The sequence below is a fragment of the Dipodomys merriami genome, unplaced genomic scaffold (genome assembly GCF_024711535.1).
Source record: "Dipodomys merriami isolate MVZ:Mamm:240054 unplaced genomic scaffold, mDipMer1.0.p SCAF_8, whole genome shotgun sequence".
NCBI classification, from domain to species: Eukaryota; Metazoa; Chordata; class Mammalia; order Rodentia; family Heteromyidae; genus Dipodomys; species Dipodomys merriami.
The window spans coordinates 23,588,660-23,649,607 of NW_027206401.1; the positions used below are offsets into that span (position 1 = coordinate 23,588,660).

The window sequence follows — 60,948 nt, forward strand, 5'->3', positions numbered from 1 at the left end:
TGCTAGCGCTTTACCACTTGAGCCACAGCTCCACTTTCAGTTTTCTGGCGATTTATTGGAGATAAGAATCTTACAGACTTTCCTGCTCAGGCTGGCTTTGATCCTCAGATCTCCACTTTCTGAGTATCTAGGATTACAGGCTTGAGCCATTGTCGCCCGCCTTCTAATTCAGTCTTTTATAGGCAGTGAGGTTATAATGTGGTCACAACTATACCATTATACCTGTGTATTCAGAGAGCCATAAGCTGCATATCTAGGTTAGTCATGCTTTAAGAAAGACTACCATGAAAGCTATGAAAAACTTGAATTGCTTACCTTCTCTCACTTTTGTGAGGTTCTGTGTATCCACTATTTATTTTAAAATAACATCACTTCTAGAATTACATTTAGGTTTAGCATAAGTCATGACAAAATGTTTTGCTGTATACATCACAGGATGTATTTCAATTCCTTAAAAAAATGTTAAATTCCTGTCACATTCATTTCCTACAACTTAGCCACTATGTGTTCTATTGGACTTTTTTTTGAAACAGATCATTCAACTCTTCTACTTACTATTACTATTATTTTGTTGATTGTGGGGCTTGATCTCAGGACCTGGGTGCTGTCTCTAAGCTTTTGTGTTCAAGGATAGCACTTCACCACTTTGAGACACAGAGCAATTTCTGGTTTCCTGATAGTTAATTGGAAATAAAAGTCTCAAAGATTCTCCTTCCCTGGCTAGTTTCAAACCTCGATCTTCTGATCTCAGCCTCCTAAGTAGCTAGGATTACAGGTATGAGCCACTGGCACCCAGCTTTCTTTCACTTATTTTTTTTTTCTACATGTTTCCTCTACTCTAAAACTAGAAAGTAATATTAAAAATAAAAATAAAAATAAGATGCATAATATCTTTCTAATTCTGCCACAAATAGGCTAACCTATGGACTATTGCTGACATTATGGAACTTATTTGTTAATAAAACACAGTTTTATTAACAGTATACTCAGTTTTTACTTTGCTAGCTCATCTATTTTTGAGAATTCATTCCTACTATCAAAAAAGAAAAAAAGAAACATTGTACATCATTACTTGAGAGCTCTTGCATGCACAAATTTTCATAAGTCAGGTAAGAAACCCTGTGTCCCAGCATACAAATCCCACCCACTGCCAAGTTCTCCCTCTACCACTGAATTAATATACCAGATTGAAATGTGGAAGCTGACTGGAAGGGCCCAGCCTTCTTATGGGCCTGCCACCTCAACTAAAGAGAGATAGGAGCCCCAAAGAGGGGCTTGTATGGTGTGGTGAGAGACTTGGGCCCACCAAGTAGCTAATTAAAAGGCCAGCCTAAGATAGGGACACCAGCCTAGACTTGGACCTGAGATTGCAGAAAACATACCTAACCACTTTTCTCCTCATCCATGTTGCATTCCTGCTAGATCAAGGACACGATGATGATAGAAGATCAGGGTGGTAGAAAGGATTTGAATGGGGTTCAAGGTGCCAAAGAATGGAAACTTGGGTGGCTAAGAAGCCATTCTTGGGAAAAGAGAATATGGCCTACTGTAAACCCACCAGTGATTGAAGTTTTCAAGGATCAAGTATATATCCATTCTATTTGTCAGTTTGCATGTTATTTAAGCTCACAAACGCTACAATACCTTAATAATAACAGTAAAATTATATTTTAAAAATACTTTTTTAGAAAGAAGAAGGCTTTGGGGTGCCACCGAGTCCAGGTAGTGACCCCAAGTGATCACATGTCTGAAACCATCCATTATGACATAGGTTGCTGGATTCTTCAATGGAATTGATACACCTGAGACCAAACACAAATGAGGCTAGAGAGCACACAGGGCCTACAGGAGCCCAGAACTTATGTTACCTTCCACCACTGCACTAGCACCTAGTTCACCTAGGTTAAGAGGAGGAAAATCCCTTGCATGGTTTGCTGGTGGGCTATTTCAGACTGTGAGTGCCTATCCAAAAACGAAAGCAGCAACATTTAAATCTTGTTCAGCCTGCCGTAAGTATGGAGAAGGAAAAAAAATTGTCCTAATACAGGAAGCTTTGGTTTTGCCTATTCCTCATTAACTGAGTGACACTAGGAACTTGTCCCACCTGAATACATTTTTCCCTTACTAAAAAAATCTATTCCTATCAATTTATTCTTTATGTGAAAACTGCCACTCCTGAATAGCTCCTAAAGTTTCTTTTCTACTTTTGTCTACTACCGACTCAGAAGGGAATCCATCTGGCATCACTTGTATTATTGTTAATGCTTTCAAATGCACAGTTGAATTCTTTCACTAAAAAGAAATCATTAACAGCTCATATTACTGGGAGGGAAGGGACACAACATAAACATTTTGATCACTACCTGGAATTCAGAGAAGCTGCTAGGAAGGAGCAGAGAGTAGAGACTGGCAGGTGGAGAACTCCCAAGTAGGCGTTACTTGCTTACTCAGGGTGACTCATCACAGGGATCTAAGTAATCTTATCTTTGATATAATCTACAATTCTTAAATTCCTTAGTATTGTCCTTATGAGTTATGAACTATTCTTTAAAAACTTTTTTTTTTTTTTTTGCTGGTCATGTGGCCTGAACTCTGGGCCTGCGCACTGTCCCTCAGCTCTTCAGCTCCAAGCTAGCACTTGAGCCACAGCACCACTTCCAGCTTTTTCTGCTTATGTGGTGCTGAGGAATTGAACCCAGGGCCTCATGCATGCAAGGCAAGCACTCTACCACTGAGCTACTTTCCCAGCCTCTGAAGTGATGAACTATTGTCCTGTGTGTGTGTGTGTGTGTGTGTGTGTGTGTGTGTGTGTGTGTGTGTGTGTGTGTGTATGTGTATGTGTGTGTGTGTGTGTGTGTGTGTGTGTGAGAGAGAGAGAGAGAGAGAGAGAGAGCACATAGTTGAATAGAAATAAGCATAGCATGTTAACAGATTGTAAGCACACAGAGAATTCACAAAATACAGTTAAGCCTCTATTATGACATGACTAATAAGTGAAGAAACTCATATAGGAATACCCAGTCACATTGGCAGTTCTCTGTGAAGATGTTGGTGTTAACAATGATGAGCTCTTCTTTTCTTCCTCCTCTTCCTCCTCCTCCTCCTTCTCTACTACTATTATTTAGTCAGTGCTAAAGATGCATCCTGGGACCTCATGCATGCTAAGCAAGTTCTCTATCATTGATTTGCTTCCTTAGCTTACTATTATTCTGACTTTATTATTTGTTATTGATGGACTAATACTGTCTTACCAATAAATACTTGATAAAATAGCTCTATTCCAACCATCAATGATCAAAAGTATGATAATTTTTCTGCAACTTTTTATGCAATTCATTTTAATATTTTTTAAACTACACAGAGTTCCACATTATATACTGGTTATGCTTTATTATCAGCTAATCGAGAAAACACGTGACAAAGCTACTTTGACTTAAGCAATGCCTTTAAATAGATTTTTGTTTGTTAATAAAATAAATGTATTTTAATAATAGTACATATATGTGAAAGACATAGTATTTCTGTAGTTTCACCTAGGACATAGCAGATTTATTTCTTCTTTGCAACAGTTCTGCAGCCTCCCCCTGTCTGAACCAAAAAAAAAAATCAAGATCCAAAGCTCATTGGATTGAAAGACCAGGCTCAGCATTATATTCCAAAGTCCACATTCCTTGACAGTCTCACAGAGTGAAGCTGACTTCCATCCTCAGTGAGAATTGTTCCAAATAAATCCATAGGTTCACCATGACTTTGTATGCTGCTAGCAACATCTACAACTTTGTGTGTGTGAGTGTGTATGAGTGTGTGTGTATATGTTTGTATGTTGGTACTAGGGCTTGAACTCAGGGTCTGGGATCTGTCTCTGTGCTTTTTTTGCCCAAGGCAGTGCTCTACCACTAGAACTGTACCTTCACTTCTTACTTTTTGGTGTTTAATTGGAGATAAGATTCTCATGGACTTTCCTGCTCCGGGCTGGTTTTGAACTGCAGGCCTCAGATCTCCAGGATTACAGGCATGGGCCCCTGGTGCCCAGCCACAACTTTCTTTCATTCATCACTGAGTCCTAGAAGAGAGTAGTAGTGTAGTCCAGTCAGAATTAAACAAAGATTTTTGTTTAAGACACTTTGTTTTATAGAGGGCAGCAAAATGAGTAGAAAAACAAACAATATACAGTAGATTGGAAGTACATTCTCTACTTACTGATATGAGAGCTTACAAACTTTCTGATCAGGATTTATTTTCTCCATTTATTTTATACAAAGGTTATACTATAGCAAAAGTGCAATCAGGGGGTATATACTTTTTATTTCTTCAGATTGTTTTCCTTGTTATTTAGATAATTGTTAATGTCAGTTTATTTTTGCAATAATGGGAAAAAGCACATATTTGTATAAACACAATACTGACTGACAATTCAGAACATCAGACTTTAAGGATGCTTATGTGAAATCATTTGGAAGATGGCTGATAGACCTGCTTCTTAATATTATGGTATGAACAACACACATGTATTGTTACAAAGACATCCATATTTCCTTTGTCCATCTTTACATTTAACTTTCTTCTCCTAAGTATGGTCAATTTTAATTAAACTATTTTACTATACGAACATGAAACAGATACATCTTGCATAAAGTATTTACAAATGGATTCATTAATAAAATATATAGCATGTAATGTTATCTTTTCATATAGCAGGCTTGTTACAGCATAGTCTGTGAAAATCAGATACTTGAACAAAGATTTAAGGCAGTCATTCAAAGACTTGAGAAGACAAATAACTTTATCATTTGTTTTTGTCAGGATTTCACTGGATTTTGATATACACAGCTTATGTTTTTTAGTAAAACAATTAAATTTTATGTTGGGGTGCGTATGGGGGTACACACCTATAATCTCTTTGCACAAAAGACTGAGGAGCGAGGACTATGAATTACACTGAAACTCTGTCTCAAGAAAAAGTTCTTATTCCAATGAGAAAACTGATTTTTTATTGGAGTGCACAATATTTGTTGCAGGATTTGCTGTCTTCAAGAAATCTTTGCTTATATTTGACTTGCTCAGTTTTATGTTTCTAATGTCATATACAGTGCCTACTTCATAGTAAAAGAACAAAACAAAAAAAAACACCCTTAAAGGTGAAAATCAATTCATTTGAATTGACCTCTTAAAATTCTCTATTTCATATTACTGAGAAAAAACTATAGAGACCATCTTGTTATACATACCTCCTATCATCATAAATTATGTTCTCCAAAGGTAACATGTATAACAATATCATCCCTAAGGGTGTGTGTGTGTGTGTGTGTGTGTGTGTGTGTGTGTGTGTGAATGGAAGGAAAGGGTTGCTGGGTTCAGGAAATGCAAGAGTTCAAATGTTTTTCAAATGATCTATAACTACTAGAAAGTGTCACATTTTAGCTCTTTGGAAAGTCCTTTAGATTACAAATTTATTTGAAGAATTTACAATTTTATATTTTTATCACTCAAGTGATACTTTAAATTGTTTTGTCATCAGAGAATAAAACTTCCAAGTCAGACAGAAACCTCTCTCCCACTACATGTATTTGAGACAACTAAGCAAACTCATAAATGTGAAAGAAATTATAGCGTACCCAAAGCATTTGAAGATAGTAGTAGAAATTTCAGAGTAAATGCAGAAAATCAGAAGGCCATTAAGTACCACTGAACGGGAAGGAATCAACAAATCTTATTCATCTGTCACTAAATTCTAAACAGTGCTGAGACACATGAAGATGGCAGGAGCTGTGAACCAACTACTGAGTGTTCTCTTACTTGCTACAAACATATGCTTGCCTCTCTACTGTCTTACTTCATCTAATTCCATGCTAGAATTGAAACCCCTGCAGTAATCTTTTTAATCTATATTTGCTTCATCAGAAAATAAATTAGTGGTTGATGAATCACTCCATAAGACTTTGCCACTTACAATAAGTTTTATTGCCTTCCGAAACCAGGGGTAAAAAAAAGCATATATCAAGGGATTCATAGCTGAGTTATAATAAACACACCACACCAATATCTCATAAACATACGGAAGGGTTATGAAATTCATATAAGCATCAATGACAGCATCAATAATGTATGGTAGCCAAGAGACCAGAAATGCTGCCACAGCAATCCCCAACGTTTTGGCAGCCTTTCTTTCTCTTTTAGGTACTCTTTCTTTATAGCTCTCTGAGGCCAAAACAACTTGGCTGGCTGTACTTTCTATCTTTCTTGCCTGATGCTTAGCCACCAAAAATATCTTATTGTATATAAACACCATGGCGACAGTGGGTAGAAAGAATAACAAGAAACAAAGCAGAACCCAATTTTGATTTAGTGGAGCTTGACAGCCTCCCACACAGGTCAGAGCAACAACGAAGTCCTCAATTCCTTCTTCGTTGGCCCCAGTGTAGAAGATGGAAAAACTGTAAGTGATGGAAAAGAACCAGGAGAGAACAAAGCGTATTCCTGAAACTGAAACGGTAAACTTTGTTGGATAGCTCAATGGATCCGTAACAGCGATATACCTATCAACAGAAATACAGCATGAATGAAATAAGGAGGCGAAACAGAAGGACGTATGAAATTTACAGTAACTCTCCCCAAAGTACCAGCAGCTCTCCACAGACCTCACTGTGCTAAAAGGCATCACAGTCACTCCCACCAAGAAGTCAGCGCAGGCCAGGGATGCGATCAGAAAGTTCGTAGGTGTGTGCAGCTGTTTGAAGTGAAGGATAGCAGTAATGACCAGTAAGTTCCCAAACACAGCCAACACGGCCCCCAGTCCCAGGACTGTGTACAGGATTGCTCGAGGACCTGGCGAGTAAGAGGTTTTAAGACAGGATCCATTCATGTTCTCATAGCAGAGCTGCATAGTTTCCGCTTGGGCCAAATTGTTTTCCATGGCCTTCTTGTTCAAATTATTGTCAAGTTCCTAAATTCTTGATGTAGTTAATCCAAAAGCTTCTGAATGGGGGGGGGGAGAACCCTCTAGTTACATGAAAGTAATGTTTATAATAATTTTTACATGCGATCTGTAACACCTTGGTCTCCGCAGGAGATACTCTGTAGCTTCATTAACACTTAAACTGGACACTCTTTGGAGAAAGTCATTAAAGTAAGTCAAATATAATGCTAAGTGAATGAAGCTGAGTTTTATTTTCTAGGTTACTCCCCTGAGTAGCTACTTGCATTTTGCAAGACAGGAGAAATAAATTGCATCTCCTTCAAATTATAATCTCAAAATCCTTGTAGTATAGAGTGCAAAGACTGATATAAAGTTTACTTCTAATAGCTTAAACGTACTTAGGGAATACATTTTTTGTTGTTTATAATTTCAGAGCTTACAAGAGTTTCCTTTTAAGAGTTATTTGTGGTCTTCACAGATTGCAATAATTTGGAGATGCATCCTTGTCAAATTGATATTAATATAATCAATATAATCAGTGTATTCATTTTTTAATTGGACAATTTTCAATTTGATAATTCGAAGACATCTTAATTTCAACAGGGTCGAACTAGAATCCTTTCCCTCTCTCAATATGTACTCAAACTTTCTTGTTTACCAGACTATCTATGAAAGAATGAAAAAATTTAGCGAAGACTGAAAATTGATAGGATAGGCTCATGGAAGAACCAAATTTAGATAGTACCACGGAGTGATCTTAGAAACCACATACAAATTTTCCATCTTAGCCCTACTCTGTCACAATGTACACAGGACAGCTTTACTGTAGCTACTATGAAAGATGTATTTCAAGACTATCACTTATATGTTATAATTAATAACACAGGGAGCTAGTAGTGTTAAGAAAAGAATCTGTATGCATAGAATGTTTTTGAAGCATCTACTAAATGACTACAAAACAATGTAATTGCTATTCTTAGGTCATATGTGTGTCAATTAATGACATTGTAATACTGTGGCCTGCAAAACATTGCCCAAGATTCTGTTTTTATTTTATGAACTATGGCACAATTTAGGTATAATAATGGTTCTGAAATTCACAGTATTAGATTCTTTCTTGACCAAAATCTTATAGATACAATATCCTTCCTACATTACATAGATCAACTAATATAATAATTCTTCAATAATTAAAAAATTCCCCCTTCTGATTTATCAATCGTCAGAAGATTCCTTCAGTTAAGGTCAATTTCTGTAATTTCAAAAGGCAGGGGATGAGGAATAAAAACAAAATTATATTTCTAGACACTATTTTCCTGGTTTTGAGGAAAGGTCACTCATAACTTAGAAATAATTCACTTAACAATAGTAAAAATGATGGTGCTTTGAGGACAAGTCCCTAAGATAGTAGGAAAAAGTAGGTAAGCGATCAAGTCATACTCTCATGACTTCTTGGCTTTATTACTGGGCTATTTCAAAGGCAGTATCTCCAGTCAATTTTGGGGCCCATTTTCCCCATACGCTGCTGCCCCTTAGTGGTCAACCTGAAAAACTCTGGCCTTGTTGAAGAACTCTTAACAGCTAAACAGGGAAGTGACCCTAAAACTGAGCCCCGAATACCAACCATCTTGAAAGCGCTGAGGTTTTACATTTCTCCCTTCCAAGTGACCTCTTGTACAAATCACACGAAGGAGGATGGTTCATCTATTGTTTTCACTCGTTAAATGAAGCGCTTGTTTATGGTTTACAGGTCTTCTGCCCAGAAATTTGCCTCCCTAGGTCTGAAGTCAACCTAAATGTGTTTTTCATATTAGGTTCCCCTCTTGATTCTAAAATTCTACAGACCACATCTGGAGAAACACAGTCCATGAGAAATATTGTATACAGGAAAGCTCTCAAAACTTGGAGTTAGAACAGTTGGGAAGCACCTTCTAGTCCAAACATCTGCTTCAGGTATTGAGAATGCTGGTGCCAGGAATAGGTTCAGAGTCTAGTTTGGGAGAGGCCATGTAAACAATCACAATGACTTGAGATAAGTGTTACAGAATAAGAGAGGCAGAGCACTTCTGGGAGGGAGGGAAGAAGGGCAGGACTTGGACACAGCCAGGTTGAAGATACTCATTGTCAAATGTGAGTTGGGCAAGTGGCATTCAGGATTTTAATTGACGTGCCCTTCACTTATTTTCAGAGTCTCTGAGCTTCATGTTGTCATTTTTATAAGGCTATGTGCATGTGGATTTATCATTGTGTAGCTGTTTCTGGTGCTTTTTACTTTTATTTGATAGTATGTTCATAGTTTATAAACATTGCAGCACTTAAAATGGGTAAAATAGCAGACTGTAAGACATCCTTCACCAGCTCGTAAGCGTGACAATAATGTTTTATTATCTTATTAATATATATGATTCATGTATCTCATGAAGATTAGTTTGTGATTCTTCCAATTAAATTAGGTTAAGATCCTAAGTACTCATCTAACTTCATCATTTAATTTCATAATTATCTATTGAATAGAAATCAATAGTACATTTGCCATCAATTATGGAATCTCATTTAAATCTGCATAATGTCCAGATGAAAAAACAAAATGAAATAACATGCTATGGACAGTTTCACATACAGAAATGTATTAGATTTTTTTTCTAAAGAATAAAAAGACAAGAAAGGGAGTGAGGCAGCCATTGAAACCTTCTTGTTCTAGAAGGTGGTTCTTTCTGGCCAAGCAACCTCAACACCCCTTTTCTGTGTCCTTCCTAAAGCAACACCACCACTTGCACATTGTCTTCACAGATGCCCATGAGTTTTGCTTAATTTTTTTAATTAATTTTTTTTTTGTCGGTGGTGGAGCTTGAGTTCGGATTCTGGGCATTGTCCCTGAGCTCTTTTGCTCAGGACTAGCACTTTACCTCTTTTGAGTCATAGTGCCTCTTCCAATTTTCTAGTGGCTAATTGGAGACACAAGTATTATAGACTTTCCTGCCAGGCTGACTGAGCTGTGATCTTCAGATCTCAATGTCCTAAGTAGCTAGGATTACAGCACCCCTACCATGATTCTTAAAGGGATGAAAGTCAGCACATATTAAAAATGCTTACCTGCCTGGTAGGTGCTTTTGCAAATAATCCATATAGTTAATTTCCTGGATCATCATATTGATTTGAGGTACCGTTAGAATCTCTATTTAACATGCAAACACTGACATACGTAGATTTCTAAACTACCTTTAAGCAGTTGTACAAAGGGGTTTCAAGTCTACAAATCAATTTATGAATAGAACACATGTAGAGCACTGTCATCCCAGCCTCATTCTCCCCCATCTCTCCTAACCTCACTCATCCACTCAGACTGCCTGGTTCCATTGTCACATATGTACATTGAATATCATCACTGTTTTCACCCAGCCTTCTTCTTTCCATTTGTATGACCACTCTCCCCTTGAGTTCCCCGCTTCTGGCAATATACATTCCAGCTTCCTGGTATGCATTTTGTTAAACTGCAAGTTCATTGCTCATAGGTCTTATGCCATTGGACCCCTCCCTTGCATGTACCATTTTTAGTGGTTTACTCAAATTCAGAAAACAAGTGATAGAACCAGGCTGATCTTTTACCTGTCCTGGTCTTTACCCTTTATTGTAGGAAGGAACATTTTAGTCCCCTCTTTTCTTTACCCTTCTCCATTCATGGGCTTGCCAAGAGTTTGACACCAAGAAGACCTCAATGACTTAAAGAGGAACAATGATTTGGAGTAAGAGTCATTTAGCAAGTTTTGTGGAGATTTTCTCTTGGTGTTAATGAGTCATAGCAAGAATATTTATGGCTAAACCTTAACTGGTAATCTCCTAACTTTTCAGCTGTGGACTAGCTTGCTAGCTCTTGCAGGAACACCTTTCATTTGAAAAGCTATTTATGTTTTTAGTGACTAAACTCTAGAGTAATCTTGCCGTAAACTAGATCTATGGAAATGAATTTACCTTCAATTGCAATGACTAGAGAATTATTATCCCCAGGCCAACTATTGCCCTGAACTCTGGTATTCGTATTAACACCCTTCCCTGATATTCTGCATAATTCTTAGTGATCTTTAAGAAATGGCCTTATTTATTTCCCCCATGTATTTTATTAAGAGAAAAAATGGAAAGTTCAGAAGTATATTATGTAAAAATCACAAAGCTAAATTCATATTCACCCAGATGTTTGTACTGTTGTAGCTCTATCTCTTGCTCTGGCTGGCTCTGGCTCTGCTATCATAATAAATATTTAATTTTCTAACTAGATTTGTCTATTTCATACATGGCAATACTTTTGGATGTCAATAACACAAACCTAATAATACTTCCTCTTCTACTACAATTATATTCCATGTGACGGGTACTATACAGTTGAGCCTGTGGGGGTAGACATATCCCTATTTCTTGATTAAGGACACTGGGGCACAGAGAGCTTAGGTGGATGAACCAAGATCTACATATATGAATGTAGCTGCTAAGATCTCAACCCAAACAATATGACTCGAAGAACATCACTACGCTATATGGTGTATTATCTTTGTTCATACTCACATAGCATTCCACTGTTATTTGTGTGCAAATGCCCCTATTAAATCTCACCAGTCAAAATGTTGGACATTTAAAACAAGAATATGTCATTTCAGCATACTTGGCCAAGCCTGTCTTTAGAATGAATTTCTAAAGGTGCACTGGTTGAGCTGCAGAGTTGGTCTATTGTGTTTACTACGTTACAGAAAGGCTTCTCCATCTTACAGAGCTCCTACATTGTGGGATGGCCCACTTTCCCCACAGAACTAGCACTTGGCACTACTTAGCATTATCATTACTTCTTATTTGACAATATTCTAGATCTGACAATTCAGATCTACAATTCACCTAGCCCTGTGATCTTGGAAAACAGTGATGGATAAAGACTTCCCCTGATGGAGAACCACCCTTCCTCATCTGACTCCGGTAAGATTCAGTGTGACCCCTGTTTTCCTATGACAAGGGCAGCTAGAGACGGTTCAAATTTTCTTTCTGCCCTCATAAATATTAGCTAAGCTTCCTTTTCCCCCCATTGATCCATAAGAATAAAATACTTATTAACAAAACCTCAGTTAAGAGATCTCTCCTTCTCCCAGGTCCTTGAACTTTGGGCAACCTCAGTTTGAGCCAGCGAATAGCCCCAGCTTTGCCCTTTTTGAGAATAGGCTGGCCTAGGGTAATACATTCTCAGATCTAATATCTGATCCTGTCACTATCATTCATCATATTCCTTTGCACCCAGTCTTCTTCAGTTTTGTTTACCTCTTTCTATACAAAAGACAAATACAGTTGCCTAACTTACAGGCAAAAGGTTCTCCTCATTTTAGCTGTCCTTTCCAGCATGGAAATAACTTTTCAACTAGGTGTTCCCTTACTAAATCTAAATGATAATTTAAAAAAATTGACAAGTCAGAACAAAAACAACAAAACTTGGTCTTTGGGGAAGGTAGCTCAGTGGTAGAATGCTTGCCTTGCATGCATGAGGCCTGGGTTTGATTCTTCAGCACCACATAAGCAGAAAAAGCCAGAAGTAGCGCTGTGGCTCAAGCGGTAGAGCACTAGCCTTGAGCCTTGAGCTGAGGGATAGCGCCCAGGCCCAGAGTTCAGGCCTCACAACCAATATATATATAAAACAAAAAACAAAAAACAAAAACCTGGTCTTTTATTTTTATTTCACCCTTATTCCACACTTTTGTTGACCATTCAAATATAATTACTGGCTATTTTAGTTCCTTCCTATAAAGGTTATAAAACTCTGCACATGTGCTCATGTCCCAGGTGACTTTTGGACTTTAGACATTTGTTTCTCCAGATCCCAGTCAGCAGGAAAAATACCTTATTAGCATTCCTGGGCCTCTTGGTCTCCCCTATACTGAGGCTGGATTTCCATGGAGCTTCTGTCACATGCTCTTGGTGTGAGGCTCTGGGCAACAACGCTGAGTAACAAAGATGCTATGGCTTCTTTCCCACTTTCCACCTCAGTACACAGCTCTCTCCTTTGAGAAAGCCTGGATAACACAACCCATCTAAATCTGAATGTGAACAGGCATTTCTCCTCTGGTACTAAACTCAGTGCTTGAAATAGTGATTAATAAGAAAAAAAATGAGAGAATATTTAATTTTTAAAAATTCTTTATTTTTCAACATTTTCCTACAGGACATGTCTTAATGCTCCAAGGGTATAATTTGATTCATAACATTCCAGCCATTGAAAGGTAGGAAAAGGAAACACCTCTCTTTGTCTCCATCCCTCACCCTTTTTCTAATTTTATGCCTCCTCTTTTCTTTCTCTTCACTTTTCTCACACCCCTTCACATTTTGCCCCATGACACAAATGCTTTAACAAAGCTTTTCTTTACACTGGGAGTTCTAAAAAGATGGACAAGAAAAAGACAGAAAAAAAAAACAGATTTAAAAAGAAATGAAAAAAAAAAAAACACTGGTTATATAGCTCAATGGTAGAGCGCTTTCCCAGTGTGTAAAAGGCACTGGGTTCAATTGTGGCACCACAAATAATTAGGTGTAATCACAGATTATATTATTTTACACGCACAGAATCTCAAAGGGTATACAAAATACTGTGTAGAACTGGTAGACTACTAGTTTCTGTTTATAGGATACAAGGTCAATATTTAATCATGAATCACATTCCTACATATCAAAGTGAAAGTTGAAGTAAAAATACATCAACAATAACATCAAAATTACTGAATAACATATATGATTCACAAAATAGATACACAATAAATACTATTGGAAACTATACAGCACTGAAGAAAAACTGTAAGAGAAAATCTAAATTAATGTACAGACATATTTGGCTCATGAATTTCGGTAGTAATCAGGATCAGATGTGGTCAGAATTCTGTTAGAGGCTTTTCTGAGGGACGAACACAGCACAGCACATTTGTTCTGTCTTACATGAGGTATTCTGCTATGATAATAATGTAGCATAAGGCCTCATCAGACATCTAGCAAATGCTAGTGTGATAATCCTAGGATCATAAGCCAAAAGAAGTTTAATCTTCATAAGTTACTCAGTCTCGAATTTTGCTACAACAACTCAGAAAATGACCAAGACACAAGTATACCCATAAACCTGATATAGTTGATCATTTAGGATTTCTATAGAATGCATTTTCTTATTCCCTTGTTTAAAAGTTACAGCAAAATCTGCCCCATGCTCAGCATTTGTCCAGGTACTTGTGTGGTCTTTAGAAAACAAGCAGACTAGAGAAAGACATATAAAGTGCTTCAAGGGAAGCTACAGTAAAATAAATTCTTGTCTATTAAATATTAATTTAAGATGGCTTTTAATCTCACACAGATTTTCATGAAGCAGTTGTAGTTTTCCCATTACATTACTAACCAACCAAACTTTTTCTCATGATCCTACATATCTCATTTATTAATAATTTCCCTGTTTTGCTGTCTTCACTTGTTTGTTTCTTACTTCATTGTCTTTGACAGCTTTTTAGTTTAGTGATTATTACTCATTTCCATCCATCAAAGTTGCTATTTCCAGACGCTGTTGGCACTGCAGGCAACAGTCTCCCATCCTACAGAGCTGTGGTTTATGTAGGATGGGTACAGACCTAAGGAGACAAGTATGATAATGATTGTTACTCAATGACTTACTTCTCATGGACTCCCTAAATCTTTCTAAAAAGGCCTAATCTCCCAAATAACTGATAAATCCAACTCTGATATATTCAATTTGTATTCCTTTAGCCATAGATAAATCACTGCAGCAAGTGAGAGGTAAAATTGTCACTTGTTGACATAAACAAGGTGTTGATTTAATCACTTGCTGATAATTATTTAAGGTACTGCCTCCAATTCACTCACTAGAAGGAAAATGAACTGGAAAGCTCAAATATTCACATCTCTTTTGGAACCATGTATCTTTGCACCTCTATGTTTTGCAGTGTTGCCTAAACTATCCATATTTATTTTTCCTACTTGAGTACAAAGGAGTAAAATTACATTCAGGTTTTCAAAAGACCAAGAATAAATCTTATAACACTTTATAACAAATAGGGACAAACCCACAATTAGGCCTAACACAGCTAGCTTTGGTCATAGTGTAGGCAGTAGCAGGATAACATGAAGAGGCCAGCAAGTGTTAGGGTATTGTACCTTCCCTTCCCACATCTCAGGGCTCTAGCAAAGGAAACATACAGGTAAATTTATAAAATACATTAGACTTCACACATATACATTATTTATAGCTCCTTGATCTGTTGAAACATATCTCCCTGAGTTCATCAATCACTTCCTAATCCTCACATCCAACTTAACAACTTTCAGTTCTTAAATTACTTGAACTTTCAGTGACAAGTGACATCATGGATCGTTCACTTTTTTAGAGATTTTTTTTTTGGTCATTCTCTAGTTTTCCTTTTCCATTTGTTTCTTCTTTATCACTTTTCAGAATCTTTCATTTTTCATTTCTTCATATTATTTCTTTCATTTCTTCAACATTATTATACACTTAAGAATTATTCTCATCTCTTCCCATAGTTCACATTTTCAAGGACCAGTATAACACTGGGCATCTCAAACATGGATATTTAATATTCTCCACTATCTTAAAACAGTATGTTCAAACCTTATCTCTTTGCTCCCTCATTTTATTGCTTCCATTTTCAGACTGCAATTGCTTTATTAGTAATCTTAGATCTCAGAGGGGTACACCATGTTCAACTGGGTTTCTTGAGTCATAAAATTAGAAATTATCTTTCATTCTCCATATTTAGTTGATTCCTAAACATTCTAAAATATTTCTCGTCAATCTTCATGTCTTCTTCTCCAGCATATTTGTTTTGGGATATCCCTTCTATATTTCTGATATTGAGAAGATAAGGGATACCATTATTACCAGGTCTCCTAAGTGGTCTCTCTGCTTTCATTCTCACTGTTTGATGTTTCCCTATTTTTTTTTCTGTTTTCTCCATGGCATGGGATTAAATCACTTCATAGCTTTGCCTAAAAATCCTTTTGTAGTCCAAGTCCTATATAGACAGTCAACATGCTAGACAAGGTCTTGCATTATCAAGACCCCACTTGCCTTTCCAGTGTCATGTCTCTCCAATCGATACACTCTACCTAAATACACTTATGAAGCAACTTCTAAATGTCCCTGCCTAAAAAATTATATAATTTTGCATACTCACACCTTTTACTGGAATCTCGTTCCCCATCTTGTCCTCTAGTGAACCCTTATACCTCTTTAAAGATTTTTTTTCTTGGTCTTGGGTTTTGAATTCAGAGTCTAGGTGCTGTCCCTGAGCTTTTTTGCTCAAGGGTAGCATTCTACCACTTTAAACCACAGCTCCACTTCTAGTTTTCTGGTGCTTAATTGGAGATGAGTCTTATGGACTTTCCTGCCTGAGCTGGCTTCAAACCACAATCTCAGCCAGATCTCAGCCTCCTGAGTAGCTAGGATCACAGGTATGACCCACCAATACCCAACCAATCTTTAAGAATTCTGTTCGTATTTCCTCCATGGAATCATCCCTAACCCCACATAATAAGAGACTTCTATGTCTGGGCTTCCACTGGTGTGTTTTTAACCAATCTATCAGGGCACTGTAAGGTATATTAAGTAGGTAGGTTTCATTAGGTAGGCAATGAAGAGAACACCACAGGTAATCAGGCAGGAAAAGAAGTTTAATTACCGAACTGACGCTTGTGTCACATGGCCAAGAAAGGGAAGACCTACCCCTGGGCCAGGACTTATCTAGGCCAGGGACAGGAAGAGGTGTGGTCAGGTGGGGGAAAGGTGTGGCCACAGTGGTTCTGGATGTGACCCCAGGGTCTGGGACTCACCTAGGGTCAGATGGGAGGCCAGGGGCGGCCCAGGATGTTACTTAGGTGACTGCTTCCAGGTCACCTAGGTAACATACTGGGTAGAAATTTAGCCAAGAGCTAGGGAGATGTCTGAATAAGGCCTGCATGGCCCTGGGGCAGACCTTACAGGCACAGTATACTGGGAAGGATATCACCCCTTCATGGAACGCGTTGTACCCTACGCACCATGGTATCTACAGTGCCAGGTAACGTACTTGGCAAGTTTCCAAGGAGTATTTGCAGAGTGAATGATGTGGGAGGAAGTACTCTAGATACTACTTGAGGATATTTAAATGGCTGTTGTTTATACTTATCTGTGAGTCTGGAGTATTTGGGGGTTTCAGTTTCTCTAGTCTGTGAAATGAGGAAGTAGAACTGGATTTTCCATAAGGGACTCTCCAGCTTTAACGGCTAATGCTACTGTCTGTTAATAGAGGTTAAAGCATATATCTGACCACAGAAATTCTTGTATTTCTTAAAATATAAGAATATTTTATAAACACTCTCTAACTCTGTCTGGGGACATAGGTTTGATCCCCGCTGTCTTGAAAGAAAAACCAAGACCACAATGGCTAAAGGGGTATGCTATGTATCAACCAGCACCTAAGTATGTCTGAACTTCTGATACATATATCTGGATAATTCTTTTGAAAAAGTGGCTTAGTGTAGGCAATTGTCAGCCAAATTACGGTGAGGTATTGCTTTCACCGAAAGCAATTTATTCTTTCTCATTGAAATTAGATTATATTTGGAGTGTTACTATCTGCTGCCTTTGCAAATGCTATGAAAGCTACACCCTGCCTCTCAAGAATTTGCATGTATAGCACTTTACCAAGTGGGTACGCTTATTCTTTCATGGTTCTTGTTAGGATTGTGTATTTGCATTATCCCATTTTTAAGTGGAAATATGAATTAGGGTGTACTGTAGAGTTAAAAAAAAAGGTTAGGGAAAACAGGGTGGGGATGAACTAAGCAGCAGATGATGACTTCGGTCCAGCGAGGCTGGTTTAATCGAATAAAGAAAGATACCCGCATTTCCTTCTCTTTTGCAAGCAGGCGTTCACCATCGTTTGTCAGGTGTCCAAGCCCAACCCCCGGCAATTTTGCTGGTACCTTCATTCCTTAGCTTGGAACTAGAGGGGGGCGGAGTAGGGCCGCTGTCACTCAGGCTAATAGGCCAATAGGAGAGAAGCGAGCCCCGCCTCCTTTCCTGGGTGGCCCAGCGGGCATGCGCAGTGGGCGTCCTCGCACCGCCGCCCATCAGCTGAGAATTGCTGTCGTGGGTTCGGGGGGCCCCTTGGGTGGCCGTGGCCGGAGGAGGAGGACGAAGCCGACAAGGAGGAGGAGGAGGAGGAAAAGGAGAAAGCAGAGGAAGTCTGGGTAAGAGGAGGCTGGATAGCTGGGAGCCTCGGAGACTCAGTTCCCCCCGCAGCTACCGTCCCGTGGGTGTGCGCGCTGCCGCAGGCTCCGGGCGGGCGAAGGGCCGGGGCCGCCCGAGCGTCCGCCGCTGCGCGAGCGTCCGCCGCAGCCCACGCCCCCGGGCCAGCGCGTTCCGTGTCCCCGGCGCGGAACTTTGGTTCCGCGGGTCGGCGGCCAGGGCCCCTGCGGGCTGGACCCCGCGAGGCGTCCCACCCACCTGCCGCGCCCGGCCCGGCCCGGCCCCGCCCCGCCCCTCCGGCCGCCCGCCCGCCCCAGCCCCGGCGGCGCGGCCCGCTGACCTGTTCTTCACGTGAACTCAGGGTGGAAAAAATGCTTTTAACTTCTCTTGCAGAGTAACTGAAAAACACGGCCTTAGTGAAGGAGCCCTCTGCTCCTGCCCAGAGGCGCATTGTGTCTCCATTTTTTCTTCCAGTCAGTCTGGCGTGATGACTTTGACAACATTGCTACTGTAACTGACAATCCCCCCTCCTCTCTCTCCCTTCCTCCCTCCCCCACTCTCTTCCTCCTTCTCCCTCTTCCCCTCTCCCCCTTTCTCCCTTCCTCCCCCCTCTCTCTTCCTCTCTTCCCCTCTCCCTCTCCCCCTCCCCCTCACTCAATTAACCTTGATATCTGCCTTTAGTTTGCACAAACACCTTTATAATACAAAAACATTGCAAGAATTTTCATTTGCCTTTTGTTTTCTCGGATCAAGTGTAGACAAAAAAAAAAAAAAGGATAAATGCCCTTCTGGTCAAATGTTACTATATATTTTTTTTCACATTTTCTTGTACCTTTTGTACATGAAAATTTCATCACTTCCGAGCATCATGACTATGGTTATATATATATATTTTTTTGAGGTTGCCCACAGTCTGGAAAAAGGAAGTGATTATGAAATGCTGTGTTGCCCATAATGTTGGAGGTGGATGCCCGCCCCTCCTCCTCCCCTCTGTCTTTTTCCTGCTCTGGGATGTTCTGTGAGCTACATTCTAGGCAGAAACTGATAAAAATGTTAATTTGTGTCTTAGATGAACCTTTGTAAACTGCTTTGAGAAGTTGGCCCCAGACTTGTGACTAGTTAAGGATTAGGTAGGTTGTGATTCTAAAGGATCTGTAGAAGTTAATGTGATATCATATTAACTTCTTCAGATAGTTTACTTACACCACTCCTAATTTTAAAAAGTCAATCTTGACTTTAGTCAAACTGCTGGTGGTTGAAAAGTAAATCATCTGAAACACGTGTAGTCTCAGTAAAGTTTGCTATGGTTCAATGTACTTTGAGAGTTTAATGCATAAAAGGGTAGGAGAAAAGCCTTGGTGCTTTATAGCTAACTGGTGTGGAGTAGTAGAGGAACCAAGCTGCGAAATGCAGTGGATGTAGTTTGTCTAGAGAGAACACCCTTGAATTAGCTGAGCATCTCCTATGTACTGTGCACTTGGCCATTTCCTGTTTGTATTCTAGAAGTCAAGATAGGGAGTAAGAAGTATAGGAACCGGATCATTTTAAATGCTGACAAGTATTATGGAGTAGTTGTGAATCTAGGAGAACAGTGGTGTGGCAGCAGTGGTGACTTCTTATTTCTGATCACGTGTCTCTAGCAGGTGGATGTAGGAGCCAGTCACATGAACAACATGGGAAGAGCCTTTTACAGATAAGAAGCGATACCCAGAAAGGCCCAAGTGCCACGTCTTGCATTATTTAGATCCAAAGAAGTCACTGGAATTCACTGTTTTAGAATGATAATCTTTACCTTCAGCTGGGTGGGAGTTCTTGCTGCATAGGTAGTTATTCTTTGTACAGACATTTGTTTAGCACCTGTCATGTAGCCAAGTATGAAGACTAGAACAGGTCCACAATACTGACAATCACATCTCTCCCCTTTTTAAAGGACATGGTAAAGAGAAATTCATTATTTTATCTAATGTTTATGATTAAGAAAATGAAACTGACCTCTTCCTTTTCTTAGGCTAGATGTATGAAGTTTATGCTTACTGAAATCTTAAGGATGCCATACTAGTGACTAGGAGAAGTTTGAAACTCCAAATTCTATATTCCCTTTGTTCCTTCTTGAGAAAGAAGCAGCCTTGAGAATACTCTTATTATAAGTATTTCACTTTGATCTTCCTTCCCCTTCTTCCTCTTTATAATGCTCATATATCTTAATAGAAATAATTACTGGGATGGTGTGTTGAACACTGCCTAATAGAACTTTCTGCCGAGAAATAGAGTATAAATGAACTGGCCATGCTGTTGGCCACCAGCCACATACAATTTCTGAACACTTGAAAGCTAGCTTATGTAACTTTGATTTAACTTAGTTTTCATTTTTTTAGCTTGTATAGGTAGTAACAGACTGTAAAGTATAGATAATAAGTTATGATAATTATCCTGATCAGCGACACTAGGAATTCTACATGAGCTTTCAAGAAGAGTACTTCTGTGCATAGCAATCCAGGCTAGGGACTAGGGAGGAGTATAAGAAAGCAAACATCTGAAAAACTTAGCATTAGTTTAGCTTTCTTGCATTACCTTAAACTTTATAGTTAGCTGTTTATATATTCATTTATCTATATATTTTTGTGGTAAAGTTGGCCATTTGGCTTGCTTACTTCTCATACTGCATAAGGAGAGCCAACCATTGTTGCCTTTTAGGTATCATTTATTGCAACCATTGTTGCCTTTTAGGTATCATTTATTAGTAAAACAATTCAGAAAAGATGTGTACTATTCAACAGTGTTGCCTTGATCAACTCACATAGTTATCCTAATTTAGGGATTATAGATAGCCAAACCTCATATAGGTCTGCAGAAGGGTAGAACACTTGGCTTTTTCAGTTGAGTTGATTCATCTGTACTTTTGTGACGCAGGAAGCAGTATAGTCTAATGTTTAAGAACATAAGGCCTAAGTTTAGTTTCAAATTTTGCCTCTTTGGCTTATGTTTAGTAACTTCCTTCTTCTAATTATGCCTCGGTTTCCTCATCTGAAAATCACTATGGTAATTATACTGACCTCCTAGGCATTTTGTAAAAACCAAGAAAATGAATGTTAAAAGCACAGTATGTAGAAATAAGTCCTTTTGCAAATTGCTTTTCACTCTTCACTCATAACTAGGCTGAAGTATAAATTGACAGGACTGTGATGACACTCTCTGGTTGGGTTGGGGGGGCGGGAGGGAGGTGTTGGCGGGGGGGGGGGGGGTGAGGGGGAGGGGAGAACAGGCTGCTGGTGGCTATGTGGTTGTATACCTCTGATGCAGGCCTTGCAGTCACAAGCGCATTATCAGAACTTTCCTGTGTTGTGTAGGGAAGTGGTTCCTGGTTGTGTTATCTCATTTTAATCCTGGCAAAAGGCCCAGATGCTAAGTGTCTTGCCCAAGGTAGAGATTTCCAGTTGCCCATTGCATTGGCAGCTCATCAGGCAGATGATAAATTACAGTGTGTCTCAACCACATGTTAGACACTAGAAAGAAAAGAGGATAACTTTGAGACATGGATGGGAGATTCACTTGTTTCCATGGTTGAAATGGAGCCATGCAGGTGGCAAAGCCCCTAAGGGAGTTCATTAATAAGAAACATTTTCTCATTGACAGTGTGTTTGTGTTGGTTCATAAGCAGTTTTTCTAGAGATATAATTGGAAAAAGAAAGAAGGTGAGATAATCATTGAGTGAAAAAAATATTGTCTTCATCAACATGGTGGAATACTACCTGGCAGTGAAAAGGAATGTGGTACTGATACTACAACACAGTTGAGCCTTGAAAACATGAAGAGATAAAAGCCACCCACAAAGAACATATTTAAAGAACATATGTGTACAATCCCAATTTGTACAGATATACAGAATGGCAAACTTATAAAGCCATAAAGTAGACTGGCAGTGTCCTTGGCTGAGGTTGGGAAGAAATCCAGGATGGGTTTGGGTTTGGTTTTTGCAGTAGTAAAAATGTTCTCAAAAGTGTTATGGTGCTAGCTACACAACTGTGTTACTATTTTAAAAGTTAATTGGATTGTGCACTTTAAGTGGAGGAATTGTGTGATATTTGAATGATAGATTAATAAAGATTTTTATTTTTAAAAAGTTTATTAGCAGAAATGAATGAAGGAGCTTTATTGTTAGATTTATAGCATGTATAAAGTACACTTTGATCAAATTCCTCCCAGCCATATTACTGACTCTTTTACACTACTGACCCTTTTAAATCATTTTGGGGGGTTTATAATACTATTTCCTTAGATTCATTTAATATGCTGCTATAAGCACCATGCCTACCACCCTCTTCTATGCCTTCCTCACTGCTGATTACCTTCCTGCCTAGTCCCACTTATAAAGCCATGTCATATTATTTTCTTTTTGAGTCTACATTCTGCTGTATATTGGGTAAAACATACATCCTTATGAATGCTATTCTTGTTTTATAAAGGATGCAAAATTGAGAGATCCAGTTGGTGGTTTGTAGGATGCTCAAAATGTCAACGTGATTGATTCCTCAGTTCTAGACTTGTTCTGTTTGAGCCACAGCTCTTCAAGCGGCTGCAGGCCCAAGCCCAAGGCTTCCTTGAGGAAAATTAAATTACATCAATCTGGGGTCTTTCTCTCTCTCTCTCTTTCTCTCTTTCTCTGTCTCTCTGTCTCTCTGACTCAGTTCAGAGATAAAGTAAACCCATGGAACATAAAAATGAAGAGCATCTAAAAGTTCCCAGGTCTCTTAGATAGCCCTGCACATTGCAACCTGCACCCGAGTCCCATGCATGGAAGCGGTACTGTGTTTCAGTCTCAACAATTTGGCTGTTGTACTTCCTCCCTCCCTGTCCCTTAGGACAAAGATACAGCCAACTCCATATCCTGAGGTTCTTTATCTGTAGATTAAGCCAACTATGTATCAAAAATAATTCTTAATTACTTCTGGACAGAATTTGAAATTTCATCGTTCTCTGAACAATACAGTAGAGCAATTCTTTACAAAATATTAACCTTGCACTGGGCGTTGTAAGTAATGTAGTGATTATTTAAAGTATAGAGGAAAATGCTTGTAGGATACCACAAATACTGTTCCAGTTTATGTAAGATACTTGAGCATATTACTATCATTGGGGTCTCTTTTTTCCTCCTAGCATAGTAATCTCCAGTTCCTTATTGTAGCATATTCAAATTAAACCTAGGAACAAGGCCTTCCCTCTTCTGTGACAACAGAGTACTGTTGTAGCAAGCTTGAGTAGCTCTGGAATCGGAACCCTAGGGTTAAATCCCACCTCCACCGGTGAGTGGGTTATTACTTTGGACAAGTTACTGAATCTTTAGAAGCTATCATTTGTTCATCATTGGAAGAATTACACTGTTTAAAGAAGAGGTGGTTAAGTTAGACACTATTTCTCATTTTACAATATGTAGCAAATGTTAGGTCATTTCTCTTCCTTCTTTGTTGCCTCCCATTTATCCCAGCCATGAACTGTTAGATGCTGACCAGGAACCTTTCCTTCCTTTGGTATGCAGGTGTCTGCCCTGCTCCTCCTGCCTCACCTTGGTTCTCCAGTGCAGTCATATCTAATTATTGCAATCTTAACTTTCAGTTCCACAAAGACTTTCTAGACAAGAGTAGTGGTATTTTCTTTTATGTAGTCCATCACTTTTGCCTATCACATGACCATATATTGATTTATATTGGATTTCATTGGTTGACATATCTTTTCCTTTCTCCTAAATGACAAGCTTGATTTGAGCACATGTTTTTGTTTGTTTTTGAGACAGGGTCTTGCTATGTCATCTAGATTCAGATACTGTGTCTTTATGTCTTGTTTATTTTGTTTAATATATCCCAGGTGCTTCTTTTAATGGTGGGGCATGTAGCAGGCTTTCAGTAGAGTTGGCTTATATACATTGTCCCTGACAACTTTGCAATATTCCCATGTAACTTATTGAAAGATGAGTATGGAAGTAGGTGCTACTTTTTGTTATGTACAACAGCACCCCTTTACAACCTTTCAAAGCCCTGAGTGGTATGGTGTGCATTGAAGAAGGAAGAAACTTTATCTTCCCTTCCTCTTGTAGCAGCATCCCAACCTTGCCTTCTACCCTGAGATGCCAGCTGCTGCAGAAGAGTGATCCAGTCTCCTTGCTTTGTCAGAAAAAGTGTCATGAATGCGTTATAGGACATTGTTTCTCTTATCAGTTGCTGATAAGAGACCTGCTACTCATGTGTTCCTGACCTGCTTCATGTTTGTTACATTAGATAGAATGAAATTTCTGGGGTAGCCCAAAGTTTGTGTTGTATTTGATACTTAAATATTCTAAACAAAGAGTTGTTTGAACTGTTAGAGAAATACAAATAGCATGTGAGCCTTGCCTTATATCTAGCTTGAAATTGTATTAAGAAGAAAAATATACAAACAAAATTATATATATAAAAGTCACTTAATAATTTTTCTTGGGGAGATCAGAAAGTTTCAGAAGGAATATTCCTATGGTTTGAGCTTAGCTTCTGTCATAAAACGTATTGTTGAACATGTTTAACTCTTTCCTTAAGTAATCCATTTTTTAATGGACATGTAAGTTTTGTTATTAAATGTTTTACATTGCCAGGTTTTAGCTTTGAATTCACATTGGTAATTTGGAAAATGTAAGCCATTAACTTTAATGATACATTTGTGTAATTTTTATGTTTTTTTAGGTGACTGCTTAGGAATCCACACAGTACAGCAACATCTGATGAAATTAGTCAGTGAGCAAATCAGCCATGTCTTACACTCCAGGGATTGGTGGGGACCCTACCCAGCTGGCACAACGCATCTCTTCCAACATCCAGAAGATCACACAGTGTTGTGAGTAGAGTATCACATTGATTTCACTCTTCCAGTTTTGACGGAACTAGGTACACACAGCGGAGGTTCATAAAACCAGTGATTGAGAGAGAGAGGAACATTCCTCTAAGAACATATTGTAAAAAGTAGAACTCTTTGGAATGAATGTAAAAGATAATTATAATGGAAGAGGTAGCTCTGCATTTTCCTGTAGAGTACGAGGACAAGCATGGAATACACGATTTCATTATTGAAATGAAGATTTAAAAAGATGATTTATATTTGCTTTAAACCCTTCTGATTCTCAGTGAGATTGAAGAATATAGGTTTATTAACAAAATTTGACTTGGTATTGATTAACATAATTGCTTATAATTTTTTTGACAATTGCTGTGTGCATAATTAAGGAACAGGCAAGAAATAAGCAGGCATTTTCACTCTTTTTTTGTTGATATAACGAAATACGCAAGGATGGAAAGATTATAAAGGAAATTATTTAGCTCAGTTTGGGAAATCAAACACTTTTTTCAGGTTTTGGTGAGGGGCTCAAGGTAAAGAGATCATACGGCAAGAGAAGAGGCAAGAAAGATTGCTGAGGAAATGCCCATGGGAGTAACAAGAGCATTGGTGTCTTCCAATCACCACCCTAACACTCGCTGCCAACAACACTTTGGGACCAAACCTCAGCATGAGCTTTGGAGGGGAAAAATAAACTCAGATCATAATAGCATAGGAATGTTGGAATCTAATGAGACATGTATAGAAGTTAATAACATGAATTCCCCACAGATTATCCCTTGCTACACTTGTCAGAGACAGTTCATTAAAAAATTATTGTTACTCAGACTGTCTATACAAGTTAAAGGAAATCATTATTGTAGATTAGAGCCTACAGCTTTGTTTTTTGGTAAATTTTTAATTTCTTAAAAATGTGTGTTTTTTTTTTTTTTTTGCCAGTGTGGGGCTTTAACTCAGGTCTCAGGTGATGTCCGTGAGCCTCTTTGTGTTCAAGGCTAGTGGGCTACCACTTGAGCCACAGCACCACTTCCAGTTTTTGAATAGTTAATTGGTGATAAGAGTCTCACAGGTACATTTCTGCCCAGGCTGGTCTCAAACTGCAATCCTCAGAGCTCAGCCTCCTGAGTAGCTGGGATTACAGGTATGAGCCACTGGTGCTCGGTATTTTTAATTTCTTAATCACACACCACAGGTTATTCTAGTCATCTTACTTGTCAGTATTTAGCCATTAGGACATTTTTTGAGAATATATTTTTTTTTACCAGAATATTAACATCATGCTGAAATACAGAATGTCTTCAAGTGATCATAGTGTTTTGTAATTACTAACTTCCTAACAGTTATGAATCTACCTGAATGGCTTAAATGAGATGCCAATGTGTTTTGGACCCAAATGATACAACATTAGATTATAGATCCTTTTAGAATGGTACCAAAATACCCAACCGCGTGAAATAACCCTTATTCAGAACTGGAGTTAATTGATCTTTTCCTTATCTAGTAGAGGAGCATGGAATTGAATAGCACTGTAACGTCTTCCACAGCAGGCAGTGTAAGAATGTTTCATCAAGACTTCCAGTCTGTTAGACACTGGTGGCTCATGCCTGGAATCTTAGCTACTTAGGAGGCTGAGATCTGAGGGTATGGTTCATAGCCAGCCTGGGCAGAAAAGTCTGAGACTCTTATTTCTATGTATCCAGCAAAAAGTCAGAAATGGAAGTATCGCTCAAGTGTTAGAGTGCCAGTCTTGAGCAAAAAAACAAACAACAAAACAAGAGAGAGGGCAAGGCCCAGTAACAACAGACCAAGGAAAAAATAATAGAGAGACAGGCGGAGAGACTTGTTCAGTGTGTCCCACAACATGAGCTTGGACCCTGCCTTGCTTTTCCAGCTGTAGTTATGTTCTGAGTTTGGTCCCAAAGGAGACTTTCCTGTTTATGACTCTCTTGCTTCTAGTTATGCTGGGTTATGTCAGATAACTAACTCTACCTATCCGTGTGAAAAATAAGAGAGCTTATAATACACATATAATTTACACATGTGAAAAATCATCTCTGTCAAGGTAGCCTTCCTCCTAGGAATAGGAATTGGACATATCTCCTGTGCTTGCAGTGCTCAATGTTGTCAGGAGTTCCAGGAAGAGGATGAAGAAGGCTTGTAATGCACTGATTGTAGATGCCATAAGGTGGATGCATTAGATATTGTATGTAGATCTGAAGTAGGAGATACTGGCTAACTTCAATAAGGTATTACTCTCAAAATACAGTTGATCTAGCCAGATAAGAAGTGGTAATTAGGCCAGAATTGAATGGTCATAGCATGGTTTATAGAATACAACTACGATGGAATCGAAGGAAATTTTTGATTGTGTAGGGGTATCCCCCAACTACTCTGTATTTATAGCTATTAAGAAGATAGGGATCATGAAACCAAGAGAAGGATGCTATTCAGGATACAGGAGCCATGATTCTACATGAACTCTCTACCTGTGTTCAAAGCTCAGCTTGAGAAGGAGGAAGGGCTTTTGAAGAATCTAAGTCTTTAAGGGATGCCTTTGCCCTCAGGATAAGTAAGAGCACAGTTACTGTAAGTGACCAGAAATTGCTCAGGTACTTTTCAGGTCTGTCATTCCGAGTTTTAAACATTGCAATAATGGTTTAGAGTGACTTTCACTTTTGGTAATTCTATCTTGATTTATTAAATTACAAATTATTCTTTGGGCATTTCTTATATGCTGGATCTGTTTTCAGACGGTAGGCATCCAGTAGTAAATGAAATCTAAAGGGTCCCGATATCATGTAATTTAGAACAGAGTCAGGAGTGACAGATGATACAAAGATGAATAAGCAATGCAGTAGCCTTTTTGAAGACAGTCCAGTTAGAGTGCGACTGGTGAGAGGTCAAGTATTGGAGCTGCTACCTTAGCTTAGAGGCTCCTCATGGAATTGAAGGCATGCTGGTGATGAGGAGATGCAGGAAAGAGCATTTTGGAAGGTATTGCTGGTAATGAAAACCCTCAAGTAGCCCAGAAGGTAGGAAAAAGAAAAAAGCATTGTGTCCAAAGTCCAGCACTGGAAATGAAAGTGGATAGAGAGGAAACCTGAGAGGAGGCTGAGTGAGTCACCTTGGGCTGTGTAGGCTGCATGAGCAGTTTAGATTGCATTCTAAAAGGCAGCGGAGAACACTGGAAGCTTTTAAGCAGGGAGGAGACACGTAAGTCCACTTCGCAAAGATTGTGTTGGGTACTATTTGAAAAATAGACTAGCTGAATGGGGGCATAACTGGTGGCTGCAGAAATCAGTTGAGAAGACATTGGCTTGTCACCTTTAATAGCAATCAGGATGGAGAGCAGTAAAAGTGTGTTTTGGAGCCAGCAGGACTATTGAGGAGAGTCACCTGTGGTTGGGAAAGAAACAAGGAATCATAACTGCAGGACTTTTGCATTGAGTAACTAAGTAGATGGACAGAAAAAAATCCTTGAGACTATCTGCACCAAAAGAAAGGGAAGAGCCTAAGAAGGACTGAATAAGGAGATAAGAATAAAAGCAAGATACACTGGATTAGTAAGTTTCAAGAATGTTGAGGAATCTTCTGTATCTAATGCTGCTGAAGGACAAAGATAAAGTCGAGAATTGGATTTCACAAAGTCCTAACATTGACCAGATTGGTTTCCTGTCCATATGCCAAGTGCAGAGGGAGAAGGAATTGTTTTATCCATCTGAAAAGATTTCACAGAATTCTGCTTATGCTATGGACTGCTTTGCTACATCTTTCTGCTAAGGAGGCTGAAAACCTTTTACCAGATTTTCATATGTCCTGCCAGATTAGGGATTGCTCCATTTGAGAAAAAGAACAAGTGATAACAGCATTTAGTAGGTAATTACTAGACTCTGTCATGGAATAGAGCGAGGGTCAGAAGAGTAGTTGGCTGCACTTTGCTACCCAGAAAAGCCAGATTATAAGGAGAGTAGAATTGCAAAAGAAATGGCAGTGAGTGGATGAGTGGTTTGCCGCTGTAGGAAGTGTGGAGTGATACACCAGTGTGGTGTAGATGGGTAGAAACATGGTGGGCAAGGAGAGCAGAGCTCTTTTGTGAGTGGCTATGTTTTTAAGGGAAATACGAGGCAAAAGCACCACATCTAGTATGATTAGGAAATAGAGGCTTATGGAAAGAAGAGAGAGTGGACTAGGTACATTTTTAGCTTTAGATTGGGTGATCTGTTAAAATCTATCTTACTCTCCTGATAAGGATTGTACAGAAGTCATGTGGAAGTGAAAGGTGGAAGTGTGAAATTTCAGTTCACTTTTCTCTCTTGTCTGCTAATGCTATTAATACAGGATGGATGTGATTGAATAAAAGGATGGGGCACCACAGTTAGGGGCGAGCATTTACATTTTTGAATTTGTGTCAAGGCAAATGATCTGATTCTACAAAAAAATCTAAAGGTTAAAGACTTCCTGAGTGTATTTAGTGGAAAAAATTTATTTTTGTTAGGCATCACCAGATGAAAGCTTATAAAATATTGGTCATATAAGTTAGTTTATAGCAAAGAAGAGAATATCCACCAAGAAAAAAATTTCAATTCTTAAGAGGAACCTAAGAATAACACACAGTAAGATTACAATTTTATTTTATTTTATAATTGACAGTTCCATTTTGCAAACAGGATATTAAATGTAATTTAATATTAAATGCAAAATATTAAATGTAATTTTTGTTGCAGTTGAATCACCTTTAAAGACAATCTATAGTATCAAGCTTTTGACTCATTAGTAAAGGCTTTAAACCCTATTCTACTGATGTAATTTATAGTAAACAGAATATTTAGACAAATTTTTACATTAATAATATGTAATAGGCATGTATTATATATTCCTATTCTATACTTATATCAAAATGTGATTTTTAAAGAATAAATTAAATTGGTGTAACAACTGGGAACTTATTCCTGATTTCTGTGTGCATTTCAGTATGGACCATTACATAACTAAACAAATATTTTTAACCTCTGGTAGTGTTGACGCTGTCAAGACACCTGTGCCCTCCGTGCTCCATCCTGAGCCTGCAGCGTAGACATTATTCTCGCTCAGAGCCACACCCAGCATCTAGTCATACTAATCTGGGCTTCTAGGCAACCGTCCTCAGTAGACTAGAGTTGGCATGCCAGTAAATTTGTTATCCCAGGTGTAATTTTTGTGCAGCTAAGAAATGATAATTGTGTAGCTAAAAAGTGCCTAATTAGTTTTGAAACTTTGATGTTTAGAGGTAACATTTTTATTAGTGGTAACTGGCAATGAGACATACTGTCTTCTACCTTCTGTGACATCCCTCAGTTTATTACTTGAGGCAAAATCCTACCTATGATTCATAGTATAAAGATAAACAAGCTTTTGTGGCATGCGATGTCTGAGCCTATCATTGGGGTATACCAGACAAGGATACTTTCACATGCACTGTTCATCTTTGTCTAAATGTGAACCATTGTCTTTAGAACACACAGAGAAAAGTTAAGTTTTTAAAAGAAGAACCAGTGAGCTGGTTGCTGGTGGCTCACGCCTGTAAACTTAGCTACTCAGGAGGCTGAGATCTGAGGATCGTGGTTCAAAGCCAGCCCAGCCAGGTAGGAAAGTACCTGAAACTCTTATTTCCAATAAAACACCAGAAAACTGAAAGTGGCACTGTGGCTCAAGTAGTAGAGCGCTAGCTTTGAGCTTTGAGCTGAAGGACACCGCCCAGGCCCAGAGCTCAAGCCCCATGACCGACAAAAACAAAAACAAAAACAAAAAACAACCAACATTGACATTTCTAACATAATAAAATCAGAAGTATAAGATAGAAGTATAAGGCTGGGAAGGTGGCTCAGTGGTAGATTGCTTGCCTTGCATGCATGAGGCCCTGGGTTCGATTTCTCAGCACCACATAAGCAGAAAAAAAAAAAAGCCAGAAGTGGCGCTGTGGCTCAAGTGGTAGAGCGCTAGCCTTGAGCTGAAGAGCTGAGGGACAGTGCCCAGACCGAGTTCAGCCCCCACGACCGGCCCCCCTCCAAAAAAAGTATATATAATTAAGTAGCACACAGATTATTAGTATATTGTTCAATGAATTTGCCATCATACCACCATACACATCAAGAAATAGACTATTATGACGGATGACCTCATGATCACACCCCTTCCACATCCCTTTTCTTTTCACGGTTTGTGGAACCTGTCTGAGTAGCTGTAGGCCATTTGCACCTTGACACATGACTGCACTGACGGGAAGCAGGTGTCTTGGCTTCTGCAAACTTTTCTTTAGAAAGCAGCCACAGAAGTCAACTAATTTTCCTCAGGATTGAGAGGTGTCTTTTCCCCACACTGGATTGGTCCTTGGAGATGAGAAGGCTGTTTATAAGAAAAAGAAATGTAGAACACATCCCCCTCCCTCTTGAATGCTGTCTGTAGGATTTACTTCTATTACCACACATCTGAAAATAACTGGGTATTTTTCTCCTTTAAGGAGAAAACTCCAGTAGCTAGCTTCACTTTCATTACTTATTTTCTCCTTCCTAAATTGTTGATATGATGTACAGATAGGTATGAAACTCATTTCTTATCCAGTGGAGTTTTGATGGTGAGTGACAGGTTTTCCTCTCAGTGACTTTCCTTCGTGGTTGAACATGATGGCTGTTTGTGAAGGAATGTGGGTGAATGCTTCCTGTTCATTTTATAAATTAAATATGTAATCCGTGGTGCCAGGTGCTTCAGGAAGCTTTTCCCTTCACTGTTCCCGGCTAAACCATCGAGGCATGGACTTTCTTAACCCTGGTTTGTAAAAGCCCTTATATTTTGGTAGTTGGTGACTTCCCTCCATCTAAGTGCCAGTCCTATGGTGCTGCATGCCAGCTTGTCCATTTCTCTTCATCTGTTCTCTTCGGTTTCCTTAGATGACTGCAGCCTGTAAATTATTCTCCCTGCTTCCCTTCACGTCTGTCCACAGTCTTCTTCACAAAGTAGCTGAGACGAACTTTTAAAACTATAAATTAAATCATGTCACCTTACAGCTTAAAACTCACCACTATAGTATTTGTAGTCAAATGTGAATACCCACCATGCCTATAACATTTTCTAGTCAGATCCGTTTCTCTCTGACATACACCAGGCCTTTCTGCTTCTTGAGGTGACATTTCCCCCACAAAGCCTTTGCACTTGCTCCTCTTTGCTTCAGATGTCTTCCTAGATGTAATGGGCTTCCTAGTCATGTAATGGGCTTCTGCTAGGCATTATTTCTCTCAGCACAAAAGTCAGCTCTTTAGCAATAACTTCCCTGAACAGCCATTTTGTTTCCTTCAGTTATTTCCTCACCAGCTTGGTTTTTATATAATGCCTCTATCAAAGTCCTATTATTGCTACTTTTTTGTGTGTTCCCTGCTGAAATGTCAGTCGCTAGGGAAGTGTTTTGATATGTCTTAGCTACAAAAGTATTTACACGTGATTTTTTAATGAAAGTAAGCTCATGCTATGTGTATTTTTTGTTGCTTGTTTGTATTTCTTTATAGTGGCTGGATTTTTTTTAAATTATTATTAACTAGTCCTTTGTTAATGGACATTTTATTCTAAGACTGTGTGTTAGAAATTTGGGGAGTTTGCCAGTGTGTTTTCTTCACAAATGAATCTCTGAGCTCTGTTTAGGTCAAGCGTAGTGCTGACCATGGGATCAAAGTTCCCAGATGAGTGGGATAAAGCCACACTCTGCAAAGGCCAGGCCTTCATTACTTTTGCTTCCAATTCACCTTGGAGCAGGTGAATGTGGTGGGTCCCTGCAGTAAAATAAGAGCACTGAATATCTTTGCTAAGACATACAGCTTGAAGTATTCTGGGCCTTTGGATCCAAGTTATTGTTTATGTAGAAGTCTTCAGATGGCTTGTTTTATTGTTGAGCACCAGAATTAACCACAGAATTAACCCTTTGTTAATCTACAGTAGCATGAAACTACCCTAAATTTCTACTTTGTTCACCTTTCTGCCTTTGAAGTATCTTGGAAGAAAATCAAGAAGCACTTTAACACATTCTGTATTTGTGACTGCGTTGCAAAAGTGGACATGTCTTGCAGGAATTCTGTTCTGGGAAGCAGACTGCACTTAGAAAACCACAGACATGGCCTCTGAAGGCAGAAGCTTCCAGAGAACTTCTCCACTCTAGACTTGAATAGAAATCCCACAGCTTGTATCAATGCTTTGACCACCAGGATGATAACCTGCTTCCTGTTCAAGTCACAAGACAGAGCAGGAGACAAGAGAGCACATTGTAAAATAGCCATGATTATTTCAGTAGCTCTTTCAGATTCTCCAGGAAGTGTTTCCTCTTGTGATAAGCTCTGTAGAGTTGCAGCATACTTCTGTTCATATACTAAACAGACCGAGTTTACATGATTTTGCTTAGAACACTTTTTCTGGATAATTTACATAATTTTCAACTGACTAGATATTGTAAACGATACCTTTACCTCTGAACCTGTTCAGTGAGCTTGGGTCCAACTCTAAACTTACTAATCATAGAGTCTGTATACAGAGACTTCTAGCATTTCCTAAGTTTTCACGTGATTCATCTTGTTTACTACTCTAAATCTTTAATATAGTTAGAGAGGTTAAGAAAAGTTTGTTCCTTTTAACGTTGAAGTAGTTTTTTCTTTTTTGTCTTTTCTTCTTTTTTTAACTAGTTCATTACACATGTGTCTCTGATGTGCACCTGGTACATACAGATCACTGTCAGTAGCTGAATCTCCTGTGAGACATAACTTTTTAAAAATTTTATTTTATTGTAAAGATGCTGTGCAGAGGGATTATAGTTACATGAGTAAGGCAATGAGCACATTATTTGTTCATCATTGTTACTCCTTCCCCTGTTGCTCTCCCACTATTCCTTCCCTCCCCTCCCCCTCCCCCCCCCCCCCCCCCCCCCCGCCACGGATGTTGCGAAGTTCATTTCCAATATACTGTCTGTGGATTTCATTGTTGCAGTGGGTCATCCTGTGTCCTTGTTTCAGCTTGTTGTTATTCCCCTTCCCTTCTACAGATTACACAAATGTATATACAAGATGCAGGTTACCAAAATCAAGGACAGTGACAACAGGGGATATACCATAGCGAAGAACATACAAAGGAAACAAAAAAAATCACACAGTACATTGAAAACAACCACAAAGACCTCTTGTTTCCATGTACTGGGGTTTGACATTTCACTTAGCATCATCTTATATGGTCATATGTACATAGCTTTTGAGCTTTTCAGCTCATCTGATAAAATTATCCTATATGTAAACTAATTGCAAATAAGGGAAACCATGGGACCTAAATTTCTTTGGGACTGGCTTTCTTCGTTTAATACGATTTTTTCCCCAAGTCTTTCCATTTCCTAACAAATGGGGCAGTGTCATTCTTTCTGATGGAGGCATATAATTCATAGATAGATAGATAGATCTATATGTATCACATTTTCTTGATCCACTCATCTACTGAGGGACATCTAGGTTGGTTCCATATCTTAGCTATGGTGAATAATGCTAGGATAAACATAGTTGTGCTGGTAGCTTTAGTATGGCCTTGTTTGTTTTCATTTGGATAAATGCCCAGAAGTGGGATTGCTGGGTCATAGGGGAACTCTATGTGGAGTCTTTTGAGGAGCCTCCATACTGCTTTCCAAAGTGATTGAACAAGTTTACACTCCCACCAACAATTCAGTAGGGCTCCCTTTGGCTATATCCCTTCTAGCATCTGTTGTTATTAGATTTCTTGATTATAGCCATTCTAATTGCATTTCTTTTATGGCTAGAGAAGTTGAGCATTTCTTCATGTGTCTATTGGCCAGTCTTATTTCTTCAGAGAAGACTCTCTTGAAATCTTTAGTCCACTTGTTAATGGGGCAGTTGTTTCTTTGAGGATTTGTTTTTGGAAGGTTTAATTTTTTGAGTTCTAAGTATATTTTAGATATGAGACCCTTGTCTGTTGTATGGCTAGTGAAGATCTTCTCCCAGTCCGTGGGCTTTCTATTGATCTTGCTAGCTATGTCCTTTACCATGCAGAAGCTCTGCAGTTTCATGCATGTCTTATTCCAACTGGTACTACCATTACTATCTCTACAATTCTCATAGCATATTGTGGAATAAGTTATTTTATCCTCAAGCATGCGGCTATTAAGATACAGTAGGAATATTCTTATTGTTCATTTTTAACTTTCCGAAGAAAACCGTAAACTTCCTACTTCTTTTTTTTTTATCAAGCTCTTACTGTATCCAGTACAAAACGCTTCTACACTGTTCTCCAAGTTCCTGACTGAAATAAGTAGGTTCACTGTGTGTGACGGTTGAAGCAGTTATAGTTTGGAGAGATTAGGTAAGTTGCTCCAAACCAGCATACAGGAAAGGAAATCAAGTTGATTCTTAAGATGGCTTGATAGTTGGTTTCAAACTGTTCTTCCTCTATGAGGAGTGTGAGACTGAGCTAGAATTAAAAAATTTACTATTACAGTTTTTTTGAGATTGTTGCAATGACTTGGTTATTTTGTATTGAGTAGAGGTGTTTTCTGCTAAACAGACAGGTAGGTTGGCTATTTAAGGATGCTGTGTCAGGGCCAGTCTGCAGCCCAGAATGCTCACTGTCATCTAGGACATGCTTCAGATATCTGCAGTCCTAGATCCCAACAGGCCTGCAGTTTTATCATCACCTCTCCCCACAAAAAGGAACACCACCTCCCACACCCCCTCCCCCCCAAAGGAAAACCCAAATCTGTCCTAGACGGTATTGTTTCTTAAGATTTCCACTAGATGGCAGCAAACTCCCACAGAGCAGGTTGACTCTTCAATGCTGACCATGAGGAACCAGGAGACTGGAAATAGTATTATCTTTTTGTTATGAAAAACAAAGTGTATTCTTTAAACCTGCCTTCCTGGAAGTAGTTATGCAAAGAATAAAAAGTTGTGGATAATGCAAAATAATTTTATTCTTCTAGACTACATTTTGCTCCCTTAATCTTTACCTATTCAATAACTGTTTCTTAAAGAAGTTGTTTTAGGCTAAAGAATCTCTTTTATAATTTGAAAATTATGTCTTTTTTTTTATTTAATTTTATTTTATTTGTGAACATACTGTACAGAGGAGTTACAATTACATGGGCAGGATAATGCGTACATTTCTTACCAAGCATTGCAGCCTCCTCCTTTGTTTACCCTTCACATCCCTTCCCAGCCTCCCCCCTCCCCCCCAATCCCAATCCTTCTCCTTTCCCCCCCTTCCCCCCCCCCCCCCCCCCCCGCACCGATGTTGTTAAGCTCATTTTGGACATGACCACTTGTACTTCTCATTGTTGCAACAGGTCCACCTGTATCCTTAAACAACTGGTTTTTCCCCATCTCCTCCACAAGTTATACTGACATCAAATATAGTGAAAGCAGGGGTTATACTGTGGGGGAAGGACATACAAAGCAACGAAGAGATAATCTTATAAATGCATTAGAAACACATGCATGAAAGAAAAAAACATTAAAATACATATCTAAGGGTTCATTTTCCTGACATCACATTGTCTGACCTTTTCCGCTTGACTCATACATATACTAGATATTACAAATAAGGGAAACCATGGGACCTATGTTTCTTTGGGCCTGGCTTACTTCACTTAATATAATTTTTTCCAAGTTTTTCCATTTCCTAACAAATGGGGCAATGCCTCAGTAGATGAATGGATCAAGAAAATGTGGTATATATACACAATGGAATTCTATGCCTCCATCAGAAAGAATGACATTTCCCCATTTGTTAGGAAATGGAAAGGTTTGGAAAAAATTATATTAAGTGAAGTAAGCCAGGCCCAAAGAAGCATAGTTCCCATGGTTTCCCTTATTTGCAATATATAGTATAGGTATGAGTCAAGCGGTAAAGGTCAGATACTGTGATGTTAGGAAAATGAACCCTTAAATATGTATTTTAATGTTTTCGTTTCTTTCATGCATGTGTTTCTAACGCATTTATAAGATTATTTCTTTGTTGCTTTGTATGTCCCTCCCCCACAGTGTAACCCCCGCTTTCACTATATTTGATGTCAGTATAACATGTGGAGGAGATGGGGACAAACAAGTCGTTTAAGGATTCAGGTGGACCTGTTGCAACAATGAGAAGTACAAAATGTCATGTCAAAACCAGCTTTACAATGTCGGTGTGGGGGGGGAGGGGGTTATAATTAGGTGGGGGGAGGGGGGAGGCGGGGAAGGGAGGTGAAGGGTAAACAAAGGAGGAGGCTGCAATGCTTGGTAAGAAATGTATGCATCATCCTGCCCATGTAATTGTAGCCCCTCTGTACAGTATGTTCTCAAATAAAATAAAATAAAATTAAAAAAAAAAACAAATGGGGGCAATGTCATTCTTTCTGATGGAGGCATAGAATTCCATTGTGTATATATACCACATTTTCTTGATCCATTCATCTACTGAGGGGCATCTGGGTTGGTTCCATATCTTAGCTATGGTAAATAATGCTGCAACAAACATAGTTGTGCTGGTAGCTTTAGTATGGTCTTGTTTGTAAACATTTGGGTAAATGCCCAAAAGTGGGATTGCTGGGTCATAGGGGAGTTCTGTGTGAAGTCTTTTGAGGAACCTCCATACTGCTTTCCAAAGTGGTTGAAAAAGTTTACATTCCCACCAACAATGAAGTAAGGTTCCTTTCTGTCCACATCCCCTCCAGCATCTGTTGTTGTTAGAGTTCTTGATTTTTGCCATTCTAACTGGAGTGAGGTGATATCTCAATGTTGTTTTGATTTGCATTTCTTTTATGGCTAGGGATGTTGAACATTTCTTCATGTGTCTATTGGCCAGCCTTCTTTCTTCTTCAGAGAAGTTTCTCTTTAAGTCTTTCGCCCACTTATTTATTGGGCAGTTGTTTCTTTGAGGATTTGTTGTTGGGGGGTTTAACTTTTTGAGTTCCAAGTATATTTTAGATATGAGACCCTTGTCCGTTGTATGGCTAGTAAAGATCTTCTCCCAATCGGTGGGCTTTCTATTGATCTTGCTAGCTATGTCATTTGCCCTGCAGAAACTCTGCAACTTTATGCAATCCCATTTGTCCAACCTTTCTTTGATTTGTTGTGTTTCCGGGTCTCTATTCAGAGAGTTTCGGCCTGAGCCAAGGAGACCTAGGGTTTCTCCTATTCCATCCTGTAATGTTGAAAATTATGTCTTAATTTCCATGTTTTATAGTTTTTTCGCAATTGAATTTATTCTAATTGAAATGAAATATGACTATCTATAAACTCCCAACCCCTAAGAGTAGATTTAAAAAAAAAAAGACCAGATGGGAGAAACTGTAAGCATTCTCACTTTTTTCCAAATCGCCATTCTGCTTTCCAGCTGCCTAGGAACCTCTTGTCTCTGGCTAAGCTTGTTTTTCCTCAAGCAGTTTTTATAGGTCAGCTGGGCTATGTCAAATCCTATGAGCCACTTTTCTAACTTTCTTACTTTACAAAAGAAAAATTGCTGAATCCCAAACAAGAGAGAAACAGAATAATAGGATAGTAATGCACTAAGTATTTTAGAAAGATGTTTATTGAATACAATGCACAATAACTATCATTTTGTTTATAAATTAAAGTGAGCAACAGATGAAAATAACATACTCAAGATAGCATCTATGATGTACTGATAATGTTTTTTTTGTCATCACAGCCCTATGTTGAGACTTAATAACTTAACAGTTGCTTAATATATCTAATAGCAGGCTGAGTTGAGCTTATAGATACAAAGTTTAATAGTTTTTGATAATTCAGGGCAAGAATCAGCCAGTCAGCATTTCCCATAAAGGAGAAAACAATAAATATTTTGAAGACCATATTTGTTTCACTTTGTTGTTTTTGGCTTACTACCTCTCCTCCCCCCCTCCCCCACCCCCACCGCCCAGCTTGGAGAGCTATATAAACCAAGCTATAGGTTCCTCAGGCCATCATTTGCTGACCCAGGTGTTAGAGGTTAATGCCTGTCAGAACTAAAACTTGCCTGTTCAACAGCCAGTTCAGATGTATGTCTTGATCATTTTCAGCTGGACAAGAAATAGCCTTGCTATCTCTAATTGTCTGCGAAGCATACTTTGAGCACTGTTGGAAGCATCTCAGCTCAACTCCTTTCAGTTACTTCTTTCAGCTAGACACATTTAGGGTTTTTTTTTTTTATTCACTCTGGCAGCTGTCATACACCTGCATTCTGAAATAATGTTTTAAAAAGGCTTACTTTCAGTTCTTTAGCACTGAAATAGTCTTGAAAAACTGGGAAATCAATATTCTAATTCCATCTCTTTTAGTAAATAGCTGCAGCTTCTTGGATAAATCATTTGTTTGTTTGGCTTTCAGTTTCTTAGTTTGTAAAACATAATTGAAAGGATATTTGCTAATACCTTTCCAAATTTCACTTGATAGTTTCAGATTTCTGTTTCCATAGAGCCTTTATACTTTCCATAGATGCCTTTCCTTCATTCTCAATGTTCTAAGCAAAAGAACATTGTCAAATTAATGCTCATGTCCAAAAATTTTCCCCGTGTCTGGTACATAATGGATATCCAATAAGTCTTAAACCACTGAATGAAGAATAGCAGTACACTTTGTGTTTTCATAACTCATCTTTTATTTATATATGCCTTATTCTTTAGAAACATGTATTACTTCTTACATATATTTTGATCTTTCCAGTGCTGTTTTACAGTTCCGTCATTAAAATATTCATTGTATTCATTGACTTTGAACAACATGATAAATTGTGGAAATAGAAAAATTAGTAAAATTTAGTCCTAGGTCTTACTTTTAGGGTTTACTTTCTAGTTGTAGACACTGCCAGATAGCCTGGCCTAGAATGATACCATATCAGAAATTTACACTTATTTGTTTGCTTGTGTGAGAAAGGATCCTACAATTTATCTCAGGATGACATGGGACTCAGTACCTAGCCCAGGCTGGCATTGAACTCTTGACCCTCTTGACTCGCCTCCTTAGTACTTCTCCACCAAACTTAACTGGTTGTTTATTTTTTATTGCTGTTGCTATAAATTGGCTCATGGCAGTGATAGTATTCATCTCAATCTGAATAAAGGGAATATCAGTGAACCTATATGTGGTATTTATTCTTGTAACTATTGCTAGTGAAGCCAAATTAATTCTAATTGCTAATTAAAGTTGATTAAGTGTGTGAAAATTAAATGCTAGTAAGAATGTGGTGAAAATAAATAATAATAAAAATATAAAAAGCAGAAATCTGAATCATTTAGAAATTTGATAATAAAATTTTTTACAAATATTACAAACATTAGAATCCTCTAGAGTTAGGAGAAATTTCTATGCCTATTATAAAGTCCTCCAGCAGGACAGTGTAAAGTATCCATATTAAAACACAAAATCTGTAGCCTGTATACAGCGGTGCAATTTAGATCTTTTGAGGTTGACAGAGAAATATGTAACTAATTATAAACAATCACAGACAAAAATAGCTAACAAAACCTCTCCCTTTCAAAAGGAAAGTTGATCACTACCAATACCGCAAAAAAAAAAGAGAAAAGCTAGAACTAATTCTTTGGAAACTAGATGATTGATAGTAGTTGCTATTCTTTACAATTCAGTATTCATATTTTTCAGCTTTCTCTTCTAAGGTTTTTCAGTGGGTAATCTGCAGTAAGCAAGTTGAACTATATTTTGAAATACTTCTATCATTCTCTTGATCTCATAAATAAATAAGGCTACTTTAAAAAAGCAGTTAAGGCATATTTTAAAACCCCACTTTAAATAAAAGGAATGGATGAGTTATGTAAAAGTTCTTTGAGATGGATTTTCTGCTTTTTTTCTATTTGACATTTTATGTATGTATACATGTGCATGAAACTATGACATGTTTCTTTTAATTAAAATGGCCATAGACTTCTGCATTAATGAGCTTAACATGAATTTGGAATTATGAATATTCATCTTGAATTTTCTAAATATTTAAAACCTGCAGAAAGATAAATTGTCCTGTGATGAACCCCTTTGCCTGAATTCAGCTATACTGACATTAAACTTTTGTGCATGTGTATACACACATACTTCTTCAAACTTCTTTTCATTGTTTCCACTAATGTTTTATACTTTTTCTTGATTTAGAATCCAGCAAAAATAATCATACACTTCACTGGGTTGGGGGCTGCGGGGTTAGCACTTGCTGGGCTGGGGGCTGCGGGGTTAGCACTTATGGGTTGGGGGCTGTGGGGTTAGCACTTGGTGCTTTCATTCTTCAACAGCCCTTGCCTTTGTGATCTTGCTTTGCTCTGCTTGCTTGTTTGCTTTTTGTTTTCCTCTGTTTTTATGATACTGAAATTTTACGTCCAAGCTAGTTTTCTTGTAGATTATCTCACCAACTAGATTGGTTTGGTTCCTTCCTTATAATAGGATTCATTTTAGACATTTTGCCAAGAAAAAGACATGACTTCCTCATTCACATCAGGAAGGTTTTGATGTCCATTTGTCTCTCTGTTAGTGCTAAATTTGTTCATATGTTTCAACCAACAGCTTTATCTATAATGTTATTCCCTAGTGCCATCTGTTTCTAATGCTTTGTGGTTGTCTGAATGTCCTTTGATTTTAGCATCTTCTAGTTCTCTTAACTGAAGTAGTTTTTTTATCTTTTGTTTTGTATGTTTTTTTTGGAAATAGTTTTTAGATAGATTATAGATTGTGTAGATCCTGCAGATTTATTTGCTGTCCTGATAGAATAGGGAAAATAATATTTATGGATCATAAGTGTAGTTTTACATGTGTTAACACAATCAATTTTCTTTGGAAAATAAATCCATTTTGTTATTAATTGGTTTTAAATGAAACTTTTTTCTTGTTATCTCTGTGTTGTCTATTGTTATCTCTGCTTTTCTGTCATTTAAAACTGTCTAATTACCCTCACTTCTTTGGACTTAATGATTTCTGTAGCCCTAACATTTTTAACAATTATATATTACTTTTCCATTAACAGCTGTAGAAATACAAAGGTCCCTGAACCAGCTTGGAACACCTCAAGATTCACCTGAATTGAGGCAACAGCTGTAAGTATCTGAACAACAAAAAATAAGAAAGAAACCTATTGCTATGATTATGTTGCCTTTTAAGAGGGCATTTATTAGCAAAAACAATGGAAAGGTAATAAGGTTATTTCTTATCCAAAACATTTGTAACTAGGTTTTATGTAATTTTTGCAGTAGGTAAGTAGCTATTTTTCTTTATTGTAAAGATCTGAGTAACTCTATTGAAGCAAATCATCTTCAGTTAGCATTTTTTATACATTTTAAAAAGTTTTTTTAAACAGCTTTTGAAAAATGAAGACTCTAACCTCTATTTATATAATTTACTGCCAGACTTTTTTTCTTGATTTGGATCTAGTACATTTCCATTTATGTGAGCTATACTACCAAAAGTTTATACTCATGTGCTTAAATTCCAAAAAGCTTTACCTTCTTTTTTTTTTAAGGGGGTTATAATAATGACATTGTATGTAACATGTTTGAGAAAATTACTCTGCTGAAAACCATGATAGTATTTTGTGGTATCTTACTGATTTTGCAGTGTTCTTGCAAATCTTCTCTAAAACTGCAAAATTGGAGTGAGATAGATCAAAAGAATTATTTTCAGTTTGCTTTTAAGAAAAACATGACTGTTGGGAGTTTGATGATTTGTACATTATTTAGAACCTCACTTTTAAAAGTTTGGTGCTATAGTAGCTACACATCTCCAAACAACATTAGCTATAGAAGGAAATTGCAAAGATGAAGAAATTATAAGTAGTAGCGATTCATTGTTTTACTTTTTGAAGTGGATAGCTGTCAGGATTATAAAAATGCCCTCTCGTCCTAATAAATAATTTATTAGACTAAAGTAAAATGAAATAGAAATGTATAATTTACATTTACAGTATTTTGGTAGTCAGGAAATTCTGGTTATGTGAACTTGATCACTAAGGTCTGTTTTAGAACTTCATCTATACTGTTACTTCCAAAGATTTACAAAAGCATATCAAGGATATGTTAATTAAGTAGAGATATAAATTGGTTGCAATTCTTTAATTTGTTCAACACAAATATCTGTACTTAAGCATGTTACAGTATTTCTTTGTTATGGCCAGTCCATGTTTAAAATATGAAATAGTATATATGAGAGGCACTGATGTGTAATTCATGAAACATCTCTTTAATACAAGATTATTTAGTGTCAAGTTTTTTCAGTCAATTTTTTTAACTTCATAAGATCGCCAGAGAAAGGCAAGTATGGATATAATTAACTTTTTTTTTCATTTTTTTTCTTCTTGTTTTTGTGCCAGTTCTTGGGCTTGAACTCAGGGCTTGGTCACAGTCCTTGACTTTCTTTGCCAAAGCCTAGTGCTCTACCACTTGAGCCACATGCCACATCTCTACTTCCAGCTTTATTTTTGGTGGTTCACTGGAAATTAGAGCCTAATAGACTGTCCTGCCTAGACTGGCTTTAGAGCTTGATCCTCAAATCTTAGCTTTCTGAGTAGCTAGGATTATAAGGTTCCCAGCACAATTTACTTTTTTTAGTTGTATTTACGTCTCTTTACAAGGATATGCTATTTTTTTCCATAGTAAGCTTAAATAATAGTAACTTTGGAGACAGGCAGAGTGGTTTATGCCTATAATCTCTGTACTTGGGAGGCTGAAGCAGAAGGATCATTGAGTTCAAGGCCAACCTGTGTTACATACTAAGACCTTGTCTCATAAAATGAGATAATAATAAATAATAATCATTTATAATGTTATATAATGGGACATAATATACTATAGAGTATATAATATACTATATTATTATGTATAATTATATGCAATATATAATTTGTTATATACTATGTTAATTGAATAATTATTGCTGTCAAATAATACTGTTATTTATGATAATTCAGTAATAATTTATTATTGCATGTATATGAATATCACCTTTCTCCTGTTTTTTTCTTACATATCTGTGGAATATTAATGTCCACAGAGAAACAGAGACCAGATGTCCCTAAAACATTGGTAGGTCTTTACTTGTTCAAGTGACCTCCCAAAACAGGGATACAGATAAAAGGCTCCTGCACTTCCCATATCTCAAACAGAAAACACCAGACAGCCCACAGTCTCTAAGTTAAATTCTTTCTGGCTTGAGTCATCTGCAGTTCTAAATGGCTGCCGATCTTTATTTCTGTGGCTTGGTTATCCTAGATCATTGAAGAGCTTTCTATATCATATTATACTTAGTGTTTATCAAGAAATAAGATCGGAAGATTTCAATTTGATAGAAGAAATTTAGGACCAGTTTATAAAAGTACAGGTACTTTTATAATGGACAGCTTCAAACTACAAATACTTTCATTAAAAAGTTTGTGGGGTGGTGCTGGTGCTGGTGGTAGGGGTGATACTTGGATTTGAAGTCAGACTGCATGCTTGCTTGATAGGCACTTTGCCACTTGGATCATCTCTTCAGCCCATTCTATTCTGGTAATTTTTGAGATGCTATCTCCCTCAGCTAGCCTGAACCTGCGTTCTATATAGTGGGGACCAGTCTACGATGAAAGGTGTATACCACCATACCAGCTTTTTCTGTTGGAATGGGGTCTAGCCACAATTTTTTCAACCTGTCCAGGCTTGCATGCAACCAGGATCCTCCCACTCAACTTCCCACAAAGTTGGTCAAATGGGTTTTGCAAGCTTCTTGCTTGAGTTGGCCTTGAACCACAATGCTCTTGATTGCCATTTCCTGAATAGCTACGATTATGGGTGGAGAGCTACAATGCTCAGTTTAAAAAGTGAGTTTTCTAGAACTATTCATCAGAATTGAATCAAAGTGGCAGAGTTGTAGTTTAAGAAAACATATTAGTTCTTTGGCTGTAATGCATGTTTTTTCACTTTAGGCAACAGAAGCAGCAGTATACTAACCAGCTTGCCAAAGACACAGATAAGTACATTAAAGAGTTTGGATCTCTGCCCACCACCCCCAGTGAACAGGTATTAAGCTTTAAGACACATAGTTGATATATTGGATGTGAAAGAAATTAAATGCATTGTAGGATCTTTGAACTGTGAAGCTAGAAAGGAAATTAGGGGATTAAAAAAATTGTATTTGAGATTAGTTCCCAGAACATAAAACTATATTTAGTTACTCAGGTAATCTCTAGTGTTCCAATAAAGCGAATGTTATTTTCTTTTTTTTTTTTTTTTTTTTTTTTTTTTGCGAATGTTATTTTCATGTAGTTACCCTGACCCATAATTAACTGAGTGCTGAGAAAATGCTTCCTGAGTAATTACTTCCAACCTTGCAGGGCTGATTCCATGCAGCATGCACATACATTCAGTGTGCCTTAGGGTGTACATTTATCTCCTTGCTTACTTAATGGAAGCTACTACTTAGGTAAGAGTCTATGGTTTTATTTGCTTAAATAAAAGAACTACTTTAAAATGACCTCAAAATCATGACCTGTTTCTTTTAGCAGCTTTGAAAGTGTACAGTGATAAATTCCGCAAGATGAACCTTTTGCCTCAAGATAAATATGCACAGTACTTACAGTATTTGAACATACTGTCAGAATGTTACTTAGACTCAATCAGTAAGTTTCTGTAATTGAGAGTGAGTGAGAAACCCAGGATTAAAATACCAGCTAGTGATAAAACAACTATTGCCAAGCGTATTGAACTTCACAGCTTGATTCTAGTAGGCCTTTTTCTTCCTTTCCTCCAGCGTCAGAGGAAAATACAGAAGGATCGCTTAGTGGCTGAATTTACAACATCACTGACAAACTTTCAGAAAGTTCAGAGGCAAGCTGCTGAGAGAGAAAAAGAATTCGTTGCTCGAGTGAGAGCCAGTTCCAGAGTATCTGTAAGTACTTTAAACAGCATTGTAAAGATAAACCTGATACTCTCTAAGGAACCCATAGAAGTCTACATTGGGATGATTGTGTGTGTGTGTGTGTGTGTGTGTGTGTGTGTGTGTGTGTGTGTGTGTGTGTGTGTGTGTGTGTGTGTGTGTGTGTGTGTGCGTGCGTGCGTGTGTGTGCGTGCGTGTGTGCATGTGCGTGCGTGCATGCATACATGTAGGCACTAGTACTTGAGTTCAGGGCTTCATTTTCTTACTCAGCTTTTTCAGTCACAACTAAGCTATATATCCAGTCTGACATTTTGTTGGTTAGTTGATGTCAGTCTCACAGACTTTTCTTTCTTGGCTGGCTTTGAACCATGATCCTCTATGTCTTAACCTCCTGAGTAGCTATGAGTATAGGCAGGAGCCACCAGTGATTAGCTGTTGGAATCATTTTTTTTTTAGGTCATAGAGATCTGTGAATATCTTGGACTTCCAAGATACTCCAACTAAGTACTTATTACCTGGTTATTCTGCTCAAATTTTTAAAAAGGATGATGATTATATATTACTGTAGTTACCTGGGTCCATGACTAGAGCAGATCACAGATTACATAAAAACTTGAAACCTAAACTATCAAGAATGACTATAAAGTAGGGTGCTGGTGGCTCCCACCTGTAATCCTAGTACCCAGGAAGCTGAGATCTGAGGATTGAGGTTCAAAGCCAGCCTGGGTAGAAAAGTCTGTGAGACTCTTTATCTCCAATAAACCACCAGAAAACCAAAAGTGGTGCTGTGGTTCAAGTGGTAGAGCACTTGCCTTGAGCTGAAGAGCTCAGGGACAGCACACAGGCCCAGAGTTCAAGCCCCATGACCGACAGAAGAAAAAAAAAAAGAATATAGAGTCGGTACTGAGGCTTTATATATGTATGCAGGTGAGAGCAGACAGCCCACTCCCATTATATGAAAATGAAGATGAACCAAATGAATAGCTTGTGGGAATATTGAGAATGAACATGAGCCTTGAGAAAATAAGTGAAAGGAGGATTTCAAGTGGAACTTTAATTAATCTAATTTTAGGTTCCCTTTGAGACTATCAGACATTGTTCCTTATTCTTTCATATTGAGATTTTACTGCTATTATGTTTTAGCCAAATAATACTTACTATTTGGCCCTTAGCAACATTTAATGAACTCTTTCTTTGTCAGCTTAGGATGTAATTCCTTGAAACAGTTAAACTTGAAAATTAGAACAGGGACACATACACACATGTACACTTTGTCAAACATGCACACATACATATACATATATGTGTATATATATTAATATTTAGATGATTTTAAGAGAAAATATAAATATTTTTACTGTTCCTGTTTTATTTGCTCCTTCTCAATCCATCTTGTTACTAAATTATTCAGGGCAGTTTTTCTGAAGACGTTTCAAAAGAAAAGAATCTCGTATCTTGGGAAAGGTAAGAAATGCAAAACATTTTAAAGATCAAATATAACTTTTCTGATTTTTACCATTATAGTCCCTGGAGTAGAATTAAAGCATTCCATATATTGCAGCATTAATATCCTGGAAATTCTTTTAAATAACTATATAAAATAGTTTTTATAAGATAAAATATTTTTATGAAGTAGAAAAGTAAATTACCTATATAAATATGTACTGACTTAATTTTTTTTGTCAGTGGTGGGGCTTGAACTCTGGGCCTGGGCACTGTCCTTCAGCTCTTCAGCTCAAGGCTAGTGCTCTACCACTTGAGCCACAGCGCCACTTCAGCTTTTTCTTTTTATGTGGTGCTGAGGAATGGAACCCATGGCCTCATGTATGCAAGGCAAGCACTCTTCCACTGAGCCACCTTCCCAGACCCCTGACTTAATTTTTCATATTGGTTGTTCTCTTAAATTAGTCTTAAGTAAGTCTAATCCCATGCATGATAAAATAATGAAGAGAATGAAAACTGAATAAAATTTGGGCAATATATGCATTATATTCTTAGCACTTTTTAAGATAAGCAGTACCCATTGGAAGACCAAAATATCTAGTTAATGGCTATGTCTTAAATAGGAAATAAGTCCTTGATTCTGTATTTTTTATTAGCCCAGCACAACCTCAGGTGCAGGTACAGGATGAAGAAATCACAGAGGATGACCTGCGCCTTATCCATGAGAGAGAGTCTTCTATCAGGCAACTTGAAGTAAGCCTCCCTTGTAGACTCAGGCTGCTGCCCTGCCCTTAGTGAGTCTGCTTACAGTGCATAGAAGGGGAAGGGGTTGGAGAAAGAAACTAGCTTTTCATTCTGTAGCACTTCTAGTGTATAAGTTGAATTCTAGGATAACAGAGCATACTTCCCCTTATCCCAAATGTCTTTTTAATTCTGTTGTCATCTACAAGTCATCTTAGGACCAGTCTAGAGATTTTGGTCTGTCAAGGGAAATTGAATGACATCCTGTGACACATCATAACATCTTACCTATATAATTAAGCCCTTTTAAGTGACTTTACAAATTTTATTTCTGTTTGGTATATGTTTGATATCAGAGAGGCCTAAGGATTTATTAAGTCTGATTTCCTGTGGAATCCTTCTAGTTCCTAGAAGGTGGACCACTAATTGCTAACAATGGCTATAATCTTTTGAGGGTCTTCTATAAGCCAGGCATGTTGTGATTCATTCTTTATATTAATTACTTCAGTTAGTTTACATAAAAGCTGTGTTAATTAGTTAACCTAATTACTTTATAGAGGAGGAAAATAATATGTGTGAATACGTAAACTTCACGGCTAATAGAAATAAAACATTTAAACTTCGCTTGTTAGTTGGACAAAATAAGTCATTTATTGAATGAAACTTATGACATTATAAAGTCAAATCCATTTATTATTTATCTGGTACTGAAATTCATAACTTTATTAATCAATTATAAAATTTATTGATGTAGGACTTAAAATTTTAGCTAGTATTTTATTTTTAAATTATCAAATATATACATTTTTACATAGAAATATGCCATAAGAATGTTCTAGTGTATGAATAACCAATGTTGTTTAGTAAATGCCTAGTATATTCCAAGTTCTTGTAACAACTGGGTTAGGTGAATTACCTTATCTCATTAATCTTCTTCTAGTTCTTTAAAGCGTTAAGTTACTGATAGATTTCTCTTTCAATATAGGCCTCTAGAACTATAAATTTCCCTCTGAAAACTATTTTTAGAGTGTCTCATTTTTAAAAAATGAATATTTTTACTGTTCTAAACAGACATTGCTTGCGATAACATAACTGTCAAATTGCATAAAATAAATTGAGTGATCCATGTCCCTTCTCTATTATAGATCTTTTGTTTGCATCCTACCTCAGTTAGTATTTTAAATGCCACAAATTTGTTTTTGAGTCTTAGTGTCTGTTGTTAGGATTGTTTGTAGTGAAATAGTTTCCTGTTATTTCTAAATTTTGCATTAGAACCCTAAAGTGCGAGATTTTTTGTTATTGTTATATGCCTTTTTAAAAATTGCTTTCTCTTTCTCGGGACTGAATTTCTGTTCATCAATGAGTATGTGCCTTTTTTCTTAGGCTGATATTATGGACATTAATGAAATATTTAAAGACTTAGGAATGATGATTCATGAACAAGGAGATGTGATTGGTGAGTCTTAAGGATTTACATTGCATAGGGTGGGAGGAAGTTACATGCAGCAGCTTAGTTAGGCAACAGTAATTTTTTGTTGGTTTGTTAGTTTTTCACTCTATGTTGGGTGGTCTGGGATTAAAAGCATGGTGTTTACAACCAGCCTCATCACCCTAGGCAGTTTCTAAAACCCCAGTTGCAAGCCTGCTGGTTAACTCGAGCAGCTTCATGTATTTCAGAGCCCCCAATTTAATCAAGGCCTACTGCTGCTCAGATCTTAGAAAGCATCATCACTCCAGCTCACGCCCAGGGCCTTGGGTTTCCCTCTCACCCTAGTTTAATTCTCATCCCTTGAGGACTTTGAGTGAAACTTGTATTTGCGCTTTCATATTCTATCTTGTCTTTTAGGTAGGGAATAGATAGCTATTTGCCTGATCACTCCAATAGATTTTTTTGTTTGTTTGTTTTTTGTTTTTGGTAGATGAACAGATTTTTCTTATGCTAGAAAGTTTTCAAAAGAATCCTTTTAAAAAATCCATCTAAGTTTAAATATTAGTTTTCAGTTAAGGTCTAATTGTCAGCACTGATCGGGATCCATATTATTATTATTATTATTATTATTTTACCATTTTGAGATATGGTGGACAGATTTTTCCCTGGTGGTGATCAGAATCTTTGGTTGTGGAAAGGAGAGGGTTTGTTTGATCTTCTCTGTTTGCACATTAGTCTTGATAAGAAGAAGCTGTGGAGTTACAGATTTGTGCTGAGCTGGTGGACCTGGAGTTGCTTTGCGATGGAGATGACCAGAGTTCTCCCTTATACGTGCATATTGTTTGGATTACTCTAGAAATGTAATAACTAGGATGGCTAGGATTCTTAGCAGAGGATCACAACAGCTCAACAGCTAGATGCATATGACCATATAAAATGATGCTTATTGAAATGAACTCCAACAAATGGAAACAAGAGCTTTTTCTAGTGTACTGTTTGCAGTGATTTCTTTCTCCCTCCACCCTCTGTTTGGTTTATTCCCTCTTGTCGCTGTTTTTGATTTCTGTACCCTTTTAACTTGTATATAAGTTTATCTGATTTGGGGGAGGGAATGGAATCACAGAAATGATGGGACCAAGGGTGAACCAATGCAACAATGATACTAGATACTGTGTTGGAAATGAACTTTCTAACTTGTGGAGGGCAGGAAGCGGGGCGGGGTGGGGGGTGCTGGGGAGGGATGGGAAATGGAGAAAATGAGAGAGGGTTAACACTGTTCAAAAAGAAATGTACTCATTGCCTTACTTATGTAACTATACCCATACTGTATATCACCTTTACAATAACATTGTTTAAAAAAGAAGTAGTATAAGGAAGAATTTTACCCAGCTGTAAACTTTGTGATTCGTTACTGTTAAGCGCTTTGAGTAATGAACATATACAACAACCTTGAATGAAATTTGTGACTTATTGCTAGAACCTCAGTTAATATTTAGCAGTTTTATACATATGAGTGTGTTTTATTTTAAAGATAGCATAGAAGCTAATGTAGAAAATGCAGAGGTACACGTTCAACAGGCAAATCAACAGCTGTCAAGAGCAGCAGATTATCAGGTAATGTTAGCTCTCATAAATTTTTTATAACCTATAAAGTTAACGTAAAGTAGGGGGGGTGTTAAAGTAGCCATATATGTTAATTTTGAAACCCCACAGAAGAGAAATCAGAAACATACTATCTACTTTAATATTGGTGTTAGAGAATTTTATAAAGCAAAAAAAGTAACTAGAAATTTGATGTCAATAAGTTCCAGTTTATGTCAGTCTAGAAATGCACCAAATTATTTTCATTTGCTATAGAGATACTTCACTGAACCTGTGAACGTGTTTTTTTGTTTTTGCATTTGCAGCGCAAATCCAGAAAAACCTTGTGCATCATCGTGCTTATCCTTGTCATTGGAGTTGTGATTATCGGTGCCATCGTATGGGGATTGAAAAGCTAAAACTGTTGCACTACATTCTTTAAATTATGTAGGAGATCCCTGCAATCATGTTTTTATTATTACTGTTTTAAAGCTGTTGCTTAATGGATGGTTCCCATACTTCGTTATTTTTATTGGTGGGGTTCCTTTGGAGAAAATATGGTATTTTCTAATACTGAGAGTTTTTCTAAATATCATTGCTGGCATAACTTCCATGCTTTTTGATTCAATAACTGATAGTGTTCTGCCCAACTGTACATAACTTTCATTTATAATTTATTTCTCCTGTTTGACTTAGTTTTTGAAATTAGTAAATGAAAAACTGTATGTGTTCTATATCTCTGTCACTGCTTAACATGCAACCAGATTTTTATGTTACTTTAATTCAAATTCTCAGATTAAAATTTTATTTGGCCAGCAGAGAAAATATTCTCAATAACTTAAAAGCTAACATGTCTGTTTATATATTTCCTGTGGTTCATAATAGCCTATCTTGTTTAACTTTTACTGTTGAATTTCTTTGAATAAAATCAATGTATCATTTCCTAGTATATCTCCTGTACCTGTAAAGCATTTGCTGTAGATTGCCTAGATTACACGTGGTCTATTTAAAGTCTGATGTTTACTAAGGATGATGAAGTCATTTGGAAGTTGGATTCTAAAGATCCCAACCTGTTTTTTCACTGATATTAAAAATACATTATTTACTTTCCTTTATGTTCTGTAGAATAATGATTATACATCATATCTTCGGATGTGACTTACTTAAAGGAAATAGCTTTCCCACAATTATACTTTTTCAGCCTAACACTTAAAATTTAGTGTTTATACTGAGTACCATTTTGTACCATCCTTCATTAGGAAATGAATGTTTACCAGTTAACTCACTTGCCTTTTTAAGTCAATATTGTTTGAATGCATGAAAAAAAGGATGATCTTAGTTTATCATTTGAATTTTATAATGTTCTTATAGCAGTTTGATATTGAAGGCAGTGTTTCATGTGGTGAACTTTGAGACTTTCAGTGGGAACAAATGGAATATTAACTATTAAATTGTATGTTTGAAACCAAAATAAAGATGATTTAAAAGGTGTATGGGCAGATCTGTTTCTTGAGGACTCTGATTCTAGAGGGCAGATCAAAGTTCCTCTCACACTTTGGAACTTGAAATCTGAGCACTGGAGTCACAGCGCCATCCTCTGGCCAGATAGACTGCATCTTTTTAGATCACTGGTGTACTCAAACTTTATTTTGGGGACTCTGCCTGGATGCTAAACAAAGATTATTTTCCTTCAGTTGATTTTGCAGAGTCTGTAGACTCCATGAAGCAATATCTCATTAACCAAGTCAACAAGACCGGAACTTTTCCTCCTTAATGTTTAACTACTTTTATTTTTCAATATGGAAACAAACAAAAATCTACCCAATACATTGAAATCAGACATTTTTTTTAATGTAAGGAGTTGGAGGCTTGTATGGGATGAAAGGTGTCCTTAGCACTTTAGTGAGTATCTCTGGAGTCCAGGCCAAGGACCCCTGTGAATCTTCAGAACACCTGGAAGCTCTTTCTTCTAGGCCTGTTTTACTGGTGTGCTATACTCACATGTCAGTCTCATGCAGCTGTTACCAAGGCCTCATACTCTCACAGTTGGCTTTTTCCACTCAAGGTTGATGCTCTATCACTTGAGTCACTTCTGGCTTTTTACTGGTGAACTAAAGATAAGAATCTCTTAAATTTGTCTGACTGGGTTGCCTTTAAACCGTGATCTGAAGATCTCAGCCTCCTGAGTAGCTAGGATTACAGGTTTACAGGATTACACTAACGTCAGTCTTCTGCTCTTAGTAGCACCAAAGCAGGTGACTTTATAAGAGACTCTGAAAGTGCATGATGATAATGTCCGCTGCTTATCCTCACTTCTGCCTGCAACAGCCTCTGAGGAAAGATGGCCTCCCTTTCTGCCTTCCAGATCTCAGAGGAAAATTTCTGATTGGTCAACGCATGCTGAAAACTAGGAAATAAAGGAGATTTAGGAGATGTATTTTTTTCTCTATACTGCAGAGGATGCTGTAGGTGACTGTTACTGGCATGACTACCAGTCTAGCATAATAATGAATTGAACCCTGTAATGAACAAGCCTTGAAGCAGAAATACAGAATTTTTCTCTTCTGTTAGGTAACATTCCATGAAAACAATTTACTGCTGCCTCTAGATGGTGAATGAATCTCTAAGGAGATATGTATATGTGTGTGTAAGTGCCTACTAGTTTTCCTGTCTTTCCTTCCTCCCCTAGTAGTTGTTCAATAAGTAGTTAAGTAAATTTGGCATGTGTTTGGGCCAACTTTTTGCCCGACAGCAAATTGTCCGGTAGAGAGGCTTTGTGAAACGAGTATAGCCCTTACCCTCATAGCCACACTCACAGTAAAAAAAAAAAAAAAAAATGTCATCAAAAGGAAAATGCTGAGTAGGAAAGGAAAGAGGCAGGGAAGAAAGGCAATATGGGGATTAACTCATCACTTGAGACCACCTGGCACTTGAACAATTGGCCACTGTTCACCCTGATTCATAGGCTATGTTGTCCTATTTCTGTATTTGAAAATTAAGATTTGGAGAAAAGATAATTTTCATGTTAATCCACCGATGACCAAAACAAAGAACTAAAACTGGCATACTGATACAGTATTTGAGTTATGAGCCTGTTTAACCTATCAAGTAGCTGAATTTAATTTTCTTATCTTAAATAACAGACCTCAAGACAAATCTATAGTTTTATAAAGAGAAGCTACTAATTTGAATGATGGTCAGTCTCCAAAAGGGAGTCATTCTCTGGCGGATGCAGATCTAGAGCATCCTGCTGTAGTCTGGTCTGACATTTATGACATTTACAAAACTACTGCTTTCTGAAAGAAGGCAGAATGATGGAAAGAACTGAGTCAGCCAAGGGGAATTGGAAATCTTTTATTTTATTTAAAAGCCCTCAGTGCATTATGCTCCTTGTAAAATATACCTTAACATGTTTTTTAATTTAACCATCTCTTGGCAATTATTTTTCATGAAGAAAAAGAATACGTACAGAAGAAAGCCCTCTTATTGGCTCATGCTAGTATATTTTTCTCAATTCAAATGCTGTATCAATATGCAAGTTTTAATCCTTTGTCTTGGTCATCAGTGGGTTAACATGAAAATTATCTTTTCTCCAAATCCTAATTTTCAAATACAGAAATAGGACAACATAGCTGACACCCTGAGTAGGTTTTCTTAGACACAGTTTCTCCCAACTCCCTTTTAAGAGGCTGGTCACTAACTACTCAGAGCGAGATTCCTGTAGGTTTTGTGCAGTGAAGGCATTACTGTTTGAACTGTAAGTGGTGGAGGGCAAAACCCCAATTTCCTGTGCTCTTCTTACATGCATAACACCCGCACTTGTTTCAGAGGGAGTCTTCTAGAACTGAACTGAGTCTTTAAATAAACTTGAAAGGACATTAATTCCCACTTTGGTCAACCCAAAGTACAAATTTTTAAGTGTTTACTGTACTGACAGACAGTAGTTGCTGACTCCCCAAACCTTAGGTTGATGGAAAACTTAGCGGTATAGTTGTTTCGCCTGATCTGAGACTTACTGACACCTAGTTTGACTTTCTAGTGCCCACTGGCATTTACATCGGCAGTTTAATGGCAGACCTGAAAAAGCTGAACTCAGATAAAAAAAAAAAGAAAGCATCTTTCCTAGAAATTGGGGATTTAACCCGAGGACGATGCCAGACTTGATGATAAAAAGCTCTTTCTGTTAGTAATGCTTCTGGAAACATAAAGCCAAACTTCAGTGGAGAAAATTCAGTTGCTTTTTTTTTTTTTTTAACAGACCTAAGTGCTCTGATCATTTTAAGTATGTTTTAAGGCAGTTGCAGTGTGCCTGACCCCATCTGATATCCTCCTGAGCCAAACTTAATACTTGTTTAACCTCTCCAAATCCTATGGATGTAATACTTAATTACTATTTTTAGTGGGGACCATATGCCAGAATTTAATGGAATAATTGTCCCATATCATTTATATTAATTCTATCAGTAAATTAGCATACTTTTTGTTCAAAATTAGGGCTTCTTTTTTTAATGATCTGTAGACAAACATTTTTCTTAGTAATTTCGAAATTTTCTAAGTTGTATTAAGTTTCTTTTAAGCCTAGGATATGACCTATACTTTCCTTTGGAATAATATGTCTGAAATAACTCATTCTCCTTAATGTGTAAAATATATTTAATGCTAATACTTTACAGTTTTATTTGCAATAACTAGTTTCACATACAGCTGTAAGAAATAATACAGAGATTTCTTACATCTTTTTACCCAATTTTCTCCAAAGTGAATATCTTGGAAATTATAGTACAATGTCACAACCAAGATATTGATTTCAGTCAAGAGAAAGAAACAGAACTTCCCCACACTGAGTGTTTTCTATTACAGAGATTCTCGTGTTGCCTTTTATACCTATACCTACTGGCTTTACCTCCACCACTGCTCAGTCTTTGTCAGCCCTAATCTGTTCTTCCTTTTTTCATTTCAGCTGAACTCCTAAATTTCCATTCTTAAGAGATTCATCCCAATTGTTTGTTTGAAGTCCAACAATGTTTCTTTTCGAGTGTGGATAAATAAATCACACTTGAACTGTTCACCTGATGAGAGGTATTTATATATATGTGATATATAGATATGTAATTATATACTAGAATTTATAATATAGTTATATTAATATTATTAATGAAGATCTTGGTGTTTGAACTCATGGCCTCACACTTGCTAGGCAGGCACATTACTGCTTGAGCACCACCCCACCCCTTTTCCAGTTAGTTTTCAGATAGGGTTTTTCCTGAGGCTGGCTTTGGATTAGGATCCTGCTGCTTAAGGACTCCTACATAGCCTAGATGGCCATCCCACCCAGTTTATTTGTTGAGGTGGGGGGTCTCACTATTTTGCTCTTGAAACTTAATCCTGATTTCTGCCTCTCTAGTAGCTAGGATGATGGACTTGAGCCACCATGCTTGGCCCTGGTGTTTTGGCTATTGTCAATAAAATTGCTGTAAACATTTAAGAGTATTCAGGTTTGTGTTAACATAGCCTTCATTTCTCTGGGATAAATGTCCAGAATTGCCAGAGTTGGGTCATACGGTAGTTGAATATTTGTTTTCTAAGTTGTCAAAATTATTAGACGCCAGTATAGCTTTACCATTTCACATCTCCATCAGTAGAAATGTATGAGGGACCTAGTTTTTTCACATTCGTGTCTTTGTGATAGGTGGGTAGTAGTAACTCTAGTTTACATTCACTAATGGCCAATTGAGCATATTGTTTCATAAGTGTATTTGCTGCTCATAATTTGTTCTTTAGTGTCATGTTTCTTTTTGTCTTTCTAAACCTTTTTTCTAATGTGTTTGAGTTTTTGGATATGCGACTCACAAATATTTTCTCCCACTCAGTAGAATGTGTTTTCCTCCTTTTAAATGGGTATATTGGAGATTTTAGTTTTCATGACGTCCCATTTATCAATTTTTCTTTCATAGGTCATGCTTCAGGTATCAGGAATCCTTTCTGCATAGTCTTGGATCCCAAAGATTTTTTCATTTATGTTTTGAAAGTGTTACAGCTTTATATTAATTTTAAATGTTCATATCTTTTGCCAAGTTAGGGAAATTTATAGTTATTATTTCTTAAGGTACTTTTCTTTCTTCTTTCCTTTGAGACTTTTGTTTTTGTTTTTTGTCAGTCCTGGGGCTTGAACTCTGGAACTGGGCACTGTCCCTCAGCAATTCAGCTCAAGGCAAGGGCTCTCCAACTTGAGACACACAACACCACTTCTGGTTTTCTGGTGGTTAATTGGAAGTGAGAGTCTCATGGACTTTCCTGCCCAGGCTGGCTTTGAACCGTGATCCTCAGATCTCAGTTTCCTGAGTAGCTAGGATGATAGGTATTGAGCCACCGGCACTTGCCTGGCTTATTTTTCATTTTTTAAGTTACCATTAAGTAGTTGCCATTTAAGAAAGCCTTTTATGAGTACAGTGCATCTTGATCTGTCACCTCTTTCAACATTCTCACCCATCCCTCCCCTGCCCACCCTTTCTCTCAGTCTTCTTTTGTAGGCTAGACATTGAATTCTTGACTGTGTTTCATCTACACCTCTCCCCTTGACCCCACCCCACCCTATTCAAGAACCTACTTCCAGGGGTTTATTTTTTTGAACTTTGACTTTGCCTTTCTAAGGAATTACATTTGAGTTCTTTCTTGTCTCTATCATATTTTCAGTTAATACATTTGTATATACTTGTATACCACCCAGTGTATTTACTAATAAGACTCTTAATAGGAATTTTAGATTTCTCAATGTAGTTTCCCAAGTCCCTAATCACCTCTTGGGGTTTTCTTTCCTATTGTATGTCACTATTTTGATGGTGTAATTTCTGTAGTTTCATCTCTTGTCCTATTGACTTTTTCCCCTCTGTATTTTCTATTAATCACATCAGCTAAGCAGTTCATTTTGGTTTCTGCAGTTTTCAGTTCTAAAATTTTGAGCCCATTATAGGAAATACTTGCTGACTTTTGAAATATGATTCAGTAAAGAGGATCAACTAAACAAAAGTTGATTTCTTTAAAAAATGAGTAAATTTATGAGACTAATAACTTTATAAGGCTGCTTAGAGGGAGAGTGGAAGAGACATAATATACTAAGAATGAAAGATAAAATTAAATACAAAGATAAATGAGCAGAGCAGATTTTAAACTAAGACCCTAAATAAGCATAACAATACACTATAAAATGGCATGTGACTAGGTGCTGATGGCTAACACCTGTAATTGTAACTACTCAAGAAGCTGACATCTGAGGATCATGGTTCGGAGCCAGCCCAGGAAAGTTTGTGAAACTGCTTAGTAAAAGCTGGAAGTGGTATCATGGCTCAAGTGGTAGAGTGCTAGCTTTGAGAAAAAGAATCTCAGGGACAGTGCTCAGGCCCTGAGTTCAAGTCCGAGGAATGGGAACAATAACAAAAACAACAACAAAAAAGAAGAGGAATACATTAAGATGCATAACAAAAAAATGGAAATAACCAAAATTGACTCAAATGAAAGTAAATGATGTGTGCTTCTGGCAGTATGGTTGACTATGCTCAATAATCCTTTTTTTTTAAAGGATGAAGTAAAACACATAATATTGTGTCCGTTTTCTGGCTCATTAGAAAGTCAGAATGAACAAGTGCTATTACATTTCAGAGTGAACTAAATTCAGAGTAATCCGGAAACAAGGTTAAGCTGTGACCCGGACAGGGAGTGATGGACTCCACGCAAAGTGAAGAACCTAAATCCAAGACTTTGGTGTAAAACCAAAACTCTTTAAAGTATAAAAGTAGCTCCAGGTCAGGAAAATACATCGTAACCAGCAAAAGCAAGACTGGAGGCATAGTTCAAGTAGTAGAATACCAGCAAGTAACCAGAGCCACCTTATGATCCCTGTGTTCAAACTTGGATATGGCATTTAAAAAAAGAGAGAGAAAGAGGAAGGAAGGAAGGAAGGAAGGAAGGAAGGAAGGAAGGAGGGAGGGAGGGAGGGAGGGAGGGAGGGAGGGAGGGAGGAAGGAAGGAAGGAAGGAAGGAGGGAGGGAGAGAGGGAGGGGAAGAGTTAGGGAGGAAGGGAGGGAAGAAGAGAGGGAGGGAGGAAAGTGAAAGAGAAAGGAAAGAAAAGGAAGAAAAGAGGAAGAGAAAGAAAGAAAAAGAAAGAAAGAAAAAGAAAAGAAAGAAAGAAATTTTAAGCCAGTGAGCTAATCAATTTGTACTTATTCTTAAACTTTTACCACGTCACAATAGGTGCCATCTATCTTAGGGGCCCTTTTTTAATTACAAAAAAAATTGTGTTAAATGTCACAAATAAAACATTTTTAGCATTTTTTTCTTAGTAATGTAAAGGAGATTTTTCTCTAAGTCTTAATAAATATGGGAGTATTCCTTTTCATCTTTTTTTATTGAGTCATATAAAAACAGCAGGTGCATTTCCTTGTTCATGGCACACTTCTCAGTTCTTAATGGTTTCCATTTACCAATTGGATTTGTTTCTTTTATAGTTAGTTGATGCCTTAGGTGGAATGCCATAGAGATATTTGGCAACATCCTATCTGAAGATATGATGAGCACTAATCATATTTCTTTTGCCTTGGATATTGGTTTAGAAATGGTCCAAATTCCAGTCTAATCACTAATGAGTTATCTACAATCTGTAATCCAGTTAGGGCCAGGTGTAGAATGGGTGCTGTGGAAGTGAAGCTAGCTTTAGTGAACAGTTTTTACTATTAAGACATTATCATTATTACTATGTTTACAAACATCATCATTTGCAGTCCTGGGCGCCTCACAGTTCTCAGCAGCCCCTCTACCACTTGCACTATACCCTTAGCCCTCTATTTTTAATCCTGTCAGTGAAGACGCATCTTCAAGACCACCACCTTTCGATAGTAGAGTCATTCCTCCATTCATTTATTCATTAATATTTACTGAATGCATAATGAATGTTGTGCCCTGAGAGGAAGCAAAAATCTCAGCAGATTCGGATACTGGGCATGATAAAATTGTTAGTAGTTCCCATTTTTAATCGTTAATTAGATGTAAAGGTGATTTCATACAAACCATATAGGAGGGTTTACATTATCAATCAGGAATTTTACTTCCAGAAAAAAATAAAATGAGCAAGACAATAAAAACATTGTACAAAAAAAGATTCCTTCAAACTTTCTTCATTTGAGAGGCTTTTTTTTTTACACCAGTCATCTTGATCCTGAGAGGCCTCAGAAACACAAATAACTCTATGTTCAGACTGAGTACTTGGCCTCAGGAAGATGAATGACCAGACCTGCTCACCATGTGATTATAAGGGTCAGGTAGTTTAAAAAGATATTACAATCTGAATTGAACCTAGGATGAACAGTATTGCTATTGAGCTACAAATCCCAGCTAATAAGTGTAACTTGGTAAAGAGAGGTTAATGTTTGGGAAACTTCATGTTCTGGCAGAATGGCAAAAGCTTTTCGCAATATAAATAGAGGGTAGAGCAGCTCTCATGTTGGTGCCTTAACTTTCTGTGTGGACAGTTGTTGTGCTCAGGGCTGAGTTGAGAATTTTAGATGTCTTGAACATTGAAAAGATTATGATGAACACTGAAAAGGTAATGATGACAACTCCAAACTATAATTTAAAATGAGATTGAGTTTTTCACATAAATCCTGGAATTCAACTGAGTATTTTCTGTAATAACCTATTTTAAAAATACTGAATAGATGCATCAAACTTAAGCTTTTCTTCATCATTTCGGATTCCTCTGTTTTCTAGGGACCCTCAGTTGTTACTTACTTGGGTCAAGTAGACCTAATTCAGCATTGATTGCATTGCAAGTATCTACTAATCATTCTGT

General features: G+C 37.5%; 2 protein-coding genes across 2 annotated transcripts; one reads left to right on the forward strand and one right to left on the reverse strand.

The window, feature by feature from the left end:
- Positions 1 to 5,878: 5,878 nt before the first annotated feature.
- Positions 5,879 to 6,913, reverse strand: Taar9 (trace amine associated receptor 9). The gene has a single exon (XM_070011039.1). The coding sequence runs from the start codon at positions 6,911 to 6,913 to the stop codon at positions 5,879 to 5,881; it is 1,035 nt and encodes a 344-aa protein (XP_069867140.1).
- Positions 6,914 to 18,033: 11,120 nt separating this feature from the next.
- Positions 18,034 to 52,598, forward strand: Stx7 (syntaxin 7). Its single transcript, XM_070010995.1, has 10 exons — positions 18,034 to 18,181; positions 24,887 to 25,037; positions 42,039 to 42,108; positions 44,964 to 45,057; positions 45,788 to 45,925; positions 47,325 to 47,377; positions 48,013 to 48,109; positions 49,481 to 49,553; positions 51,058 to 51,140; positions 51,434 to 52,598. Exons 2-10 carry the CDS (start codon positions 24,953 to 24,955, stop codon positions 51,524 to 51,526), a joined length of 786 nt encoding a protein of 261 aa, XP_069867096.1. The 5' UTR covers positions 18,034 to 18,181; positions 24,887 to 24,952; the 3' UTR covers positions 51,527 to 52,598.
- Positions 52,599 to 60,948: the final 8,350 nt, after the last annotated feature.

Bases quoted from the DNA above. Each gene is read 5' to 3' on its own strand.
- Taar9 (XM_070011039.1), bottom strand. From the start codon at position 6,913: ATGGAAAACAATTTGGCCCAAGCGGAAACTATGCAGCTCTGCTATGAG.
- Stx7 (XM_070010995.1), top strand. From the start codon at position 24,953: ATGTCTTACACTCCAGGGATTGGTGGGGACCCTACCCAGCTGGCACAA. The intron at 25,038-42,038 runs GTGAGTAGAGTA...TTCCATTAACAG, and splicing joins CCAGAAGATCACACAGTGTT to CTGTAGAAATACAAAGGTCC. The intron at 48,110-49,480 runs GTAAGCCTCCCT...CTTTTTTCTTAG, and splicing joins CTTCTATCAGGCAACTTGAA to GCTGATATTATGGACATTAA.